This window comes from Aplidium turbinatum, chromosome 5, assembly GCF_918807975.1.
Source record: "Aplidium turbinatum chromosome 5, kaAplTurb1.1, whole genome shotgun sequence".
Lineage (NCBI taxonomy): Eukaryota > Metazoa > Chordata > Ascidiacea > Aplousobranchia > Polyclinidae > Aplidium > Aplidium turbinatum.
In genome coordinates, this window is record NC_137476.1 from 24,930,229 (window position 1) to 25,002,317 (window position 72,089).

Below are 72,089 nucleotides of genomic sequence, written 5' to 3' on the forward strand. Positions count from 1 at the left end.
TAGTGTGATCAACTGTGTCGAAGGCTTTAGCTAAATCAAGAAATACAGAGCAAGTTGTATCTTTATTATCTAGGTTAGTTAAGATGTTATCACAAACGTTTGACACAGCTAACGAAGTGGAATATTGTGGTCTAAATCCATACTGATGTGGTGTGATCAGGTCTTTTTTTGTTAGATAATTGTACATTTGTTCATACAGGCATTTTTCGAATATTTTGGTGAAGGGGGACAATAGTGATATGGGCCTATAGTTGGAACAATTTTTCCTGGAGCCACTTTTGAAGATTGGGGTAACTTGAGCGACCTTTAGTACATCAGGATATACACCTTTATCGATACACTCATTGAATAAGTTGGTGAGGAGTTGTCTTTCTAAAAGTCGTGGGACCTCATAGGGATCGAGGTTAAAACCCTATATGGACATTTGTGACAGATCTGTTACGTTTCAAATTATCGCAATTTATTTTACTGTAAAAGCATTCATAAGTTTTAATTTTGAAGAATTTGATTCTGTGGCATCTGACTATAGTGCTATTTCATTTTGGAAACACTGCGGTCTCGCTTCACTGATTTTTTTGAACACAAAGTTCTTTGAGTCAGGTTCTTAGCAGCAGCAGCTTAGCCTAGATGTTCTCTCGTAAAGTTTTGGATTTTCAGAACACCCAGGTGCGTTGAATTTTTTGTTTTATTTGAAAATAAGACTGTTGGAGTAGTTGATAACAAAATATTTCATAAATGATGTTTATATATGCTACAGTCATCCTAAGTTCAAACGTAGCAAATCTGTTGACTTCGTCCATCATGCAACTGTTTTTTTGACCTCAAAACTTTTGTTTTGTTAGATTTGTAATCAATAAAGTTTTATTTTCATAGGTGCAAAATGAATGCATGACCTTTTCATGGAAAAAATCGGTATACAAGACCAGTTGGTGGAAAAAAAAGAAGATGAATGTTTTGATATTTTGGAGTCTGACACTAAGAATGTTCCAGTAGTGGACCTTTCTACCTTTGTTGATGTGCCAGATGACAGCTTTAGTGATTCAGGTAAGTTTTATACAAATAAACACTATCAGTGAACACGTATAATGGCTGGCCTTCCATGTAACCAAGCATTAACTCAGCTTTAGTGGACTTTGTCACAAAAGAAACTTACATGTACTGCAAAAAAATCCATTCCATGTTATAATGATAACCAGAGGCCCACACGGCAACGACAACTAAAAATATAAATCATACCTCTCTACTATCAAACTGATGTGTTCGATATATACTCTGATGGTAAAAAGGACTCTCCACCATGCTCTCTTGAGCCACATTAAGTTTTGTATTTGTTTGAGAATGTCTCACTTATTTCTCAGTCCCACAATAGGTAATGTTTGTACAATGCATAATCGCATATGTATGTCAAATTCATAAATGGAAAATAATAGTGATTTTTGTCATTTACTTTTATACTTCAGCTTTGTAGTATTTTTCCTTACTCTTTTACAACGTGTTACTTTTAGATGAAGGCATAATGGAATCCATCAATCCACCAACAAGGACAACCAAACCACCCTGTTCAATTTGGAGCTGTGTAACAAAAATTCCTTCCATGAGAAACACCCTTCGATGACCACTGTGCGTGAACAAGCTGACCCACATTTCATCACCAGCCAATTACTTCAAACTGTTATATTCTTCTTCTTCTTCGTTTGAACCTTGTTCTTCGCCACTTCAAGGGTCGAGGGGCTCTGCCTTTTACCACCCTTGGGCAGTGGCGGCGACGCGGTTTAAATGTTTGGGCAGGTGTCGAGCAGCCATTGAATTGATTCGTCATCCAGTTCACGCAGTCCACGCACACCATTTGGCGCATGGTAGATGGCGCAGTTACAGATGGTGTGGTCTGCGGTTTGTTCCTCCATGCCACACTGTTATATGATGAAGCTATTGTGGAGCAGTCCTATTTGTATTTGGTCCAGTTAGACCCTTCCAAAAGTCTCGGAAAAACAGCTAAGAAGTTTGCATATATATTTACAAAGAAAGGGGATTATGCAAAATGTCTGGCTGGACAAGCTGCCTATACTTTTGTTAGAAGTGTGAAGAACACCTTTGCATAGACAAAACGAAACACTGTTTTGAAATTCCACAAAAAATGAACAATTTTGTGCTGTTTGAGTGAAAATAAACTAGTTGCTTGTTACTGTTTATTGTGTGCTTTTGTTGCTAGAGCGCCTGACGTTACAGATCTGCTACGTTTCAAAATTCTGTAAGTAGTACGAATGTGCCTGACGTAACAGATTTGCTACGTTTGAAAAAAAATTAAAGTACTCGAAAAAAAAAATTTAAAATACAACATGTTTTGACTGGACTAAAATGTTTTCAAAAAATAGAAAAAAAATTTTTTTTTCAACTAAACGATAAATTTGTCTATATAGGGTTCACGCTTTGTTTATAATAAATTTAATTTTATTTACATTTTCGTTGGTCTTCACTGATGTCAATAATTGAAATAATTTTTTTTGAAAAACTTAAAAAAAAATTAGTGTCCTGATTTGAAATCGCTTCTTTCCGATGCTCACAGTAATTTTACTTCGATGCTCACAACACAAGTTCGACCGCGAACTCGCACTGCAAATAAAAATTTACACCTTACCGCAACAACCATAACCATTTAGCGCTAAGCCATTTAGGGACTGCCGGTGTGTTAGTACGTGTTAGTGCCGGTGCATTAGTACTTTAAAGTGCCTCTGACAGGTAAATAAATTCGCTAAATTTACCTAAGATACCAAAGAGATGACACTAACAAACTTCCCTGACCAGCAAATAGTAAAAAATATCAACAGGCTAATAAGTTACACGCTTGCAAACTTTCGTTCACTTTCGGCGAATCTGGCACTCATTCAATTGCGAAAATAAAAACGGCAACCTCGCTGTGACGTCACCGTGGGTGGGAAGGATACATTGTTTCTCTGTGGTGAGTTGGTAAGGTATGGTACGACTGCTCCAAAACGTCAATGTGTGGGGCTCTATTGGTCTAAAGCATGTGCAAAATGAGAATTACCGAAAAGAAAAAGTCAACTTATTATTACTATCAGGTTTAGATCAAATAGATTGAGTTTATTTAATTATCAAACAGCATCTCAATTCAATTGAAATTGCAGTTTTTCTAAACTCTTGTAGGGCTACAATCTGGATAATTTTTTATTTGTCCTAATCTGGCTATAGCCATTTGCAGTGTAACAGCAGTATCTCACAGACAGTGCACTTAATTTATGGTTGAGGTAGGCCTAATGCCTGGAAATTGCTGTTTATGTGACAGAGTCAGTGACAAAGACGTGTGCTATATTTTATTGCTTTCAAACAAAACAAGGTGCTGAGAAGAAAATAGTCAAAGTTTTCTTCAAGTGTTCGAAAGTGGGATGGACCATACAAAACTAGTCGTATTATGTTCTCTTCACTTCACTGGAGATGATTTTGTTAACACCACTAACCCGATTTGGATCTTCTCAGCAATGAGTGGCGTGCTGGGAACTGTAGGTGGTGCGTTTGCTACAAGTGCGAGTCTATGTCCCAGCCCAATGAATGTGTATGTTGCCATGAAGTGCCATAGACGAAAGAACTTTTGAAGAAAGACGCATCTAGCTGTGTTACCAATTTGACCGATTTTGAGGCACACTTATATCCCGCAGTTCTGAGGACTTTTTATATGAGGAGCCGGAAGAACTCGAGAAAAAAACAATAAACCGAAAGGAGAAAACGGAGACCTATCAAAAGAGTAAGGATGCTACATTAGGCTAGAAATACCCTAAACGCTAAAGAATGCACACTAAACGAAGTGATTTTATTTCCTTGCAGGCAGTATCGGTAATTAGTCGCTTACAGGCATGTATTGGAGTGGATACTACAAGGTGGTGCTCTCGGAAGCAACAATCGGATTGTGATGCCGTCATGCATTGTTTGGCGAATCCGAAACAATTTTCAAGTCCAGATGGCCGTAACACCGGATTTCAATGGCCGACTGAAGGCACATTATGAGGGAGAGAGAGAACTTTTATTTATTTATGAACAGTGATGAATGATGATGAGTTAAATATGAATGATGATTCGTACGATTTCTTCATTTTTCACTTCAAATATATTTTAGGTTTTGTAGGAACGTATCCAGTAGCCTACAGTTTTATTAAACTGCAAAAAACAATAAATCTTTGAAAAAAGCAACCGCTTGTACCAACTCCGACCAAACTGTGATCCACCAATTACATCTAGAAAGCATTTGTTTTATCCGTCGCTAACAACGCCCACCCACGGTCACGTAATACCACTAAAGTCGTCCCAGAGCAGTGAGATATGGAGTTTCGCCTCTGGTGGCGCTGCGAAACTGTCGTTTTGTATAAATTTCGCCCTAACCAGTCGAGCTTCGATGTTAAGATTAAAAAGTTCGCTAAGCATAATTTTGCGCTAGAAAATGCTTAGAAAATTTACTATACTTGGGTTCAACCTGTCAGGGGCACTTTAAGGGACAATGATACATATGTGTACCATAAACATTTTGGACTTACGCAACTAAAATAAACATTTTTTTTTAATTTTGCGTTTTAATGGTATTCTGCTACATTGATTGTTCAATATAAAGTTAGAATTTAGAAACTTTGGATCATTTTTCACTCATTTCAAAGGTTGGTTTTTGAGCAGTTAGCGCAGTACCACGGTGACGTCTGTTCACGGTATGTTTGTGGAAACTACAAGCAGCAGTTTGCTCTATTTCATTCAGAAACATAAAGGATAGTTGTTGTATTGTAATATATAAAAGTTTTTACCATTGTTGAGAGTATTTTATTATTGAAAAAAATCATATAAATTTTATGGTACATATGTGTACCATTGTCTCTTAGGGGAAAAATCAGATAACTTTCCAGATCTTATGGAAGTGCCTGTAGGCAGTGTGTTTTCGTGTTGTTGCTGATTCGTAGCTCTAATATTACTAAATGTTAATAGCCTATGTACATCTATGCAAACATTGCACCAGAAAAAATCTCCAAAACAGAACAAACAATATATGTGTTGAGTGCAATGTCCACCTGTGCTATGTAAATGGTAGAAATTGCTTCCCATTTCACCATGAGTGTGACTAACTTTACTGAACTGTCACCATTAAACTTGGAAGTTGTTTCTGTTCGAATTTGGTAATTTCTGATTTCCTTTATCAAGTCATATTGCGTGGAAACAACATTTTATTTATAAAAGGGGTGAATATGGGGTTGGGTTGACCCCATACATACCTAACATTGAATAGTCGTTTGGGTAAAATCTTTAAAATCACAAGATTGTAAAGCGATAGTGCTTATGAACAACAACAGGGCTCCTAATATGGAACACCTACAATCAAACGAGTCATCAATAAAATTTCCCCTAAGGGACAATGGTACACATATGTACCATACCGTTTTATAATAAACAAAAAAAAAAATTTAAAAAAAAAATTTTAAATTCAATTTAAGTTGCCATTTTAAACTACAAAACATATTTATTTGGAAAAAAACTTTCTTAGAAATATTATGTCCCTTAAAGGGTTAACCAAATTGGATTATTTTCTGAATCCGACTATAAACAAACAAAGCTTGTAGTAGACATCGTGGTAGACAATGTATCATAATTTTAATTGAAACCTTTGCTTTCAAGAAACTTCCAGCTTCAATAAAACAACGACGTAATTTGTGACTTGTGCAAATTTAGATTGACTTACATGAATTAATGCGCTCTTTGTCTTGATCCCTTTATCCATCCTGATATGCCTGATTTCATAAACAAAAAACTTCATGATCAAGCGGTGCTGGTTCGACTCTCGCGTAGGGTGCATTATTTACTTTCATTTTGGAAATTCAACTTCACCATTGTGAAATTGGTGACCATTTTTGGTCAACCAAAATAATATGGAGGTCACCGGACTCCCTACTACCACCTCCTCACCCCCTTAAAATATGGTTTAGTAAAATCGCAATAACTTAGAAACTAAACAAGATAACTACGTAGAGTTTCATACTAAATTTATTGCAAGTTCTTGATATACTTCAAATATGTGAAGAAAATAACGTTTTAAAAAATTTCTACATACTTTATAGACAAAGGTTGTAAGGCTAAAATTTTTTAGCAAGTGTATTGTAATAGAATGCAAGGCTGGATTGAAAGATGGGAAAATCAAGGACAACCAAATGTCATCCAATAGTTCCAGTATCCCGTATCTACCAAAATATGGTCGACTTGATCACAGCGGCGGGTTGGGAGCTTGGCATTCAAACAATCCAGGTGAGTTTGTATGATGAAACAATCAATCAATCAATCATTATATTTTTCGTCATTAGCACGTCCGGGTCGAAAAAGATACTAACTACAAAAATCGGTATAGACCTACCAGCACGTTAATGAATGGGAAAAGGTGGCACAACCTTGAAAGGTTTAAAACGTGCCTGGATGGAAAATCATGTAGTAGGCCATATGTCAGTAGTTAGCACGGCCACAAAACCCAAGCATGTTGATCCGACACTACAGAGAAAATGTTTTCAAACTTTAAGGCGAAATGATTTTTAACCGTATACTAAACGACAGGATTTGTAGATTGAGCTAATGCTATGTGCACTGCAGTCAGGTCAGTTCAAACACACTCGGCTTAGACTTTTTTTATAATACGACTTCACAGGGGTGCACAGTGGTGTAACCTATAGCCAACACCGAAAACTCCAAATGTTTCTATAATATCTAAAAACATTTGCTATAAGATTTTTGCTGAAAAGTAATATCCCTACTCAAGGGGTGGGCGTAATAAGCATTTTTGTTTCATGTTAGTTTTCAAGTTTATAAATTGTCGCATGTCACATTTAAATAATTGTGCTTTATATTTTAATTGTATTACAACCTGATAGTCGAATTGCTTATTTCATATGCAAAATAGGTGATGCTTATCACAACGTATAAATAAAACAGTAAATATAGGACAAAAGTAAAAAAGTTAAAAGTTTTGGAAAACCAGGTATGCAAAGGAGCAACAAACTTGTTGTATAAAAGAAAACTTTAAACAAGGAGCTGAAATAGGTTAGTGATGTACGCAAAGATCGAACCATAAACGTATAGCCTATATTATCGTCAACAATCAATACACAAAAACATTTTAGGTGGAAATAAATCCACCTAGGTTAAAAGTAAAATCCTCCCATCGAAAAGTGACGCTCTAAGGTTAACTTGCCAGATCACAAGCCCACGTTTCAAACGATGAAAACAATATCGTTGTTTTTCAACTGACTTTCCATCAGTTGTGATACCGAAGAGATTTTTTAAACTCTGGGCTATCTTCTTCTTGAACAGATTGATCATGTTTGATCAGCTGTGATCTCCCCTGATGAAATGCCTCCATTTTGTTCTGTGTTTTGTTTTTATTGGTGCTTCCAGTATGCTTTTTATTCCTGTAATTTGCTCGATAATGTCAAAATATTTCATTTTTTGTCGTTCGTTTGTTCGTTTGTCTTGCACCATCCCAGTCAACATTGAATTTTCCACCGAGTTGCTTCTTGCTATGTATCCGAAATTCTCAATTTTCTGAGGTTAATGTTGTTAATCAGACTCCATTTATCGTTTATTTGTTGGGAAACAAATTCCTTTGTTTTTCTTTCCATCCAGCTGATGAGTAATAGTCTTCTGTGACATCACATTTCAAAACTTTTTAACTTTTTAATGTCACGTTTTTTGCATGTCCAAATTTCACATCCATATGTGGCAATTGGGAAAACGATTCGCAGCAATCTTAATTTTGTGTTTTTACCAATTGACCTCTGTTTCCACACCGTTGTAAGTGATGTCACGGATGTGTTTGCAATAGCACTTCGCATTCTAATTTCCGTGCTATCGTCATAAGTGTCAGTTGTGACACTGCCAAGATAGCAGAAATTACTTACACTTTCAACAACATTACCACCAATGTATAAGCTTGGACAAATTTCATCTCTTTCTTCATCTTCTTTCATCTTCTCGGCTATACCAGTTACATTTTTAAGACGTTACTAAATATCAAACCATGTAAAATATTGAGATTCAAAATCAAGCATCTAATCTACTGTAAATAAAAGTTTAAAAAGAAGTTAAGAAATTTGTCGTTTGCTGTAATAAGATTTTGTCTTCAATGGGTTATATTGGAAAACTGTGGCTTCCGTTATCAACGCATTGCACACAAGATTGAAATACCCGATAGCACTCACTATAGCCATCTATAAAGGTCACTAAGGTACTCACCTATTTGTTGAATGGCTGTTTTCGTTGGACTCGCAAACTGTTTGCTGATCAAATGCAGAGGTTGCAATTCATAAAATGATGAATGATTAAATGAGCGAATTGATTGGATTGAATTGACTGAAATATTAAATCGAATAAGATTGTGAATATGAAATGAATTCTATGAATATTGGAATGGAATTCAATGAAGTAAAAGATAAAAGTTTTGAGAAACCGGATATGCTGAGGAGAAACAAACTTGTTTGATGTATAGAAGAAAAATATCGAACCAAAAATATCGTTCGACCTTTGCGCAAAGATCGAGCCGTAGGCTACACGTTAGGGTGGGCCAAAATTGGGCGTTTTTCAAATTTATCTTTCAATCGCTTCAATAAATTGGTAAAAGTTGCCATTTTCTATATGGTTAACAATGGCAAAATTTTTTTTTTGAATAAAAAAGTTTTTAGGGTCCCACAAACGCCCCAAAGTGATCCAATTTTGTTAAATTTTGCAAAAAAACGAATTAAAACGCCAATTATACCATTTAAATTGTCGCCGATCATTCTTATACTTGACAAATATATGGAGCAACTTAATACACAACATGTAAAAAAAAATTGATTAACATGGCTCAGATACTTAGTAAGATATTCATGTTTAAAGTTTTGAAAATTTTAACCACATGGTGGCGCTATAATTTTATATTTCTCTTAATAACTGGTGACACACTGAAGCCACCGACATATACAAGGTATCAATGGAAAGGTAATTAGCACGGCTAAGCGATTGTGTATTAAACTTGGTCATGATAATGTTTTATGACGTCATTATGACGTAATATATTGGAAATTGAGTTCATATGAACGATTCATTTGCCTTTTACAGTATATCGAATTCTTAAAGTACAACTTTTAATTAGTGATATTTTCGTACCAGTTTAAAGTAACATTTTCTTTTGAATGCTGGTAATCGGAAGTACGTGGTGTGTAATTATACACTTATACAGACAGTAATTGATACTAATGCACAACACTATAAGTCAAGAAATCAGCCAAAGTTTTTTTGGTTACTCGTTCAGATGCAGTAGCTGCAGATCGTTGGAATTTTCTAACTGCATCAATCACTTAATATGTTGCTTGTAGCTGTTTTTCATTTTTTGGCTTTGTAGGACCATGAAGAAATGTTGCCATGCCAAGTGCTCTTTCGGCACAATCATTTACCACTGACAGATTCTTGACAACAGATACGGTATATTGATAGTCTGGTAATTCAGGCCATTTAAACGCTGACAGTTTTAGCAACTCTTCAAGGAAATGTAGAAGATCAAAAAGTCTATATGTGTCGGCCCCAACAAAATCTTTCAATTGCTTATTGGAGAATGAAGAGCATTGTGACATCTCCTGACTTTTTTGAAGAGGTTTGCCTTTATATTTCAAGAAAGCTGAGCGCATTGCTTCTTTGGTTGAATTATCCACTGATGCATCGAAAAGAGCAAGACCTACCAGCCGTTCACTCAAGTACCAAGTGTGATCTTGAATCTTATCTAGAGCAGGTTGGACAATCTTTAAAAACTCATAGGGAAATATTCCTTTAGCACTGCAGATTTCCTCTAGTGCTTTGATGAAAGCCAAGTCATTTGAGGGAGCTTTGGAAGCAAACATGCATGTTAGCCACGCTTTGGCATAGTAAACGCTGTAGAATGTTGTCAAACTCCGGAGTCTATGTCATGGCAAAATATGGCTTAAGCATTGTTAACTTCATAACGTAAAGAACTTTAGACATCCATCTTGCATGATGGTAGGCAGACGGTGCCCGCCGCTTAAATGGCATATATTTTCGTGGAAAAATACCACCAAGATAGGCTACACGTAGCAAAGTTGGGTTGTTTCTAAATAATCATGCCTTAACACTGTGTCATTTTCCAACCAACTTTTCAAAAATTGTTTAGCTTCTTCAATGTGGCGGAATAAAGTGCGTGAAAGTTTCTTCTTATCCAAGAGTTCGAGATTTTGTGTATCTGTATTAATATCATTCCAAGCAGAACACAGCTTCTTAAAAAGTGGTTCATAAGGTGCTGTGGTCTTCTTCTTATCTCCAGTTGTAGACAATTTTCCGAGGACGGATTCACTTGCTGCACCACAAAGCAATTCGTAAACATGATGCCGGCAGGCTAATTCCAACAGTGCATGGGATAAGGAAGTTTCCAAGCGTTTCACAATGCCAAATTTTACACCAGTATTAACTGCGGTAGTGTCAAATACGCATGCGATTATTTTGTTTAGTTCTATGCCCTTTTCTATTAGCAGATTAAGAATTTTGGAGTGCTCTTCAGCTGCAGATCCATTTTTCACAGGTATTATTCCGAGTAATATCTCGTCTCCCTCAGAAGTGGTTGGTAGCACGGCCACTCGCTCCTCCTTGTCAGCACAGTGAGTGAGAGCTTTGAATATTTTCCCGTCCCAGTGAAGTGTGAAAAAATCAGTAGCTGCAGCAAGTTCATTAGCTAAGAGATTTCTTTCTGCTTCAGTAAAAAATTTCATCCGCTTTCAGCGTACAGTATTTTCAGAGAGAATTTCGCTATTAAAACTATTTTCTGCCGTCGCGGCACCTACCATTTCAAACACTTGCCTGTTCGACAAAGAATATTTGGCTGCCAGGCTGCAAACTTGGGGTGTAAGAACTTGCTTTTTCTTGGTTTCCGTTGTCTTGCTTGTTTTTGCCGACAAATCCCCCAAATAGGTTTGATCCAGATTTTCTCCACTTTCTTCTGAAGAAGTACTGGATTGCAACAAATCTTGCGGAAGTGGTGTATCTAAAGCATCTTTAAGTTTACGTTTTATACCTTGATCTTGTCTCGTTTTCTTTCTTTTCATTTTTATTTGCTCTTGAATATCTAAAGAACCCAAAGTGGCTTTTCGATTTTTACCCCGGATTGCTTCAAAATAATTCCAGTCCTCCATTTTCTTAAGGTTAGTAGACGTTCTCAAATCGTCTTCTACGTTTTTCTTAACAACCCATAGCGTATCTTGCAGATCATCAAAAAAATTCTTTCTGTTTCTCTTTCTTCTCCTTCTCTGTGTTTGCATTTTTTCAAATTTTCATACCGGTCTGTCAACTTCTTGACCATGTAAGTTATAGCATCTGTGGTTTTAAGACCGATTCCTGTTTTCTTCCACCATTGTTTAATATCTTCGACAGCTAGAATTATTGCTTCTCGTTTCGGGGAAGTACCTTTAGATTTTTCTTGCTTAATTGTGTGATAACCATGGAACTGAAAAAAGACTTCTTTCCCACATGGAGGATACTTTCCAATAAATCCAAGTCTATGGACACCAGCGTTGAGATTTAGCAAAGGTGATTCGTCAATTAGCCATAGTTTTTTTTGAATACATTTTATTTGATTAATTGCAGAATGGCAATTTTAAATAGTATGGCGTCATAGTGACGTCATCAAATATTAGTTCGGCCAAGTTTAATACATGATCGCTTAGCCGTGCTAATTATCTTTCCATTGATACCTTGAATGTGTCGCTAGCTTCAGTGTGTCGCCAGTTACAAAAGTAAATATAAAACTACAGCGCCACCATGTGGTTGAAATTTTCAATATTCAAACATCTTCTCCACATGAATATCTCACAAGGTATTTGAGCCATGTTCATCAAATTTTTTTAATATGCTGCGCATCCAGTTGCTTCATACGCGTATCAAATATGAGGAAGATTGATGGTAATTTAGAAGGTCTTATTGGCGTTTTATGTCGTTTTTTTGCGAAATTTGACAAAACTGGCGCACTTTAGGGCGTTTGCGGGACCCTTAAAAGTTTTTTAATCAAAAAAATTTTTTTACCATCGCTAATCATATAGAAAATGGCAACTTTTTCCAATTTATTGGAACGAAATTCCAAAGTCGTTTTTTTTGGCCCACCCTACTACACGTATTTATTATCATCCTCAACAATGAATAATTATTGTAGTTGTTTGAAAACCAGCGGATAATGGAGAAGTTCAACCGACGTTTATTTTTTTTTGGTTAAATGATTTTATTTTTCCTTCAGTCAAAAGTAGCCTGGATTGTGCAATGTGTGCACCTCACATGTAGGTAGGATGTCGGCTGCGTACTGCGTAGTCGAGTGGAAAGAATCCCTGTACGACGGTCAGAAAAGGCATCGGCTGCACTTCTATAGGCTACTTAGTTTTTCACAGGACAATGAATAAGATGTTAGAAATCAGACACAAAGACTGGCTTCCTGCGCACAATCAAAATTTTCAACCACCTGGCAAAAACCTGAATATCCTACGACAAACCGTTTATGAACGAATATTTCCAATGTCCATGTTATGTTGTTATATTTAAATGTAGGTGCAAATGCAATTTAATATAATTTTGCCTACAGGACTAACATTAAATGCAATTTTGGTAAAGAGGCCACTTTCTTTAACCACAGACATATACAACCAAGAAACCACACGGCATTTAACATAATCCATTAAAATTGAACATAAACTATAAACTACAAACGTTTTCGGCCATACACACGTTAGCCTTTATCAAGTAACAAAAAGTAACTGCTTATCATATCTACAATGAAAATGAATAATTACTGATCTAAACAGTGAATTGAAAAACGAAATGCAAAATGAAACGGCAGCGCATAGGATAAAGGCACATCACATAGAGTTTAAATTACACTAGGCAAAGACGCATCATATGACGCATCAAGAAAAGACGTTGAGTAAATAAGAAGCCCATGAGGCAAACAACTGTGTTGTGAGGCGAGGATTGCATGATTTTATTAGCAAAGCCTCGTGGATTTTAGTGTCGATTTCGGCAGAACATTTACGTATAGTTTGGCAATCGAATATGTGATCTTTAATGGCACTTTGCTTGTTCAAATTAGTTCAATCTAAGTGCTCCCTAACTCTCGTGGCCAAATGCCGCGTAGACATACCGATGTATGTACAATTCGCGTCATGCGAACAAGTGAACTTGTACACGACATTTGAACACAAGTAGGAGGGAGTCCTAGATTTAAGCTGAAAATAATGGTGTACGGTCGATTGGTCGACAGACAATTGGTCGACAGGACAATTGGTCGACAAGACAATTAATTGGTCGACAGGACGTTAGATCGACAAAACGATTCATTTTAGGATTAAGGTTAGGGTTAGAATTAGGGTTAGGTTAGGGTTAAGGTTAGTTAACTAACCCTAACCCTAAAATGAATCTTTCTGTCGACCTAACGTCCTGTCGACCAATTGTCTTGTTGACCAATTGTCCTGTCGACCAATTGTCTGTCGACTAACTGACCGGGTACCAAAATAATAGCCAACTTTGAACGTTTTATACACAGGAACAATATCCACGTTGGACTTCATTTTGATAAAACTTGACATATTACTGACAAAGCGTCTCGATGCTTTGTCAGTAATATGTCAAGTTTTATCAAAATGAATGGCCTGTATGGCCGAAAACGTTTGTAGTTTATAGTTTATGTTCAATTTTAATGGATTATGTTAGCATTAAATGCTTTTACAAGAAGTATCATTAGCGTGTTTAATGCGTAGATTGGTGTTATTTGTATCAGTGTTATTGCTACACTGCTGTAATTGCATGTAGCCTACATGTCCCAAATAACCACTTTATATGGTCCACACTTGAACCAGATAAAGAGGTTGCCTTGGGTATGTCAAAAATCTTAAAGAACGATCAAACAGTCAATGGGTAACGTTCTACGATTTAACTGGACAGACACAATTATATCTGAATAAAAGCAATGGAAGCCAGTCATACTGCAACTAAACACTTGCTGTAAATTATTGATTTAACCACGACCTGTTGACAGGTTTTGTTTTGCAAACGATGGAGCTTGGTTGCAAGTGGACTTTTTGATCCCGACTGGAGTAGTTGGAGTAATAACTCAAGGATATGGTTCTTACTGGGTAATTGGATTCAAAATATCATACGGAAATTCGACAGATCAAATGCAAGTGATTCAATCTTGTACAGGAGGCGATAAAGTAAGTTAACCCTTTAACTACCACGGGCTCTTTAAAGAGCACAAGCCTCCTCCTAAAAAAATACACAATGTTTGCAACCACCATAACTCTGTTCTTCGTTTGCGAAACTGCCTGGTTTTGGGTCTTAGACCTACTTTATTAGAAAGAGGAACCCTTGCATTTTTTTAAATTTGAAAAAAATTACCAAGTTTGTATTTGAAATTTCCTGCAATTTTCAAATTTTATAGGGATTTTTTTTTGCAAAGTGAAATATTCGGTTCTTTTTCCCCATAACGCATTAGCATCACTGTGGCAACGTTTGTGTGGAAAGATTTTAGTCATTGTTAAGGCATTTTCAAGAAAAAATACACAAAATTTGTAAACATATTTCAAAAGGCTATTAAATATACAACAACTTTCGTGCATTTTTTTATCTGTCAGTTATGTCTGGGGTATGTCATAGCCTTCTCAAAATCAAAGAATTGCTCAATTAAAGAAATACATCGAAAACAGTGGCAGTTAAAGGGTTTAAACCCTTAATTTTGTATTTTCACTAAAGCATTATGTTTTGCATCATCAAGAAATACTTTTAACTAAAAACGAGAAGGATTGAAATTCCAGATAACAGCACATGTACCTCTACCAATATATCGTTGTTTATTAATTAAAATAGCCTCTCACGTTCTAGCGATAAAGTTTGAAATCTTATTGAAGTGTAGGCTACTGTTAGTTTGCGCATGCCCAGGGTTAGCACAATTAATACAGAAACATGACTGATATCCTTAAAAGATAAATGCCATTTTTAAAGTATCGTAGTAACTTCAACGAAAACAAAGTAAGGAAATACCAAACTAAAAGGTGACGCAATAATTTTGAAATTTGAAAAACTTACCTTGCAATGTCTTTTTAAAATGATAACTATTTTTATTGTATCATTTGTTGAAACTATTTGAAATATCTTTATTTTAATTCGCTCTGCTTTGCCTTTTTGCTTGGCATTGAGCACTTTTTGTAGTATTAATAGTTTTCATTGTTTTTACTTCTTATATATATGTGTGAAATTTCGTAACGGCTTTAAAATTCGTTAGTTATCATGTTTGACTGTTTTACACCACATCCTTTCATCTTCTGATTTTAAAACCCTCACAAAATAAATCTGTAGCGCGTGTTTACGTGGAGTTTGTGATGAATTTATTAACTGTGTTTTCACATTAAAACTTTCCATTTGCACTAAACGTTGTTTTTCAGGACTTTTGAAGCTGATCCTGCAGATAAAAGCGGAGATACTCACGTGACAAATCGGTTTCCTGCTCCGGTGACCGGAAGATACTTTTGCCTCACTGTTGGTTGTTACTTCGAAAGACCCTTCTTAAGGATGGAGTATCTGCTGTGCTAAAGCAATTCATGCGACTGAACATAACAGATGGCGGATGGTAAATCCGTTATCTGATTGTAAACTTGAGAAGAGAAATATCTGTATATAATTATTTTTCATGTCCATAAAGTTTAAGTACTGTATATTCATAAATATTAATTCTGAATAAACGATGCAAAAGATTTGTTTGTTGTGCAAAGTGGTGGCGTTTAAGATAAAACTGGTAATAGGCTATATAAATGAGCAGTAATTCTGTAAATGTTGTGAAAGCAACCTGACAGGACAAAAGAAGAAACAAAGCATCATCAAGATGACGCCCACGTGCAAAGTATTGTATGTCATATCCTGCAATGACCAGCTGCAATCAATAGTTACGCAATACGCAGTGTTTAAGTATTGTTTTTCGCATATCAGCTTTTTAGAGATCTCACAAAAAGCCGGGCTCTCAATCTTGAAGAATTAAACTATTTGCCAAATTAAAATAAGCTATCATAAATTTTCCAACAAAAATTAAACTAGCTATTAACGTAATGCATTGCGACTTAAATCAAACATAAAAATAAAAATCAACAGTTAATTCGAAATACAATAGCACTGTCGATGCTTTTAGTTCTATACAAACCGTTACTTAACAAAGGCAAATCTTTGTTTATCCTGATCGCTTCTTGGACTGTTCGAAACGAAAATGTTTTAAACGCCTTGCTTCGTTTCTTCGCAAAACGATTGAGCTTAGGAAATGAAATAATAACAATATTCTTGGGCTTGTTAAAGTGACAAAAATGTCAATGCATTTTGTTAGAATTAGAAGTTCACATCGAATGATTGTGTGAAATATAGCTCCGATAGCTCAGTTGGTTCGTGCGTGACTTTGAATCTCGCAATTTTCGGGGTGTGCGCTTGAGCAACGCGGAATGCTTTCCATTCAGCTGAAGGTAATGGATGGAATAATTCTCGGCAACAACACTTCAACAATCGGAAACTTCACTCTGTCAATCTCAGTGACCGGGCCTGCGTCAGTGATTCAAAGCCTCTACAAGTATGCAAAAGTGCCAGGATTTAGCTCTGCAAGAAGCTTTCTCAGTCCGAGGATGAAGATTCAGTCAATCAAATGTCACAATTTTTTCTTTATGTGTAGAGCAGTTGAAGGCATTTTTTTATTTGAAATTTTAAATCACTTTATTTTATTTCGACGCTGGAACTTCTTTCTTGGTTTTACTTCATCATCATCATTACGTTCCTTCCTCGTATTGAGGGTTGGATACAATGCACCATTGTTTTCGACCATGAGCTGTTCGTACCGAACTTTCATAAGTTAATTTTGTCCTTTTAGTGATGTTTGTTGTCCAAATCAGTCTTAGTCTGCCTTTGTGTCTTTTACCGTTTATCTTCCCTTCTATTAATGATCTTTGCAATGAGTTTTGCCTTATTGTGTGTCTGAAATACGTCAATTTTCTTCTTTTGACTAATTGTAAGCGAATTTTGCTTGAATTGAATTTGGATAATACTTCATCGTTAGCGATCTTTTGTTTCCATGAAATTTTTAAGATTTACCTATATGACCAGAGCTCAGACCAGTTTTAATTCATATCAAAGTATTTAGTGAAATATTTTGTTTTTTTCTAAGCATTTTCGTTTCATCGTCAGCTCGAAACGAAAACGGAACACATGAAAATCTTTGACATCAGAAAATACGCTATACAATCTGATTTTAAGCAATGCACTTCCGAGAATAGTTAACACATTAGGCTAAGGCTAACTGCAAGCATCCAAACAAACATATTTCGCACATATTGCGAAAAATTAACGCTAAAGCCTGTCGCCATATTTGGTCTCTATGTCATTTTTAATTATTGTTCTTGTACGAGTTTCGTTGCATTTAATTCAAACATCACAAATTCGAAGTTTCAGAACTATCCTAATATGTGGTGTTGCAGTTGTAGAACAACGCAATCGTCGTAAATGAAAGGTTATTACAGTCAGTCATTTATTTTTGTTTGAATACAAAAAACAAAGCATTGCCTACATAAAAAATTTAGCAGTCTAACAAGCGATGACCAAGCAATTTCCATACTAGACGAAAAATTTATTTGCTGACTTGGGCAATAGCTGAAATGTAGGCTACATGCTGAGTTGTCGCATGCCGAGTGGTCCGACTAGCGAAATGTTTTCGAGTAAGGAAGAAGAGTCATGAAACTATGCAACTGATGAAAGATTCGTTCATTTCACGGGGTTAGCTTTTGGCTCGTAATATTGCGTCATGATAATTAAGATGCAAAAGTTTCTTGGTGACGTAGGCCAATAAGCTTATTTGCCTTCTAAAAGTAACACCCTTCATGCAAGGTCGTGTGAGCACCAACTTGTCCCCTCCCCCCCCCCCCCCCTAAATCCACTAGTGGGTCCTTATATTTAGTGATGACTCTTAAAAATTGGAAAAATCGTTATATTCTGGCCGCAAACTCTTTCAATGTAGGTAAAGAATTTAAATTTATCATTCCAGCAAAGAGTAAAAAACTGTAAAATTTTTGTAAAAAGATAATAAATAAGTTGACTATGCAGTAGCAGATGTGGAAAAAAGCTAGGAAAGGACAGAAATTTTAACAAAGCAACATTGATAAGATATATGCAAATGCTAAACACGGACAATATGGATATGGATATGGATAGACAATATGGATATGGACAATACAAAACTTAATGTCCGAAAAATTAAAGTCGGATCGGAGTTTTGGTGGGCTTCCCTCAAGAAAATTTTGAAAAGTATTATCTTGTTTTGATCACTTTTTAAGTATTTTTGGCTCAGATAATGTTTTTTTTTTCTTGATCAAGATTCTCAATTTGTATGTAGGCTAACCATAACTGTAACCATAGGTCGCTTTAGTTAATTCATCAAATTAAAATTGGATTTGGGTAGAAGGATTGGTTTTAAATTTAAGTTGGCCTAACATTTCAAAAAAACTTAATTTACGACCATAGAAAGATTTCAATGAATAATTTCCTGAAAATTTGTATCGGCTAGTATGGTAGAGCCTTTCAACAAATTAGAACTTCGAAAATCTATCAGAAGTGTTTTCATTTTCGCTTTACCAATAATATTTTCACTGCGCTTGAATATTAATTAATTAGGCTGTTTGAGTGGGCAGTCTTTTCTTCAGAATATTACAATAGTGTACTCAGTTAGTTTTTGCGGAACATAAAAGACATTTTAATCCCTTAATCCACTTTTGAAACTCTGTATGCCCTAGGTCGCTGGTTAGGTAAATAAAATGTGGTTGAGCGAGCAAAGCAAGCGAATTTTTTTTGCAATATTGAAAAATAGCAATACCTGTAGCCTACATATTAAATATTGGCCAATATGTAAAATTACAACCCGAAAAACGCTACATGTGATAAATATGAGTAAACGGAGGTGGCCCCTCAGCCAGGGGTTTGAGAAGCATTAAACACGCCTTGCATAATTTAAGTCATTGATTACTGTTATATCATGCTTCTGTAGTAGCTTTACTTTTTTACAGTCAAAAACATTGAACAGATTGAAATAAAAGTGCCCCTGAACAACCGTGTCTCCCCGGTGGTTAACATGGCCCTGCTTTCATAGATGGAAGACTGAGAGAGAGAGAGATTGCTTAGTTGTCTTTCAATATTACAAACCAATCTGTCACTTGATGAAATGCAGAGATTGCAATTCATAAAAAGTTAAGGATTGAATGAGTGAATTGATTGCATTGAATTATAACATTGAATCAAATAAGATTGTGATTATGGAACGAATTCTGTCGGAAATGTGTTAAAAAAAGTTCCAATTGAGTGTAGTCAAACAGCCATGAAAAGTTCACAATCAGATATAGGCCACCTGGTAGATATACTCATAAGCAATTATTCTACTTGAAGCAAGAAAGACGTTTGCGGACAGGCCCCGGTTTAGATCATCTTAATTTAGTGTTAGCCGTTATATGTAGCTTAGAGTAGTGTTCATTTTGACATAACTAATTTACATCTTTACATGAGACGCGGATTAAATCTAAAGGTTTAGCCTTTGATTTCTTGTTCGACTTGTTATTTGCCTTTTTAACTACTTTTTTTTTGATTTATTACATTGAAAATAATTAATAGCAAACATTAGCCTATATAAGTCATTAATTTATATTGCTAGATTATTCGGCTATTTTACATGTATGTGTTCTGGCATGAATGGTCAGAAAATCAGACTGAACTGTTTCGTGATAGGTCAGCGGTGATCGTCTATTTGAACCCAATCTCTCTAGTTCAAACTACAGTATATTGCAGAATGCCTGAAATGATAGTTAAGGAAAAGCAACCAGCTATGTTGTGATGACTAAATGATATTTGATTTCTCAAAACAATAATTACTACTAATTTTACCAGTTGTTTTTATTGTTTTATGAGCTCAATTGTCATAAAAATTAAGCCTCTACCCAAACGTGGCACAAAAATAGGTCAAATTTGCATGTAATGCAGATCAGAGTTCCCCACCCACCGGGTCGCTACAGCACTCGATCATAATGGCCTTCAAGAGTGCGAGTTGGTTGTAGGTATGTAGTATGTACTCAGTCATGACATAAATTGATTACCGTGAAACCAACTGCAGTCATACACCTAATACGTATTAATCTTACTTATGACCTGCTGCATATCTATCAAAGTAGTGGCGGATCCAGGGAGTGGGCGCTTAGTCACGTGCTTCCCAAAACAGTTAAGAAACACATAAAGTCTCTACATTTCTGCAAAAATCTCCTGTCATTTACCTCACTACTTGTACAATTGGGAAAGCATGGTTTCAGCAATGGATTGAAGGAATAGTACAGCCAAGTCCGCCGCGTCAGCTCAGAGGTTACGCGCCAGGCTCAAAATCACAAGGAGCTGGTTCGTCTCGGAGTGTTCTAAGGACTGCTCTCCATTCAGCGGCACCTAGTGAATGGAATAATTCCCCGGCAACAACACTTCAACAATCAGAAAACTTCACTCCAATCTCGGTAACCGGCCCTGCGTCAAGAGCCTCTACAGGTATGCGTAACGAGGGGCTCCGAGTGGGGCAACTTTCCCCCCTAGCATAACATTGCAAAGGAAAAGCGAGTAGTTTTTTACTTTTGAAGGGGGCCTAGGTTTGCTACAAAAATAAAATGTACCAACTTAAAAATGAACAAATATTTGAGTGAAATGTATAGTTTCAAGTATTTTTCCATCATTGTAGCCTACTGTAGATGCTACTTCATTTGCTTCTCATGTGGAACAAATCGTTGTCGTAATAATGCAGGCTATATTCAATTGCTTCAATACGTAAAATCTGCTGCTATTGAGGCTACTAATTTCTGTATCACTGAACGATTTCTGTTGTTTTAATTCGAAAACTGGTGCTGCGTTGGCTAAGCGTGTAGCTTAGGCTACTATTCTTCCTTGACCAACTGAACCTTGACTTCAAACACCGCGTTGGCCATGCATATTAATCCAACATGTCTGGAAAGGTGAAAGATTTCCAAGCAAGATTAAAGGAAGTAAACCCTTTCTGCATATTTTCTATTCATACAGTGTAATGATTGTACAGTGTTGTCCATATGTCATATCAATTTTGGAGTAATTGATCGAATGTAAGCTTGTGTCATTTTCAATTGTAACTTGCCAGATAGGAAATTCTAAAGAAAGCTGTCCCGTTATTTATGCAGCCTACTTGCAGTCCACAGTTTAACCCTATCTTAGTACGAGCTGTTTTCGTACGCGGAAAATACGTCACTGGTTATCTTAGCCCTTTGCTAATTAATCGCTAATAACGGGAGCTATGAAAGTGGCAGAGTCAAAAAATTTTAAAAGATAATAGCCATGTGTATTGTGTACTGTACGTATAGCAATTAAATTTTTACCCAACAAATTTATTGAAATAAAGTGCTTGAGATTCGCAAAGAACAAAAACAAAAAGTCAAGAAATTTCACACTTCTAGCGTATTTCCTCCCGTGAAATATTTCACTACAAGCGTGGGGCGTCCTCATACAACCACGTGTCTCTACAGATAGGGTTAAAATGTATGCCATTATGTGGTTACATTCCTAAACGAGATTCGCTCCACTAACTTCTTCATACAGAGAAAGGACAGTTTAATGGACAATCAGCTGATGAATTTAATGAAATTACAGGAAGATGTTAACAAAATTAGAGAAAGCTGGAAAGAGTAGGCTGCTCGCAAGCTAAATTTGTTGCGAGAACTAAGAACTAAAAAGAAGAAGATTCTGGGAACGGTACTCTCCTACAAAACTACTTCACCGGCTCAATCGTACAAACTAAATTTATTCTATCGTAGGCTATGTTGGAAAAGATTCGCTAGCTGTTGATAGTCTAGTAACAGATGTATCAAGAAAATCAAACACATCATCGTTTAATTTAAACTTCTATGGAAACTTCATCGTATGTCTGATATGTAGTTGCAAGCATGTAGACCAAATTTAAACAATAATGACATTTTGGATGAGTTGGTACTTTTGAAAGAAAGCTACACAGCAAACTTGAGCTGCAAACCGGAACTCATCACCCATGATCTTTACTCGAGGAAAACTTTAATCACAACTTTTGAAACACTTTTCCAAATATTTTTGTTGCTTTGAGAATATTTTAAGTATACCAGTACCTCCAACGGTTGCGTGTTGAAAACGTGGTTTTAGCACACTAAAATTTGTTAAGAATTGCTTGTAAACCATGACTTCAAACCGATTGAACAGCCAGTACATGTTGTGCACCAAATCGTAGCCTACGTTGCATTTGATGCCGTGATTCACAACTTTGCATTGCTACAGGTCCGAGTGGAATAAACGCTTTGTTGAGCTATTTTCATTGCCTGCAGCCTATTGTATGCTCAAAATTTTTTCTCCATGTAAAAAGATAAAGGGGGGATCCCATACTTGGTTCAAGTGTCGGGTATGAGAAGATAAGGTTCTCATTGTACTAGGCCTTGTTTTCAACAACCAGCTGAAGCCGGGGGTCGTACCAGGTTTGCATAATTGGAAAGCCAACGCCTTATCCGTTGCGCCATCCAACCGCCATGTAGGCTATACTACAATTATCAGATACAACAATTTCGATTCGCATCATGATTGGAACCAATACTGGCCTGGCACGTCGACTTGTCATGGGGTGCAAACTTTATCACCGACCAAACAACGGCTCCTCCAGGATTTTACACAACAAACAGACAAGAATGGGTAACAGCTAACAGGATCATCAGCAGACACGCCCGCACTAGTCAAATACTACTTGGATGGAGTACTCTCAGCAGCCCTTAATGCTCACACTGGATATGGAGCAGTAGCCTACACGCATATGACGATATTTTTTAAACACTAGTTTAAGCGTCAAATGCACCGCATATATGTGATGTGTACACCATACGACTATAGGCTTACTATAATTTTTGTAGACAAAATAGTGAGAAACAATAGCAATTTTTCTGCAAGTGTAGTTGAGTGATTTTGGTTGATTTTCATATTGAAAGAACTTTTTTTTTTATAACGATAGGTTAAAAAACTTTAAACTTTAAAGAAATTCAAGTTCACACTGAGGAAAGTAATCCAAGTTCAGCATAAGGGATATGATACAACTCATGATACAAATTTGTTGCTTTTATTTTTGCTGGAAATTGTTTTTTGGGGGCACATTTTTCGTATTGTTTCCCGACTAGTTATGATTTCTCTCGGAGGCCCTGTGCGAAACCACCAGGACTAACCTATCAAGGCTTTGTCAGTTCAAGGATAAAGATTCAAAACCAACCAACCGGTAAATTATTCAGGGCCTCTCAAAAATCAAAATACTTGTAACTTGAAGTATGTTTGTAACTTGAAGTATATAAAATAGACTAAATATATAAGTAGATGTCAAGCTTAGTTTTTCCTAATGCCGCTCCTCAAGGCTATTTTCATTTTAAAACCGGTCCGTGATAGAAAAAAGGTTGAAGATTGCTGTCATCCGTGATTGCTGTAGAGTGTAGACAGAGAGTATAAATCATAATCTAATAACTTTAGATTAGTATATCTGATTTACACCAACTGTAATCAGTTTAGCTCCATTTAAATATTAATTTGTGCGCGTCGTCAACCTTTTTTCAATTTTAAAAAATTCGTCAGTTTTTTATTTAATCTGAAGCAATAATGCTTGTTGAAGACTACAGGAAATAGTCAACAAGGCTGTTTTCATGTTGCTGGGCATAAAATTACAACAACTTTCAAACAGACACAAATTGATTCCTTTTGTCGTTACAGTACAATTTGTAAGGTTGCAGTGTAACAATCTTTCATAATGCTGACTAAACTCATTGCAATGTTGATCTTCGTTCATCTTGTTTATGGAATAAACCCTTCAAACTTGTGTGTACCTCTTAGTCAAATAGTCGATCAACATCAGCAGGTACAATCGCCACCCGAAGTTATCCAGGAACATGCCTGTAAAACGGGGCATGCAGGCCAACTTGGGCCAAAAGGTGACAAGGGGGACATTGGACCACTCGGCCACTGCAATTGTGACGACAGCCCAAGAAATCAAGTTCTAGTAGAACAGTTAAAAATTCTCAATGGTAAGTTGCTAACGTCACATATAACAAATTTGTGGTAGATCATCTTCGGTCAACCTTCAAACATTTGTTTTGACAACACAAGCAAATAAAAATGTATGAAAAAAATTTAAATACAAAAACTTTCAGTATTGTATTGTTAAAAAAACTGTTTAACTTTGGTACTTCATTGTGATTCGTGATAAACAATTACATTACATATTTTTCAATAGATTTACAAAGATAAAATTCACTCTAAAATTGCTCAAAAAATCTGAAAATGCCCATTAAACTTCACACGACTTTTTAGCACTGCTGTCGCGCCATTTCATTGCGTGCGAGTATTGTTACATTACAATCACGCTGCCTATTCACTTATTCTGTCGTTATTGCAAGTCAGTTCTTCAAGGGATTTCAATAAAATTTACAATACTTATTGAGCACGATTTCGTGTTTGTAAAATTTATAAAACTTTACAATTTTATAAAATTTAGACTAAAAAGGTTAAAAGCTAATTTTCAGTTATCACTGTTTACTATTCATAATAAATAATTTAATGTGGTCATTATGAAACTTGTTTTTCAGACACTGTCCAACAGCTTGTTAACCTCACTCAGCGTTCGCCAAATGGTATGTCACCATGAATAATTGTGTTTGTTTTTATTAAAATCTCTTGTAGCTTTACATTACTTTGTCTGGGACAACATAGCCTACTGTGCATGTATATATTAAATTGGACTACTGTGCTATGTCCAATTTTCTTAAAAAATAAAACTTTCTTGAATGTAAGACGTTTGATCAACTAAAAAAGTAATTAACTTGTTTTCAAAAACGGATTTCGTTAATGATACAACTTCTTCTGAAACAAAAATGGGGAAAAAACTTTCCAAATGCTTAAAAAAGTAAAGAAAAGTTATTAAAAATCACAGTTAAAAACAGATAAAATGTACTTCAACGAATTGTTTGCATTTAAAGTTATTATTTTCATACTGCTGCTGAGCTGAAACACTTAACAGTCCACTGTGGATGCGACTACAAAACAATTTTGATAGATTTCATTACATCATGTGCAGATATACGATGCCGCGTACCTGACGCTCCTCAATTTGGTTCGGTGTTTCCAAATGTTGCTGAAGTATCAGTTGGAGCTACAATCACATACAAATGCGATGAAGGGTGGAATATGGGCAATGATCATATTGAGTTCCAACTGGTTGCTGCCTGCGAAGAATATCTACCAGTTGGAGCTACAAGTCCGGTAGGCCTATCAGTTGGAGCTACAATTACCTACTGGTGCAAAAACGGATCCTACGAATTTGTCGGTGTGGGTCAGCAGCTGGTCGCTGCATGCAAAGAAGATCTAACATGGACCCAGGAACGACCAACTTGTGTTTTAGGTTAGCTTTGTGGTTTTCATATTTTTTTCTGATGTTGTTTAACAAAACAATGCTGTTGTGAATTGGAGCTTTCTTGAGGTCGATGTAAAAACGGTTGATAAAGTTTGCTACTAGAAAATAGTGGTGGGATGGCGCAGTGGATAAAGATGGCTGCTTTCAAATAAGAAATGAAACCTTGCTTGACACCCTCTTCCAAGTTAGTTGTTGATAAACACCGCTAAAAAGGATAAAACAAACTAAAATGAGTGGGCTCCTAAACAATCGTGGAACCTCATGGGGCGGTTAACACTCTTTGTTTGTGATAATTTATTTTTATTTACATTTTCTTGGTTTTCATTGATGTCAATAATTGAAATAATTCAAAAACAAACTTCTCAATAAAAATTAGTGACCTTATTTGATATCGCGGACAAAAAATTGCTCTCAGGTACTCACAATAATTTTACTTCGATGCTCATAATACAAGTTCGACCGCGAACGCGCACCTCAAACAAAAATGTAGCCTACACCTTACTACAACAACCATAAGTTTATAACTACTTAGCGCCAAGCAATTTAGGGACTGCCAGAGTGTTAGTACGTATAATCTATGTTGACTACCGAGGCCAGACTCTTCAACCCAGCTCAAGACGAGAGCACATATTTATTCAAAATCGGACTAAAAACAAAACAAAGCTTGTAGTTGAATTAGTTGACATCGGTAGGTAAGTAATATAACGGTAGGTAATATAACCAAATTTCAATTGAAACCTTTGCTTTCAGGAAATTTCTAGCTTCAATAAAACAACGACGTAATCTGTGACTTGTACTAATTTTGATGGACTTACATGAATTAATGTCTTGATTCTGATATCCGTCCGATAACTCAGTTGATTAAATGCCTGATTTCATAAACAAAAAAAATACGATCAAGCGACGCTGGTTCGACTCTCGCGTAGGGTGCATCATTCCCATTCATTTCTAACACTCAACTTGTGCCATTAAGAAATGGTGACCATTTTGATCAATCAAAAGGAATATGGGGGTCACCGGACTCCCTACTACCACCTCCTCTTCCCCTTAAAAATTGGTTTAGTAAAATCACTATAACTTTAAAAAATAAACAAGATAACTAGGCCTACGTAGAGTTTCATATTAAATTTATTGCAACAACTTGATATACTTCAAATATGCAAAGAAAATAACGTTTTGAAAAATTTATACATACTTTATCGACAAAAGGTGTAAGACTAAACATTTTTAGCAAGCGTATTGTAACAGAATGCAAGGCTGGATTGAAAGATGGGAGAATCAAGGACAACCAAATGTCAGCCAGTAGTCAACTCAGCAACGCGTATCTACCACAATATGGTCGATTAGATCAAAGCCGCGGATATGGAACTTGGCGTCCAAGCCGTCCATGTGAGTTTGTATGATGAAACATGTTAACCGTTTCTTGATGTCGCGTTAGTTGTATATGACGTGAAATCGTTTACATCAAATTTCATCTTGATACGACATTACAGAGGAAATGTTTTCAAACTATATGGCGAAATGATTTTTAACCGTATACAAAACGACAGGATTTGTAGATTGAGCTAATGCTATGTGCAGTCAGGTCAGTTCAAACACACTCGGCTTAGACTTTTTCATAATACAATTTCGCAGCGCCGCACAGTGGTGTAACCTAGCCAACACCGAAAACTCCAAATGTTTCTATGACATCATTTCTGCAGAAAAGTAATATCTCTACTCAAGGGTTGGGCGTAAAAAGCATTTGTGTGTCATGTTAGTTTTCAAGTTTATAAATTGTCGCATGTCACATTTCAACAGTTGTGCTTTATATTTTAATTGCACTGCAGCCTGATAGTGGAATTGTTTATTTTATATGCAAAATATGTGATGCTTGTCACAACGCATAAAAAAACGGTATACTGCATAGTCTTAGTCAGGAGATCTTGAACACACTGTCTTGCAAGATCACAAGCCCACGTTTCAAACGATGAAAACAATATCGTTGTTTTTCAACTGCCTTTCCATCAGTAGCGATACCGAAGAGATTTTTTTAAACTCTGTGCTATACCAGTTACATTGTTATGACGTCACTGATATCAAACCATGCAAAATATTGAGATTCAAAGTCAAGCATCTAATCTATTGTAAATAAAAGTTTGAAAAGAAGTTAAGAAATTTGTCGTTTTTGTGGTAAGATTTTGTGTTCAATACGTTATTGATGGATAAGTCTGGCTCTTTCGTTATCAACGCATTGCACAAATGCACACGGGATTGAAATACCCGATAGCACTCACTAGTCACCATAACCATTTTGAAGGTCACTAAGTTGCTCACCTATTGTTGAATGGCTGTTTTCATTGGATTCGGAAGCTGTAACCTGATCAAATGCAGAGGTTGCAATTCATAAAATGGTGAATGATTGAATGTGTGAATTGATTGCATTGGCTTGATTGAAATATTGAATCGAATAAGATTGTGAATATGAAATGAATTCCATGAATAATAGAATGGCATTCTATGAAGTAAAAAGTAAAACGTTTTGAGAAACTGGATATGTTGAGGAGAAACAAGCTTATTTAATGAATAGAAGAAAAACTTTATACTAAGTGTGCCGAAATAGGCTAATGGTGTACGCAAAGATCGAAACGTACATGTATTTATCATCTCGTTAACAATGAATAATATGTAGTGGTTTAAAAACCAGCGGATAATGGAAGAGTTGAACCGACGCTTATTTTTTTTAGTTAAATGTTTTTAGTTTTACCTCAGTCAAAATTGGCCTGGAATATGCAATGTGTGCACTCCATATGTAAATAGGTCACAGGGGTTCCTCATCTTTTTACGATCTCGTACCACTTGGACACTTTGTAGCCTACTGCCGAACGCACCACTTTTTGCAGAACAACTAATTTGATCGAAACATAATTTATTCAGAAGAATAATATTGGCCTATTAAAATAACACTAAAGCACTACAACTAAATTTAATGAGATTTTTGTTCACTGTCCACCAATTGGTCGATGCGCGGTGTAAATTTGCCAACAGCGCATCGAAAGTTATTTCAAGGCGCATCTAGTCGATTTGGATTTTTTGACTTGATATTCATCATGACTGAAAATCCCTGCTCGCATTCCCACGAGGAAGGGAAAATCAGTAGCTGTGGAACAGCATGGGAAGCTAGCGTTGAATATGAAGAGGTCATGCTGAGCCAGAAGTTTATTGGAGAACATTCCTTGCAACTGTTTATTCCGATCTATTTTTAGCTTACAACTAGCATTATTCAACGCTATTTGTTGCTTAAGCTATAAAACAGTAGATGATATCTATCAAGAGCAATCATTTGACATAATTAACGCCCACTGTCCTGCAGCGTTGTACTGCTTTTCAAAGCAACTGTGCTCCTTGTTGACAATTAACATGACCTGTATTTTGAAGATCGTAATGATAGGAAACAACAGGAATAGTTACGTAGCCTAACAATAAGAATAGGCTTCGGATATTTTTTTATTGTGAACAAAACCAGATAAACAAAATATAAACTTGTGAAAAAAAAGGAAGCTACCCGAGTACCACCTGAAAGACCTTCGCGTACCACTAGTGGTACGCGTGCCACAGGCTGGGAACCCCTGAGATAGGATGTATTGCGGCTGCGTAGTCGAGCAGAAAGAGTCCTGCATGGCGGTCAGAAAAGCATCGGTTGCAATTGCATTAGGGTGGATCAAAATATCCAAAAGTTTTATTTTATTAAGCTAGTATGTCAAAAAGGTGCGACATACCCATGATAACATACATGCAAAATTTTTTTTAGTTTTGACAATTTTTGATCGCCCGCGCAAGGTTTTAATTTCACTATTATCGGGTTCGAGAAAGTCTCCCACAAAATTTAATGTTATAATAAGCGAATTGTGTTTAAACAGATGCAGTTGGCCGTTTTATCACCATAGCTAAAATACTTGGTTGTGTATCTCAGTAATTAGCTGATGCAGCATTTGATTCTTCAAAAGAATTCTAGATATAATTATAAAAAAAGCTTTACAGTACATTTATTGGAATTTGATTGCACTGCAGGTTTCACAAGATTTAATAAAAGTTATCTGCGCTTCTTACAGATTAAAAGACAGTTAACTTAGACTAGTACAGGTAACCCTACTGGGCGATGGCCTAGGTTTATATTACTTGGTGCTTCCCTTCATCTATCTTCACCATTCAGCATATCAGTTTGACAGCACTGGTGAATGCAGCATTGATCTGGTCATGCGAAACCCAGGATGCTTGAACCACTCAGACACCCACGATGGCTGACAACAGCTAATTATTAAAACCCTTAGATTATATGTAGCGATAACAATCCGTATGAGAAACCGCAAGCATTGGTTATGTTCATTATCCGTGTTTATGCTCCAATGTTGTTCGCAATAAAATCACACTCATCTTGCAAAGATGGAGCTATATAGACACATTCACCAAATGATAACCACATCACGGTATCTTAGTCAGAAGCACAGGAAAGTTATTGACCCAGTTTATACACCGCAACTCCTACTTTGCTCATCCGGAAAATATAATTTTGGCTATGATAACTTACCATCGACCACATATTCAAGAACTAGACCTGCGTAGAGTGATGAAAGCTAGAGCTGCAAAACCCAGTGAAAAAACACGAAAATTTAAAGTTCCCGCAAAGCTTAATTTTGATGCAGTGAAATACTTCGAATTGATTAACTGGACAAATCTTCCTATCACGGAACCTCCTGTAATTAAAACAATGACGGATGCTGAGCTCCGGCAATTCATCATGATAGATGTGACTCCCACTGTATTTTTTTTCTCCAAAATTCCATATCACACGCAGGCTGTTGAAAGGCTCGTGAAGCTAGTTACCGACTCATCTAAAGCAGTTTAAAATATGGACCGAGATATGAAAACGGCTTCATTCGTGCCCGAATTGCTTCTTGTCAGTTAATGCCGACATTTGAGTCTACGTGACTTTACTCACTTCAATTTATAACTGTTTATTATATTGCTTGCAGTCTTTGTATGCATAAACGCATAAATTAATTGGAAGTGACTTTGCGAGTTGGCCACCTGTCAAATAAAGTTTAAGCTTGTGAGTCCATTCTGGGCCATCTGATGGTGAGTGTTAATGGGCGTTTACCTGTTGGACCGCGGCTGGTCTATCCGCCAAACCAAGTCACTTTAAAATTAATATGCTGAAAGAGGGTGAAGTCAAAACTCTTTAGTACACACATTTTTATTGTATTTGTTGTTATGTTGAAACCTTTTGATATGCCTACATAGCGAGTTAAAATCGAAAAAAAATTGCCATGCAGTTCTTGTATGCATGAGTGCCTAAATTTGTATGTCGCGGGGGGAGATCAAAAACTTGTTCAAACCTCTTCAATTTTTTACATTGTGTTTTGGTGATATATTGGCAACTTTTGCCATATCTAGCTAATGTGCTATCAGGTCAGTTCAAACACATTCGGCTTAGACTTTTCCATCATACAACTTCACAGCGCCGCACAGTGGTGTAATCTAGTCAACACAGAAAACTCCAAATGTTTCTATGACATCATAAAAACATTTGTTATATATTCTGCTGAAAAGTAATATCCCTACTCAAGGGGTGGGCGTAATAAGCATTTCTGTGTCATGTTAGTTTTCAAGTTTACAAATTGTCGCATGTCACATTAGAATAATTGTGCTTTATATTTTAATTGTATTGCAGCCTGATAGTGGAATTGCTTATTTTATTAGCAAAATATGTGATAGGCCTATTTATCACAACGCATAAATAAAACAATAAATATAGGACAGAAGCAAAATGTTAAAAGTTTTTGGAAACCAGGTATCTTGAGGAACAACAAACTTGTTTTGTATAGAAGAAAAACTTTAAACTAGGTGGCTAAAATAGCTAGTGATGTACGCAAGGATCGAACTGTACCTGTATATAGTCTTAGTCAGGAGATCCCCTATCCTTAAAGGAACTCAATAAATGTACCTGTATATATTATCGTCAACAACGAATACACCAAAACATTTTCGATGGAAATAAATCCACCTAGGTTAAAAGTAAAATCCTCCCATTGGAAAGTGACGCTCTAAAGTTAACTTATCAGATCACAACCCCACGTTTCAAACGATGAAAACAATATCGTTGTTTTTCAACTGCCTTTCCACCAGTAGCGATACCGAAGAGATTTTTTAAACTCTGGGCTACCAGTTACATTATTATGATGTTACTGATATCAAACCATGTAAAATATTGAGATTCAAAGTTAAGCATCTAACCTACAGTAAATAAAAGTTTAAAACGAAGTTGAGAAATTTGTCGTTTTTTTGTGGTAAGATTTTGTGTTCAATACGTTATTAATGGATAAGTCTGGCTTTCGTTATCAACGCATTGCACACTGGATTGAAATACCTGATAGCACTCACCATAGCCATCAATGAAAGTCACTAAGGTACTCACCTATTTGTTGAATGGCTGTTTTCGTTGGACTCGGGAGCTGTTACCTGATCAAAATAATGCAGAGGTTACAATTCATAAAATGGTGAATGATTAAATGAATGAATTGATTGCATTGAATTGACTGAAATATTGAATCGAATAAGACTGTGAATATGGAATGAATTCTATGAATAATGGAATGGAATTCTATGAAATAAAAATGTTAAAAGTTTTGAGAAGTCGGATATGTTGAAGAGCAACAAACTTGTCTGATGTATAGAAGAAAAACTTTAAACTAAGTGGCTGAAATAGGCTAATGAACGCAAAGATCGAACTGTAGGCTACATGTACTTATCATCATCAAAAATGAATAATTATTATTGTAGTTGTTTGAAAACCAACAGATAATGAAAAAGTTGTACTGACGTTTCTTTTTTTTTGTAAATGTTTTTAGTTTTCCCTCAGTCAAAAGTAGCCTGGATTGTGCATTGTGTGCATCTCATTATTATGTAAACATGATTACGGTTGCGTAGTAGAGTAGAAAGAGTCCTGCAAGACGGTCAGAAAGACATCGTTTGCACTTGCATACTTAGTTTTTCACAGAACAATGAATAAGATGTCAGAAAGCAGGTACAAAGACTGGCTTCCTACGCACAGTCAAAATATTTCAACAACCTGGCAAAAACCTGAATAGCCTACGACAAAATGTATATGAAAGAATATGTCCAATGTTCATGTAATGTTGTTATATTTAAATGCAGGTGCAAATGCAGTTTAAAATAATTTTGCCTAACATTAAATGCCTTTACAAGAAGCATTATGGCATGTTTAAAATGCGTAGATTGTTACTGTTTGTATCAGTGTTATTGCTACACTGCTGTAATTGCATGTAGCCTATTGTCCCAGACAACTACTTTATCTGGTCCACATCGCTTGGGCGCTTGATTAAGCCACGACCTGTTGACAGGTTTTATTTTGCAGATGTTGGAGAATGGTTGCAAGTGGATTTTTTGATCCCGACTGGAGTAGTTGGAGTAATAACTCAAGGACACCCGAGTGGTGCTGGTCACTGTGTAACTGGATTCCAAATATCATATGGAAATTCGACAAATCAAATGCAAGTAATTCAAGCTTCCACAGGAGGCGATAAAGTAAGTTAACCCTTTAACTACCACTGGCTCCTTAAAGAGCTCAAGACTTCCCCTAAAAAATACACACTGTTTGCAATCACCAAAACTCTGTTCTTTGTTTGCCAAACTGCCTGGATTTTGGGTCTTAGACTTACTTTATTAGAAAGAAGAAGACTTGCATTTTTTTCAAGTTGAAAAAAGTACGAAGAACTGTTTACGAAGAGCAACTGTACGAAGAACTGTTTACGAATAATTCGCCTATAACCGTTTGTATTTGAACTTTTTCTCCAATTTTTCATCATTAATAGGAAATTTTGTATAATAGGAAATTATGTATTTGTATAAATTTTGTAGGAAATATATGAGTATTTTTTGCAAAGTGAAGCATATTCGGTTCTTTTCTCTCATAACGCATTAACATCACTGCCACAACGTTTGTGCAGAGAGCCTGACAATTGCCTGACATGTAGCGGTGAAATTTATCGCAATTTGAAGTTTTTGTTTCAGATGTCCAAACGAAAACGAAAAAAATATGAAAAACGCAAAATTTTGTAGTTTAATGTTAGTCATTTTTAAGGCAATATCAAGAAAAAATACACAAAATTTGTAAACATACTTCAAAAATCTGTTAAATATACCGTACAACAACTTTCATGTTTTTTTTGTTGTCAGTCATCCTTCCCAAAATACATCAAATACAAAAAATGCTCAGAACCAAAGAAATGCTCAATTAAAATTCAAAAATTGCATCAAAACACAGTGAAAGTTGAAGGATTTAAATCCTGAATTTTGAATTTCACTAAAACATTGCGTTTTGCATCATCAAGAAATACTTCGAATTATCAACGACAAGGATTGAACTTCCAGATAACTGTAGGCTACAACTTTGTTTATTAATTAAAATAGCCTCCCACGTTCTAACGATAAAGTTTGAAAACTCTTTGAAGTTTATTATACTGTTAGTTCGCGCATGCCCAGGGTTAGCACAAATACAGAAACCTGACTGCAATTTTTAAAAGGTAAATGCCACCTTAAAGTATCGTAGCAACTTTAACAAAAACAAAGTAAAAAAGTAGTAAACTTGAAGGTGACGCAATAATTTTGCGATTTCAACAACTTTCCTTGCAACGTCAAGGCAAAATGACAACTATTCTCAACATATCATTGGATGAACCTGTTTGAAATATCTTGACTTCTCATATAATATGCGTGAAATTTTGTAACGTCTTTGAAATTCGTTAATTATCCTGCTTGGATGTTTGCCACCACATCCTTTCATCTTCTGATTTTAACACCTGAATAAAAATCAATCTGTAGCGCGTGTTTACTTGGATTTTGTGATGAATTGATAAAATGTGTTTTTACATTAAAACTTTCCATTTGCACTAAACTTTGTTTTTCAAGACTTTTGAAGCGAATCCTGCAGATGGAAATACCCACGTGACAAATCGGTTTCCTGCTCCTGTGACCGGAAGATACTTTCGCCTCATTGTTGGTTCTTACCGCCGTGGCCCCCACTTAAGGATGGAGTATCTGCTGTGCTAAAGCAATTTATGCTGCTGAATGTAGCAGATGGTGGATGGTGCATCCGTTATCTGAACGTAAAATTGCAAAGAGAAAATTCTGTGTAGTTATTCGTCATGTCAATAAAATCTAAGTATAATCATAAAAATTAATTCTGAATAAACAATGCAAAATATTTGTTTGTTGTGCAAAGTGGTGGCGTTTGAAATAAAACTGATCAGTAGGCTATATAAATAAGCAGTAATTCACCAAACGTCGTGCAAGAAACCAGACAGGGACAAAAGAAGAAACAAAGAAAAGTCAAGATGGCGCCCACGTGCAAAGTATTGTATGTCATATGTTGCAATGACCAGATGCAATCAATAGTTACGCAGTGTTGAAGAATTGTTTTTCGGATATCAGCTTCTTATGAATCTCACAAAAAGTCGGGCTCTCAATCTTGGGGAATTAAACTACTTTGTCAAATTAAAATAAGCTGTCATAAATTTTCCAATAAAAATCAAACTAGCTATTAACATAATGCATTGCGACCTAAATCAAACATAAAAATAAAAATCAACCCGAAATACAGCAGCACTGTTGATGCTTTTAGTTCTATACAAATCAAAATTTTACCCAACAAATTTATTGAAATAAAGTGTTTGAGATGAATAAACGTCAAAAAGCCGGTTTTTATTCTAATTTCCCTAAAATAGCTTCAAAATTGACCAAACGCATATTTCGGAACATAGATTAATGTTAAACGAAACAAAAAAATTACTTTTGCTGATAAATATAAGGCGTTTTTGGGCGTTTTTAAATTTCAAAGTAATTGCACTAACATTTATGATATTTAATAGTTTTATGAAATTGTCTAGGCACCCGAGACGAAATGCTTATTGTGAAAGACACGAAGGTAGAAAAATGACCAGTGTAGGTTTAGAAAATTCGCAAAGAATAAAAACTAAAAGTGAAGAAATTTCACATTTCTAGCGTAATACCTTCTGTGAAATATTTCACTACAAGAGTGGGGCGTCCTCATAAAACCACGTGTCTCTACATATAGGGTTAAAATGTATGTCATTATGTGGATTAATACAGTCCTAAATGAGATTCACTCCACTAGCTTCTTCATACAGTGGAATGACTGTTAAATGGACAATCAGCTGATGAATTTAATGAAATTACAGGAAGATGCTAACAAAATTAGAGAAAGTCGCAAAGAGTAGGCTACTCGCAAGCTAAATTTGTTGTGAGAACTAAGAATTAAAAAGAAAAAGATTTTCTGGGAACGGTACTCTCCTACAAAACTACTTCGCAGGCTCAATCGTACAAACTAAAATTTATTCTATCGCAGGCTATGTTGGAAAAGATTCGCTAGCTGTTGATAGTCTAGTAACAGATGTATCAAGAAACTCAAACACATTATCGATTAGTTTAAACTTCTATGGAAAATTCATCGTATGTCTGATATGTACAGTAGTTGCAAGCATGTAGAACAAATTTAAACAATAATGACATTTTGGATGAGTTGGTACTTTTGAAAGAAAGCTACACAGCAAACTTGAGCTGCAAACCGGAACTCATCACCCATGATCTTTATTCAAGGAAAACATTAATCACAACTTTCGAAACACTTTTCCAAATATTTATGTTGCTGTGAGAGTATTTTAAGTATACCAGTACTTCCAACGGTTGCGTGTTGAAAACGTGGTTTTAGCACACTAAAATTTGTAAAGAATTGCTTGTAAACCATGACTCCAAACCGATTGAACAGCCAGTACATGTTGTGCACCAAATCGTAGCTTACGTTGCATTTGATGCTGTGATTCACAACTTTGCATTGCTACAGGTCCGAGTAGAATGAACGATTTTTTGAGCTATTTTCATTGCCTGCAGCCCATTTGTATGCTCACAATTTTTTCTCCATGTAAAAAGATAAAGGGGGATCCCATACTTGATTCAAGTGTCGGGTATAAGAAGATAAGGTTCTCATTGTACTAGGCCTTGTTTTCAACAACCAGCTGAAGCCGGGGGTCGTACCAGGTTTGCATAATTGGAAAGCCAACGCCTTATCCGTTGCGCCATCCAACCGCCATGTAGGCTACACTAAAATCATCAGATACAACAATTTCGATTCGCATCATTATTGGAACCAATACTGGCCTGGCACGTCGACTTGTCAAGGGGTGCAAACTTTATCACCGACCAAACAACGGCTCCTCCAAGATTTTACACAACAAACAGACAAGAATGGGTAACAGCTAACAGGATCATCAGCAGACACGCCCGCACTAGCCAAATACTATTTGGATGGAGTACTCTCAGCAGTCCTTAATGCTCACACTGGATATGGAGCAGTAGCCTACACGCATATGACGATATTTTTTCAACACTGGTTTAAGCGTCAAATGCACCGCATATATGTGATGTGTACACCATACGAATATAGGCTTACTATAATTTTTGCAGACAAAATAGTGAGAAACAATAGCAATTTTTCTGCAAGTGTAGTTGAGTGATTTTGGTTGATTTTCATATTGAAAGAAGTTTTTTTTTTATAACGATAGGTTGAAAAACTTTAAACTTTAAAGAAATTCAAGTTCACGCTGAGGAAAGCAGGTCAAGTTCAGCATAAAAGATATGATACAACTCATGATACAAATTTGTTGCTTTTATTTTTGCTGGAAATTTTTTTTTGGGGGCCCATTTTTCGTATTGTTTCTCGACCAGTTCTGTTTCTCTCGGAGGCCCTGTGCGAAACCACCAGGACTAACCTATCAAGGCTTTGTCAGTTCAAGGATAAAGATTCAAAACCAACCAACCGGTAAATTATTCAGGGCCTCTGAAAAATCAAAATACTTGTAACTTGAAGTACGTTTGTAACTCGAAGTATAAAAAATAGACTAACTATATAAGTAGATGTCAAGCTTAGTTTTTCCTAATGCCGGTCCTCAAGGCTATTTTCATTTTAAAACCGGTCCGTGATAGAAAAAAGGTTGAAGATTGCTGTGGTGTAGACAAAGAGAATAAATCATAATCAAATAACCCTAGATTAGTATATTATCTGATTTACACCAACTGTAATCAGTTGAGCTCCATTTAAATATTAATTTGTGCGCGTCGGCAACCTTTTTTCAATTTTAAAAAATTCTTCAGTTTTTTATTTAATCTGAAGCAAAAATGCTTGTTGAAGACTACAGGAAATAGTCAACAAGGCTGTTTTCATGTTGCTGGGCATAACATTACAACAACTTTCAAACAGACACCAATTGATTCCTTTTGTCGTTACAGTACAATCTGTAAGGTTGCAGTGTAACAATCTTTCATAATGCTGACTAAACTCATTGCAATGTTGATCTTCGTTCATCTTGTTTGTGGAATAAACCCTTCAAATTTGTGTGTACCTCTTAGTCAAATGGTCGATCAACATCAGCAGGTACAATCGCCACCCGACGTTATCCAGGAACATGCCTGTAAAATGGGGCCTGCAGGCCAACTTGGGCCAAAAGGTGACAAGGGGGACATTGGACCACCCGGCCAGTGCAATTGTGACGACAGCCCAAGAAATCAAGCTCTAGTAGAACAGTTAAAAATTCTCAATGGTAAGTTGCTGATGTCACATATAACAAAATTGTAGTAGATCATCTTCGGTCAACATTCAAACATTTGTTTTGACAACACAAGCAAATAAAAATGTATGAAAAAAATTTAAATACAAAAACTTTCGATATTGTATTGTTAAAAAAACTATTTAACTTCGGTATTTCATTGTGATTCGTGATAAACAATTACATTACATATTTTCTATAGATTTACAAAGATAAAATTCACTCTAAAATTGCTCAAAAAATCTGAAAATGCCCATTAAACTTCACACGACTTTTTAGCACTGCTGTCGCGCCATTTCATTGCGTGCGAGTATTGTTACATTACAATCACGCTGCCTATTCACTTATTCTGTCGTTATTGCAAGTCAGTTCTTCAAGGGATTTCAATAAAATTTACAATACATATTGAGCACGATTTCGTGTTATTAAAATTTATAAAACTTTAATATTTTATAAAATTTACACTGAAAAGATTAAAAGTTAATTTTCAGTTAACACTGTTTACTATTCATAATAATACACTGTGGTCATTATAAAACTTGTTTTTCAGACACTGTCCAACAGCTTGTTAACCTCACTCTGCGTTCGCCAAATGGTATGTCATCATGAATAATTGTGTTTGTTTTTATTAAAATCTCTTGTAGCTTTACATTACTTTGTCTGGGACAACATAGCCTACTGTTCATGTATGTATATTAAATGGAACTACAACTGTGCTATGTCCAATTTTCTAAAAAAATAAATCTTTCTTGAATGTAAGACGTTTGATCAACTAAAAAAGTAATTAACTTGTTTTCAAAAACGGAAAGGATTTCGTTAATGATACAACTTCTTCTGAAACAAAAAGGGAGAAAAAACTTTCCAAATGCTTAAAAAAGTAAAGAAAGTGATTAAAAATCACAGTTAAAAACAGCTAAAATGTTCTGCAGCGAAATGTTTGCATTTAAAGTTATTATTTTCATACTGCTGCTGAGCTGAATTACATAACAGTCCACTGGGGATGCAATTACAAAACAGTTTAGATAGATTTCATTACATTATGTGCAGATATACGATGCCGCGTACCTGGCCCTCCTCAATTTGGTTCCGTGTTTCCAAATGTTACTGAAGTACCAGTTGGAGCTACAATTAATTACAGGTGCAAAAATGGATACGGGTTTGTCGGTGTGGGTCAATCGGTGATCGCTGCATGCAAAGAAGATCTGGGATGGACCCGAGAACGACCAACTTGTCAGGGCAAGTTAGCTTTGTGGTTTTCATATTTTTTCTTATTTTGTTTAACAAAACAATGCTGTTGTGAATTGGAGCTTTCTTGAGGTGGATGTAAAAACGGTTGATAAAGCTTGCTATTAAAAAATAGTGGTGGGATGGCGCAGTGGATAAAGATGGCGGCTTTCAAATAAGAAATGAAACCTTGCTTGACACCCTCTTCCAAGTTAGTTGTTGATAAACACCGCTAAAAAGGATAAAACAAACTAAAATGAGTGGGCTCCTAAACAATCGTGGGACCTCATGGGGCGGTTAACACTCCATAAGTTTATAACCATAAGTTTATAACTACTCAGCGCCAAGCAATTTAGGGACTGCCAGAGTGTTAGTACGTATAATCATGGCCACCTGGAGATGCGGCCTGATTTGTCACATTTTGCAGATTTTGATTACAGCTACTGCCGATGCTTGACTGACATTTTTTGAGATGTTTTTACTTTTTGCGGTTTCCTAATGACATAAAACTTTTTTGTTGCCTTGGGGAAGCAGTAGCAAATGAGAAAAAGTAAGTTGAAAAACGCAAAATCAGACTGCTATTGAAAATTAACAGTCTGACTAAAATCTTCGAAATCAAATTTTCTTTGTTTTTCAACATGTGAGAATGTTAAAACCTATTGTGTCATCTGGGGAAAGGAATAAAGAAAGCTTAAAAATCTACTTTTTAGAAAAAATTATTTAAACGTTCGCCCAAAGTTAGAAAAACCTGGAAATTTCAGCAAAATGTGACAAATCAGGCCGTATCTTTAGGTGGCCATGGTATAATCTATGTTGACTACCGAGGCCAGACTCTTCAACCCAGCTCAAGACGAGAGCACATATTTATTCAAAATCGGACTAAAAACAAAACAAAGCTTGTAGTTGAATTAGTTGACATCGGTAGGTAAGTAATATAACGGTAGGTAATATAACCAAATTTCAATTGAAACCTTTGCTTTCAGGAAATTTCTAGCTTCAATAAAACAACGACGTAATCTGTGACTTGTTCTAATTTTGATGGACTTACATGAATTAATGTCTTGATTCTGATATCCATCCGATAACTCAGTTGATTAAATGCCTGATTTCATAAACAAAAAAAATACGATCAAGCGACGCTGGTTCGACTCTCGCGTAGGGTGCATCATTCCCATTCATTTCTAACACTCAACTTGTGCCATTAAGAAATGGTGACCATTTTGATCAATCAAAAGGAATATGGGGGTCATCGGACTCCCTACTACCACCTCCTCTCCCCCTTAAAAATTGGTTTAGTAAAATCACTATAACTTTAAAAACTAAACAAGATAACTAGGCCTACGTAGAGTTTCATATTAAATTTATTGCAACAACTTGATATACTTCAAACATGCAAAGAAAATAACGTTTTGAAAAATTTATACATACTTTATCGACAAAAGGTGTAAGACTAAACATTTTTAGCAAGCGTATTGTAACAGAATGCAAGGCTGGATTGAAAGATGGGAGAATCAAGGACAACCAAATGTCAGCCAGTAGTCATGTCAACAGTGGGCATCTACCACAATATGGTCGATTAGATCAATTACACGGATCGGGAACTTGGTATCCAAGAGGTCCATGTGAGTTTGTATGATGAAACATGTTAACCGTTTCTTGATGTCGCGTTAGTTGTATATAACGTGAAATCGTTCACATCAAATTCCATCTTGATACGACATCACAGAGGAAATGTTTTCAAACTATATGGCGAAATGATTTTTAACCGTATACAAAACGACAGGGTTTGTAGATTGAGCGAAGGCTGTGTGTGCAGTCAAGTCAGTTCAAACACACTCGGCTTAGACTTTTCCATAATACGACTTTACAGCGCTTCCCAGTGGTGAAACCAAGTCAACACCGAAAACTCCAAATGTTTCTATAATATCATTTCTGCTGAAAAGTAATATCCCTACCCAAAGGTTGGGCGTAAAAAGCATTTGTGTGTCATGTTAGTTTTCAAGTTTATAAATTGTCGCATGTCACATTTCAACAGTTGTGCTTTATATTTTAATTGCACTGCAGCCTGATAGTGGAATTGCTTATTTTATATGCAAAATATGTGATGCTTGTCACAACGCATAAAAAAACGGTATACTGCATAGTCTTAGTCAGGAGATCTTGAACACACTGTCTTGCCAGATCACAATGCCCACGTTTCCAACGATGAAAACAATATCGTTGTTTTTCAACTGCCTTTCCATCAGTAGCGATACTGAAGAGATTTTTTTAAACTCTGTGCTATACCAGTTACATTGTTATGGCGTTACTGATATCAAACCATGTAAAATTTTGAGATTCAAAGTCAAGCATCTAATCTACTGTAAATAAAAGTTTGAAAAGAAATTAAGAAATTTGTCGTTTTTGTGGTAAGATTTTGTGTTCAATACGTTATTGATGGATAAGTCTGGCTCTTTCGTTATCAACGCATTGCACAAATGCACACGGGATTGAAATACCCGATAGCACTCACTAGTCACCATAGCCATTTTGAAGGTCACTAAGTTGCTCACCTATTGTTGAATGGCTGTTTTCATTGGATTCGGAAGCTGTAACCTGATCAAATGCAGAGGTTGCAATTCATAAAATGGTGAATGATTAAATGAGTGAATTGATTGCATTGGCTTGATTGAAATATTGCATCGAATAAGATTGTGATTATGAAATGAAATCCATAAATAATAGAATGGCATTCTATGAAGTGAAAAAGTTAAAAGTTTTGAGAAACCAGGAGTGTTGAGGAGCAACAAACTTGTTTAATGTATAGAAGCTAAACATTATACTAAGTGTGCCGAAATAGGCTAATGGTGTACACAAAGATCGAAACGTACATGTATTTATCATCTCGCAATGAATAATATTTAGTTGTTTGAAAACCAGCGGATAATGGAAAAGTTGAACCTACATTTCTTTTTGAATCTACATTTTTTGAAAAAGTTGAACCTTCTACGTTTGTGTGGAAAGCCTGACATTTGCCCGAAAACTAGCGGTGAAATTTATCGCAGTTTGAAGTTTTCGTTTCAGATATCCAAACGGAATAATAATAATTATAATAATCGTGTTTTATTTGCGCCCATTGCGAATAATCATACAGTACACTGCGATCACAGATGCGATACAACAGACGACAGGAAGCAGCGAAGTGACATATAGTCTTCGAGTCAGCTACTCCCATTATTTTGGCTTTGCCATTAAGTGTCTTTGCCAAGACACAGTCGCGTGCTCTGGAGCAGTGTCGAACCTACGCCCTTTCGAACGTTGCGCAGACGTTCTCACCACTCGGCAACGCAGCCGACTGACGGAAACGAAAACAAACGAAAAACTGACGGAAACTCACGACTGACCGAAACGAAAAGAAATAGAAAAAACGCAAATTTTTGTAGTTTGTTAGAAGTTTTAAGTGTTTTTAAGGCATTTTCAAGAAAAAATAGACGAAATTTGTAAAAATATTTCAAAAGGCTGTTAAAAATGCAACAACTTTCATGTTTTTATTGTTTTTTCTTTGAGTTATCGTTCTCAAAATACAGCAGCGCAAAATCAAACAATTGCTCAATTAAAAGAAAACATCGAAAACAGTGGCAGTTAAAGGGTGGAAATCCTTAATTTAGAATTTTGACTAAAGCGTTGCGTTGTCTATCATAAAGAAATTCTTTAAACTATCAACGAGAAGGATTGAAATTCCAGACAACAGTACATGCACCTCTACCAATACAACTTTGATTATCAATTAAAATAGTCTCCCATGTTCTAACGGTAAATTTTCGAAACTGTTTGAAATGTAGGCTACTGTTAGGTCGCGCATGCTCAGGGTTAGCACAATTAATACAGAAACATGATTGCAATTTTTAAAAGATAAATGCCACTTTTAAAGTATCGTAGTAACTTTAACAAAAACAAAGTAAAAAAATACCAAACTAAACGGTGACGCAATAATTTTGCAATATCAAAAACTTACCTTGCAAGGTCAATGCAAAATGACTATTCTCAATATATCATTGGTTGAACCTATTTGAAATATCTTGACTTCTTACATAATATTATATGTGTAAAATTTCGTAACGGCTTTAAAATTCGTTAACTAACCTGCTTGGATGTTTGCCACCACATCCCTTCATCTTCTGATTTTAACACCCTCACAAAAATAAATCCGTAGCCGTGTTTACTTGGATTTTGTTAAGAATTTATTAATGTGTTTTTACATTGAAACTTTCCATTTGCACTAAACGTTATTTTTGAAGATTTTTGAAGCGAATCCTGCAGATGCCGATGGAAATAGTCACGTGACAAATCGGTTTCCTACTCCTGTGACTGGAAGATTCTTTCGCCTCATTGTTGGTTCTTACACTGGATCACCCACCTTAAGGATGGAGTACCTGCTGTGCTAAAGCAATGTATGCTGCAGGATGTAGAAGATGGTGTATATAAATCCGTTATCTGATTGTAAATTGAGAAGGGAAATATCTGTATATCGTTATTTGTCATGTCAATAAAGTCTAATTATAAAATTAATTCTGAATAAACGAGACAAATTGTTGTGCAAAGTGGTTGCGTTAAAAAAAAAAACTGATATATAGGCTATAAATGAGTAGTAATATTTTAAACGTGGTGCAACCTGACAGACACAAAAGAAGCAATAAAGAATAATCAGGATGACGCCAACGTGCAAACTATTGTATGTCATATCTTGCTGCAATTGTATGTCATATCTTGCTTACCTGCTGCAATCAATAGTTACGCATGGTTTATGAGTTGTTTTTCGGATATCAGCTTCCTAGAGATCTCATAAAAAGCCGGGTTCTCATTCTTGAGGAATTAAACTACTTTGCCAAATTAAAATAAGTTATCGTAAATTTTCCAACAAAAATTAAACTAGCCATTAACGTAATGCATTGCGACTTTGATCAAACATAAAAAAAAAAAAAAAATCAACAGTTAATCCGAAATACAGTAGCACTGTCGACGCTTTTAGTTCTATATGAAATTTTACCAAATGCAAACCTTTGTTTAATGCAGTGCTTCCCAAACCTTTTCAGTTTGCGACCCACTTTTAATGCAAGTTTTATTGTGCGGCCCACAATGAGATATGACATCTTTATTATGACATCTTTAGTACTGGCGTAGGCTACGTACTGAAACAGTTAATGCCACACAACACATCTATTTGTTTCATTGTTGTATAATTGTTACGTAATGTTAATGCAATAATTTCCCGATTTAATAGAATACAGGATGCTAATTTCATGAAAATGGAAAGTCAACAAATGAAGTGAAGATAAGAGTAGCGATGGCGAATGCGCAGTACTGTTTAAGACCAACCTGTGGCTTGTGAGATCCATAGTAGTGTCGGTATTTTTTAGAAAATTTTAACATTCAGCAACATTTAGAAATGCTTCCCGACCCACCTGAAATAGCTTCGCAACCCACCAATGGGTCGCGACCCACCGGTTGGGAAGCACTGGTTTAATGTTTATCCTCATCGCTACTTGGAATGTTCGACAAGAAAATTTTTCGAAACGCCTTGTTTCGTTTCTGCGCAAAACGATTGAGCTTAGGAAGTGGAATAATAACAATATTCTTGGGCTTGTGGAAGTAACAAAAATGTCAATGCATTTTCTTAGAATTAGAAGTTCACATCGAATTATTTTGTGAAATGTCACAATTTTTGCTTTATGTGCAGGGCATTTTTTGAAATTTTAAATCGCTTTATTTAGTTTCGACGCTGAAAGTTCTTTCTTGGTTTCACTTCATATCAAAGTATAGTGAAATATTTGTTTTTTTTTCTAAGCATTTTCGTTTCGTCGTCAGCTTGAAGCAATAACATGCGTTACAATCTGATTTTGAGCAATGCACTTCCAACAATAGTTAACACTAGGCTTACTGCAAGTATTAAAAACAAAGATATTTCGAACGTATTGCGAAACATTGACGCAAAAGCCGTGGCCATACTTTGCCTCTATGTTATTTTAATTATTGTTCTTGTACGAGTTTCGTTCCATTTAGTTCAAACAACACAAATTCGAAGTTTTAGAACTATCCTAATATGTAGTGTTGCAGTTGTAGAACAACGCAGTCGTCCTAATTTTGTAGTGACTTAAATTACATCACAAATGAATCATTTGCAATGAAAGGTTATTGCAGTCAGACGTTTACTTTTGTTTGAATGCAAAAACAAAACATACATAAAAAATAAAACGAATGCATCCAATGAGAGAATGCGAAAGACCATAGACCTGGGTAGGCGTGAGAGGTCGTCGAGTCTGCACTCTCATACAACTCATCTGTCAAATGTAATGAAAGCTTTAGCTTAGTTCCAAATCGTCTGTCAAATGCATTGCTGCAGTTTCCGGTAAACAATTCGAGTGGGCGCACGTTCAATGTTAGGCTATTACATGTTTTCTTCAAAATGCATTTATACGTTTTGTGGATCATTCGCCACAGCAGCCCATATCCTGGTGGTTTAAAAGCAGCCTTATCAATCATACATCAATGTGAACTATGAGCAGGTAAAAGTTGAGAGATGTTTAGATAAATATATTTCGAATATATCTTGACAGAATTATGTCATGATAGCCAACAAACGTATTTTTAGTTTCACGTGACAATAATCTTCGGAAAGTGTTAACGACATGCACGATATTTGAAGCAGTAGGGTGTGGTTTGGATATCTCTTTCAGATGGAAAATGCCATAAAACGACACTTTTGCAAGCGGGTTTCTTTCTGTCTGTAAGTACAACCGAATAAATAACACTGATGAGATCGTTGTTTATTGTATTAGTTTTAGAACTAGTTTTTCAAGATCAATAACAAACGTTCAACAGAAGATGAGATAGTCTGATATATGTTGTCTGAAACAATGATTCTAATAAGTGGTTTGGCACGTTGTTGGCACTGCCCGCGGTAACTTTCAAAAGATTAGTTGAGGCAGCATGCCTGCCTCCGGGAGTGTCCAGAAAGGTTATGGGGTAGGGAAATTAAGGATTATTCGTTTTAACAAGTTGCAGACATTTCGTAAAGTTTAATGTAATTTCTTGAGATCCTTAACGGTTTCCTGCAGTAACCTATTTATTTGAGATCCCGCCAAATTTTACGTGTAAAAACTTTCGAGATTATCAACAATCACCACAATTATCAAAAGTGTTTATTGACTATGTCAATCCCATCAGTTGAAGCAGAAGAAGCATCAGCAGTAGCCTACAGGATAGCTCGACTTGCCATGAGTGATCAAGTCATGTCAAAGCCTCTGTTGAATTTTTGTTGTTTTGTCCAGGAAAATGTCCAGTGGTTGCATATATAGATTAAGTAGCAGGAAGGCAAGGAGCAAGTTAATGTTTATGTCCATCACTTGCTATGATCACGATAAATCAGTGGTTTCCAACCCAGGGGTAAATTACCCTCTCGAGATAATGCGATTTTTCGGGGGTAACATGCTACCACAATCACGATGCTAAAAATAAATTTTGTTCTCCATTAGCCTACATGATAGCCTGTACATTGCTCTTCAGCTCACCGACGCAATCGAAACCGTCACACAAAGAACGATATTTTTTTCTAACATGGTTAATTTTAAAAACTTACTGAAAAGTAATCAATAAAACGATATAAATATGAGCGTAATGATTGAGTTCTTTTACGAAGTTAAGTATTGAGGGTAATTCGCCATAATCGCTAGGTTTATGTGAGTAACTGTTCAAAAAAGGTTGGGAAACACTGCGCTAAATGAATGAGCAATTGAACATAACAAGCTGTGCTTGACCAGGCTGTTTATAAGGTAGGACCTCTTTAAATTGTGGACTACAATGAATTCAACCTGAGAAAGATGTAAGATATTAACAATGGCATTGTTGTAAATAGCAAACTTATAAATAACATTCTCTGAGCAAACGACACAGTCTTGCTTGCAAAGCCAAAATGTAATTTTTAAACTTGAAGAAATGCAGTTTACAAAACTCGTGAAAAATATGGTCTAAAATTGAATACCAACAAAACTAAAACGCCTGTCAAAAAGTCTTTTAACTGAATCAAAACCTTAAATTTCTACGATATCAGCAAACTTGGGCAAGTTCAAAATAGAAGATGATTTAGTTCTATGTTAAATTTAAGCAGGGGCGATGTGAAGCAGCATTCAAACATCGAACTAGATTGACAAATCAAGTTTTAACACCATGGCTTAAAAGATTGAAAATTCTTTCTTAACCATGAAAATTGTTTGTTGAAATACTTTAGTCAGCTTGGATGTAGCCTACTGATGCAACACTCGATGAACACTCGATACTATCTGCATCAACCGAAAAAATCTTGAAGATGAAAAATTTAATTTTTACCATTGATTAATTATTATTATAAATTCTCAGACAGATTTCTGTACAACAAAGCAGTTCTCCAACAGATAGTGCAAGATCTATCCAGATGCGGAAAACGAAACTCTTGGCCCACATAGCGAGTTGATAGAACAGCGGTTCTTAAACTGGGGGGCGCGCCCCCCTTGGGGGGCGCGAAAGGTTCACAAGGGGGGCGCGAGCGATGTCAAACTATGTGACTAAACGTCGCGTAATGAAATTTTGGGGTCGTAATGAAATAGTTTAATTTAGTCTAGTGCCGGTAGGTTGTAGTCTTGCCATGATGTCAATTGACCGCAATGTATGAAATGTCGAAGGATAAAATATAACCAATGGTAACAATTAATGCATTGTTACGCTATCATTGCTGTAACGTGCTGACCAAAAGTAACCTTACCGCTCGCAGTATGATTTCAAAGTAGCCTAGCAACAATGGTCTGAAATGGGATAAACTTGTGGGTGTCTGCACTGACGGTGCTCCAGCAATGATTGGATCTAGAAGTGGATTTAATGCGAGGATAAAGCAAAAAAGTCCAAATGCCATTGGATCTCACTGCGTGATTCACCGTGAGGCTCTGGCCTCCAGGACTCTACCAGCTGCAATGAAAGATAAGCTTACAGTACAGTAGGCCTAATCATACGAGCCGTCAACTTCGTCAAAACCAGTGCCGTCAATACGAGACTGTTTACCAAGCTGTGCAAGGATATGGATTCGAACCATGAGACTCTCCTCTTCCATACATCTGTTCGTTGGTTATCGAAAGGTAATATGTTAGCCCGCGTGTATGAAATGAGAGATGAACTGATGCTATTTTTGGAAGCTCATGGGAAGCAACATCTCCTTCTGCCATTTTCATCAGAGAAGTTTCAGCTGGAGTTGGCATACCTCGTGGACATTTTCGAGGCCCTCAATCACTTAAATCTGCTCTTGCAGGGCAGAAATACTAACCGGATTAATAGCTATGATTCCATTCGAGCATTTGTGGCAAAGCTGGAGTTGTGGCACCGCCGAATACAAATAAGAAATGCAGCTTCATTTTCCAACCTAGATACTGCACTTGACAACAAGCAACTTGAACTGGAAGGTGAGCTTAAGGCTGAAGTGGAGGCTCACCTTCAGCTTTTGAAACAAGAATTCGAATGCTATTTCCCAGACTTGGGTGACACCGACCTTCCAGAATGGAAGATGACAAGAAATCTCTTTCGTGTTAACAAGGACATTCTTTCCGACGATTTGCAAGAAGAATTCTTGGAAATAAAGTGTAACTCCACTGCAAAAGACGATTATGAAGCAATGCCACTAGCTGATTTTTGGGTTAAATATTTGCACATATACAAGGGAGTGGGTAGCATGGCGATACGCACACTTCTTCCGTTTTCGTCCACTTATCTGTGCGAAAGTGGCTTTTCTACACTTTTGAACATAAAAACAAAACATCGAAACAAACTTATTGATTGTGAAGCCGATCTGAGGTGAGCATTATCAGCTACAAAGCCTCGAATTAAACTTTTGGTTTCCGAAAAACAATTACATCCCTCACATTGATGAAAGCTAAATATAAATTCTTGTAGTCATTACACTTTAATGTTTGCTAATTTTGTAGTTTGGTGGGGCGCAGGTTTGGATGGCACGTCAAAGGGGGGCGCGGCTCAAAACGTCGGTTCGACACTATCACTTTGAGCTCGTGCAACTCAAAAACTACGCAAGATAGATCAATCAAATTTTCACATGGTGTAGATAATTTATCTGACAACATAACATCAAAACTCTTTTGCAATTTGTTCAACAGCGCAACTTGAAAAATCAAATAATTTGATGGTTGGTCATATTTTTTTATTTGACTTGAGAAATTGCTTCTTAATTAACTTATAATTGAGTGTGACGGGTTAATTCCATTGTGTAGATTTTAATCTCTTACGCGGAGACGTCGTCCACGCTTCAATGAAATCGTAATTGGCGTCCGACTCGCGTTTGCTTGTTGTTTTGCTGGAGGCATTGTAAAAAAAATTTGCTCTGTTTCAACATTTGCAGAGAATGAGACAAAATCACCGCAAAAAAGCTATTTCAAGTTCTTTTTGAGCCACATGTTTATAGTCTACACTTTTTCAAACGTACTGTCATTAAAAACAGAGAGAGACTGTTCACCAGGCATTTGGTAATAAAATTAATTTGCGTTCTTCTGGTGACTATTTACTAGGTTACCTCGTGATGTTAAAGATGATAACTAGCTTTTTTTTCCGACGTTTCGTCAGTCAGCACGACTGACTTTATCAAGGTGGCTAAAACAGGTTAATACAACCTGTTCAGCAACGATGGCACAACACAAAAACATACTGATAAAATGAGTAAAGTAAAGCAGCAAGAATCAGAATTAAAACACGCAACAAGATACCTAGAGGTTAAACTAAATGCAGTGAATGCCTAAAACCAGTAGGCTACTTCCCGCAGCGTAAATTTATCTATCTATTGGGCCACTGTCAAGAAACGTTGAAAAGACATCAGACAAGACAGAAAGCAATGGGATTAGCAATAACAATGGTAGAGAAGACGCACTGAGAATGGAAAAGGTGAAGCTAAAGTTAAAGTAATTTGTTGTACACAGAGGGGAAATTCTGACCATCTTTTTGGTTAAGAGCATGTTGTGCCTTCTGGTTTATGTACCATCAAGGTTGCGATGAAACCCTATCTGACAATAGGTAAATACCTTCCCTCGGCTAAAGACCCCATGAAAGAAGGTGAAGTTTCTGGATTGATCTACCAAGTTCCGTGTCATGACTGTGATTTAATCTACATTGGACAGACAAAACGTGATCTTAAATCTAGAATCAACGAGCACCAAGGAGCTATTAAATTTCAACGTCCAGAGCATTCCGCTCTTTGCAAACACTCTATAAACTCAGACCATAAAATTACTTGGACCAACGCCACCATTCTTAAAACTGAAAAGGATTACACAAAAAGATTGTTCACAGAAAAATGGTACATAAACCAGAAGGCACAACATGCTCTTAACCAAAAAGATGGTCAGAATTTCCCCTCTGTGTACAACAAATTACTTTAACTTTAGCTTCACCTTTTCCATTCTCAGTGCGTCTTCTCTACCATTGTTATTGCTAATCCCATTGCTTTCTGTCTTGTCTGATGTCTTTTCAACGTTTCTTGACAGTGGCCCAATAGATAGATAAATTTACGCTGCGGGAAGTAGCCTACTGGTTTTAGGCATTCACTGCATTTAGTTTAACCTCTAGGTATCTTGTTGCGTGTTTTAATTCTGATTCTTGCTGCTTTACTTTACTCATTTTATCAGTATGTTTTTGTGTTGTGCCATCGTTGCTGAACAGGTTGTATTAACCTGTTTTAGCCACCTTGATAAAGTCAGTCGTGCTGACTGACGAAACGTCGGAAAAAAAAGCTAGTTATCATCTTTAACATCACGAGGTAACCTAGTAAATAGTCACCAGAAGAACGCAAATTAATTTTAGTACTGTCATTACTTGATATTGGAACTAAATCAAGCAATTTTTTTTCACATTCACACTGTCGAATTTGTTTATGCATGATCAAGAAACACTTTTGTATTTCACAGCACATCTCAGGAAGCTATTTATTCGTTTTTAACATTATTTCAACGTCTAAAGAGGTTGAATCGGTGTAAAAAGTGTCTGGTTTGCTGTCTGGGTAGCGGTTGAATACAGAAAAGTAAGGTAGCCTAATGGTGTCACGTGGTATTTGAACAACAACCTATCCAAAGGTAGTGACTTGCTTCGATAGGAGCTTGTTCCATTTTAGACCATCAAGCACTCCAAAAACAAAGAGCGTCTAAAACTCCTGACTGATAAACTATGTCACGATGCATTCCAAAGTGATATGTTTCAATACTTACCAACAATGATCACTTTGAATGAAACAATTTTGCAAACAGTTGTGACAAAATGTAGTGATAATAATCGTTTAGTCAAATCGTGTTGGTAGGCTATAGAAGAGGTCGTTTGCCAAATGGCACTCCCTTTCTGCGTGACAAACTCAAAGTCGTGGCATAACGATACAAAAAATAGAAAAAAAAATCTTTTTCAGGCCGAGTGCTATTGTCGTAAAAAAACAAAAAATCACTAAAGTGTTGACTTTTTCCTTGGGCAAAATTAAAGGTTATTGATATTTTAAAAATGCACGTTTGTGTCAAAATGATTGAAGTGTTTTTTTTCATGTTGTTAACTAGATTTGCAAAATAACGTTTTCTACATTTTTTTTCTAATTTGTTGGACATGCATTTTGTGTCAAGATATTTATTACGCATTAGAAGATTTCTTTCTGTTCAAATTTTGAAATAGCATTTTAGATGCAGTTTGCAGTTGATGGCGTTACTGCAAAAGCCATCTTTTGTAATTGACACACATCCAAAAACAAAAGACGCATAAACTACTGCTGGCTGATAGACCACGTCACAATACATCATAATGATGTTTTTCCGAACCGAAGATCCAGAAAACCAATTTTGTCGTATATTAGTTTAGACGTCTGCAGACGTTGAACCAATGACAAAAAGTGATTTGCTGATTTGAAACAAAGTGATTGCTGCTTCCAATGTGCAAACATTTTGATTAAAAGTAATCAAGTTTAGGCCACAGCTTTCTGGTCCATTTAGGCTACTGTGGTCAATCAACTCACGTTGCAAATAACTTGTTTTGTGTAAAGTTTTGCTTGTGAAAAAATCGAAGTAAAAACACAAAAATGAAGTAAGCTATATTTACAAAGTATTATATTCTTGAATGAACCATAGTTTTAAAAAAAATAGTTTGAACAGATTTCATCTGATAGAAACTATAATTGATATAATCTCGAAGGATCAAATAGCTGCGAAAATCACTTCAAGCAATTCTTTGGGGTGATTTTCATTAGGCCTATGCAAACCAAGGTGAACCTCAATATACATATTTTTATGCCAAACGATAAAATCGTTCTTTCTTTTTTTCAATGACAAGGAAAACGATCCGTATAAAATATAATTCAATTCAACATATTTTCCTTATTTGTCAGATATGCATTTTGTGTAACAATGCTTTAGAAAAATTGCTGAGTATGGTAGCTATAGAGTTTGAGATGCAGTCAGAGAATACAACTCTATGGTTGATGGCGTTATTACAAAAGCCAATCTTTTGTCACGGAAATGTATTCGAAAACAAAAAGGCACAAAAGCGCTGACTGATAGATTACGTTACGATACGTTACAAAAACGAGGCATTGATTTCAGATTCTTTCAACCCAACAAACAACTTTGCTCCAAATGACACAAACGTCCAAATTTATGGAGAAAAAGGTATAGGCCTACACCGTTTTGTGAAAATAAGCTTTTGAAGACCAACATTTGAATAAAAAGTTTGAAATTATTGAGTTGGTCCTAATAGTGTTTCTGCTGAGATATATCAAAACTTTTCAATCCTCGTATAAAAAAATAATTTTGTAATCTCTCAAGCAACTGCAAAATTACCATTTAGGTAAAGATTCAGTGATGATACAATATGCACAATGCTTGTCTAAGCACAGTAATTTAGCTGCGCGTGTTTTTCCACAAAAGCCAAGCAGTTTAGATAGTCTGTGTCAAGTTCTTTTCAGTATCCATCAACCTCACGTTTTCATAAAACATTTTCACAACATCCATAAATATTCATGTGAATATAAGTGTACAGGTACATGCAAAAGTTTATTGGCGGGTAAGAACGCACTCCTTGCTTTCCGACAAGAAATCAAGAAACTTACCACATCAGTCTGTTTGTTTTATGAGATAAACAGAGTTTTGTCAAGAATTTTCCTACTGCTTCTTGTTATAAGTTAGAAACAAAATGTATTCGCCATAGAAAACAACGTAAAATTACATTTTTTTGAGCATAGCTTATCGGATGCTCTCTGATAATTTCAAAGCAGCTCAGATGTAATTAAAAGATAAATCAAAGCAACTCAAAACTCTAGTTTGCGAACAAAAGGCGGAATCATTACGGTTGAAAGCTTTACAACAAAACCAACTCATGAGATATCTGCGTCGCAGTTCCACGCACGGCGGCGCTCAGTAATCCTATTAATCCGTATAATTTGAAAACAAAAGGGCTAGCTAGTAGCTAGCTAAAATATCAGAGTATGTTATGAAAATCATGCCATATCTCTAAAACTATAGACAATAGCAACGTCATTTAAAGCGGAATAATTACTTAAATAATTTTTAGAAAAAGTCAAGAAATTTCAAAGCTGTGGATCGCGTAGTTCTTTAATAATATTGCTTTGAAAAGTACCAAGTCCCCACCGACCCCCCCCCCACATGACATAGGGTTAAGAGATAACTGTAAGAGATTAACAGTAATCAATCGAATTGGCCTGAACATAAAAAACAAAATTGTGCTGAACAAGTTTCCGGGGTCTTTGTGTTCAAGCAATTTACAAATTTGTTTGCATGGCTCTGACGCACGAAATTTCAGCACCGTCTAAATTTAATTTTTGCAATACATTAACCTAATATGCATTTGTGTTAGCTTTCGACAGGTACATAGTAGCCTACTGGTTTGGCGAAGTAGAAACTGAGATATAAAATGTTGACTAAACTGATCGTAATGTTGATGTTCGTTCATCTTGTTGGTGGAATAAACCCTTCAAACTTGTGTCTACCTCTTAGTCAAATGGTCGATCAACATCAGCAGGTACAAACGCCACCCGAAGTTATCCAGGGACGTGCTGGTAAAATGGGGCCTGCAGGCCAACTTGGCCCAAAAGGTGACAAGGGAGACATTGGACCACCCGGCCAGTGCAATTGTGACGAAACCCCGAGAATTCAAGCTCTAGTAGAACAGTTAAAAATCCTCAATGGTAAGTTTCTGACGTCACATATAACAAAATTGTGGTAGATCATCTTCGGCCAACATTCGAATATTTGTTTTGACAACACAAGCAAATAAAATTATAAAAAAAATTAACAACAAAGACTTTTAGTACTGTATTGTTAATAAACTGTTTTAAAACTGTTTAACTTCGGTATTTCATTGTAATTCGTGATAAATATTAAAGATAAATATTGACCAAGATTTTCGTGTTTGTAAAATTTAAAAAACTTTAAAATTTTATAAAACTTAGACTGAAAATGTTAAAATTGAATTTTCAGTTATCACTGTTTACTATTCATATGCAATGTGGTCATTATGAAACTTGTTTTTCAGACACTGTCCAACAGCTTGCTAACGTCACCCAGCGTTCGGCAAATAGTATGTCACCATGAATAATTGTGTTTGTTTTTATTGAAAACTATTGTAGCTTTACATTACTTTGTCTGGGATAACATACTGTGCATGTACGTTTCTCGGCAGCCGATTTGTAGCAAGAATTGACAGCGATAGACACGTCGTGCTTCGCCATGAGGCTGGGCTCATCAGTATCGCACCGTATTCTAGCCAATAAGTAACTGCTCGCTGTACTAGTGAGTGCTCAGTCTTATGCTAATAGCCGGGAAGAACGCCCCTTTCTTCACAATACTGTGCATGTATTTATAAAATGGGACTACTGTGCTATGCCTAAATTTCTTAAAAAATAAAATTTTCTTGAATGTAAGACGTTTGATCAACTAAAAAGTGATTAACTTGTTTTCAAACATGGAAAGGATTTCATTAATGATGAAACATCTTCTAAAACAAAAATGGAGAAAAACTTTCCAAATGCTTAAAAAAGTAAAGAAAAGTCATTAAAAAGGTCAGTTAAACACAGATAAAGTATCCTGCAGCGAATTGTTTTTCACTTATATTATTTTCATACTGCTGCTGAGCTGAAACACGTGATAGAAGCCTAGGAAGATCTTATAACATAATGTGCAGATATACGATGCCGCGTACCTGACGCTCCTCAATTTGGTTCGGTGTTTCCAAATGTTTCTGTGGTATCAGTTGGATCTACAATCACATATAAATGCAATGAAGGGTTCAGTATGGGCAATGAGCATATGGACAACCAACTGATTGTTGCCTGCAAAGAAGATCTAACATGGACCCAGGAACGACCAACTTGTTAGCGTAAGTTAGCTTTGTGGTTTTCATTTTTTTCTTATATTGTAAGAAGACAATGCTGTTGCGAATTGGAGATTTCTTGAGGTCAAATTCCATTACTTCATGTGCAGATATACGATGCCGCGTACCTGACGCTCCTCAATTTGGTTCGGTGTTTCCAAATGTTACTGAAGTATCAGTTGGAGCTACAATTAACTAGAGGTGCAAAAAAGAATACGGGTTTGTCGGTGTGGGTCAATCGGTGATTGCTGCATGCAAAGAAGATCTAACATGGACCCGGGAACAACCAACTTGTCAGCGTAAGTTAGCTTTGGTGGATGTAAAAACGGTTGATAAAGTTTGCTATTGGAAAAAAGCGGTGAGATGGCGCAGTGAATAAAGATGGTGGCTTTCAAATAATGAAATTAAACCTTGCTAGACTCCCTCTTTCAAGTTATTTGTTGATAGAAACCGCTAGAAAGAATAAAACAAGCTGAAATGAGTTGGCTTTCTAAACAGTCGTGGAACCTCATATGGCGGTTAACACGCTTTGTTTATGATAAGTTTATTTTTATTTACATTTTCGTTGGTCTTCAGGGATGTAAATAATTGAATTAATTATTTTGAAAACACTTTAAAAAAAAAATACTTTCCCGATTTGATATCGCGAACAAAGATTGCTCTCCGATGCTCACAATGCGAGTCCGACCGCGAACGCGCACCGCAAATAAAAATGTATATCTTTCCGCAACAACCATAATCATTTATGGACTGCCAATGATTTAGTATGTATACTAGTCTATGTTGACTACCGAGGCCCGACTCTTCAACCCAACTCAAGATGCCAGCACATACTTATTCAGAATCCTACGATAAACATACAAAGTTTGTAGTTCATATCGTGGTATGTAATGTATCCTAACCTTTGCTTTCACGAAATTTCCAGCTTCAATAAAACAACGACGCAATCTGTGACTTGTGCAAATTTAGATTGACTTACATGAATAAATGCACTCTTTGCATCATTCACCTTCATTTTTAAAAATCAACTCGTGCCATTGAGAAATGGTGACCATACTTGGTCAACCAAAAAGACTATGGGGGTCACCGGACCCCCTACCACCACCTCCTCACCCCCTTAAAAATTGGTTTAGTAAAATCACTATAACTTAAAAACTAAACAAGATGACTAGGCCTACGTAGAGTTTCATACTAAATTTATTGCAACTACTTGATATACTTCAAATATGCAAAGAAAATAACGTTTCAAAAAATTCTACAAACTTTATAGACAAAGGGTGTAAGACTAAACCTTTTTAGCAAGTGTATTGTAACAGAATGTGAGGCTGGATTGAAAGATGGGAGAATTAAGGACAATCAAATGTCAGCCAGTAGTCATGCCAGCAACTCGCATCTACCACAATATGGTCGATTAGATCAAAGCCGCGGATCGGGAACTTGGCATCCAGACAGTCCACGTGAGTTTGTATGATGAAACATGTTAACCGTTTCTTGATGTCGCGTTAGTTGTACATGACGTGAAATTGTTTGCATCAAATTCCATCTTGATCCGATATTACAGAGGAAATGTTTTCAAAGTTTATTGCGGAATGGTTTTTATGATTAGGCTATGACACCCTTCCACCGTCTACAAAGCGACGACAGGGTTTGTAGATTGAGCGAAGGCTATGTGCAGTCAAGTCAGTTCAAACACACTCGGCTTAGACTTTTCCATAATACGACTTCACAACACTGCACAGTCGTGTAACCTAGCCAACACCGAAAACTCCAAATGTTTCTATGATATCATAAAAACATTAGCTATAAGATTTCTGCTGAAAAGTAATATCTCTACTCAAGGGGTGGGCGTAATAAACATTTTTGTGTCATGTTAGTTTTCAAGTTTATAAATTGTCGCATGTCACATTAGAATAATTGTGCTTTATATTTTAATTGCATTACAGCCTGATAGTGGATTACTTATCACACAATTATGCAAACTATGAGATACTTATCACAACGCATAAACAAAACAGTAAATATAGGACAGAAGCAAAATGTTAAAAGTTTTTGGAAACCAGGTATCTTGATGAACAACAAACTTGTTTTGTATAGAAGAAATGATCAAATGCAGAGGTTACAATTCATAAAATGGTGAATGATTAAATGAGTGAATTGATTGCATTGAATTGACTGAAATATTGAATCGAATAAGATTGTGAATATGGAATGAATTATATGAATAATGGAATGGAATTCTATGAAGTAAAAAAGTTAAAAGTTTTGAGAAGTCGGATATGTTGAAGAGCAACAAACTTGTCTGATGTATAGAAGAAAAACTTTAAACTAAGTGGCTGAAATAGGCTAATGAACGCAAATATCGAACTGTAGGCTACATGTATTTATCATCATCAAAAATGAATAATTATTTTTGTAGTTGTTTGAAAACAAACAGATAATGGAAAAGTTGTACCGATGTTTCTTTTTTTGGAAATGTTTTTAGTTTTACCTCAGTCAAAGGTAGCCTGGATTGTGCATTGTGTGCACCTCATTATTATGTAAACAGGATGACGGCTGCGTAGTAGAGTAGAAAGAGTCCTGCAAGACGGTCAGAAAGACATCGTTTGCACTTGCATACTTAGTTTTTCACAGAACAATGAATAAGATGTCAGAAAGCAGACACAAAGACTGGCTTCCTATGCACAGTCAAAATTTTTCAACAACCTGGCAAAAACCTGAATATATAGCCTACGACAAAATGTATATGAATGAATATGTCCAATATTCATGTTATGTTGTTATATTTAAATGTAGGTGCAAATGCAATTTAAAATAATTTTGCCTAACATCAAATGCCTTTACAAGAAGCATTATGGCATGTTTAAAATGCGTAGATTGTTGCTGTTTGTATCAGTGTTATTGCTACACTGCTGTAATTTAATGTAGCCTATTGTCCCAGACAACTACTTTATCTGGTCCACACCGCTTGGGCGCTTGATTAAGCCACGATTTGTTGACAGGTTTTGTTTTGCAGATGTTGGAGAATGGTTGCAAGTGGATTTTTTGATCCCAACTGGAGTAGTTGGAGTAATAACTCAAGGATACCCGGGTGGTACTTCCAGGACAACTGGGTTCAAAATATCGTACGGAAATTCTACAAATCAAATGCAAGTAATTCAAGCTTCCATAGGAGGCGATAAAGTAAGTTAACCCTTTAACTACCACTGGTTCTTTAAAGAGCTCAGGACTTCTCCAAAAAAATTCACACTAAACAATTCATTCATCACCATAACTCTGTTCTTTGTTTGCCAAACTGCCTGAGTTCTGGGTCTTAGACTTACTTTATTAGAAAGAAGAAGACTTGCATTTTTTTCAAGTTGAAAAAAATTACTAGGTTTGTATTGGTGTCCGACCTTTTCTTCGTAAAACAATTCTTCATAAGCAATTCTTCGAAAAACAATTCTTCGTAAAATTAATTATTTGTAAAACAATTCTTTACAAAGCATTTATTCGTGCATGCAATTGAGATTTGATGTATACGAAAATATGCTTTACGAAGAATTCTTTTACGTATTTCATTTCACCAACAACTGTTTACAAACAATTGTTTTACGAAGAATTTCTTACGAAGAACTGTTTTACGAAGAATTCGCCTATAACCGTTTGTATTTGAACTTTTTCTCCAATTTTTAATCATTAATAGGAAATTTTGTATTTTTTTTTGCCAAGTGAAGCATATTCGGTTCTTTTTTCTAACGCATTAACATCACTGCCACAACGTTTGTGCAGAGAGCCTGACACTTGCCTGACATGTAGCGGTGAAATTTATAGCAATTTGAAGTTTTTGTTTCAGATGTCCAAACGGAAACGAAAAAATTATGAAAAACTCAAAACTTTGTAGTTTAATGTTAGAAAGTTTAGTCATTTTTAAGGCATTATCAAGAAAAAATACACAAAATTTGTAAACATATTTCAAAAGTCTGTTAAATATACAACAACTTTCATGTTTTTTTTCTGTCAGCCATCCTTCCCAAAATACATCAAATACAAAAAATGCTCAGAACCAAAGAAATGCTCAATTAAAATTCAAAAATTGCATCAAAACACAGTGAAAGTTAAAGGATTTAAATCCTGAATTTTGAATTTCACTAAAGCATTGTGTTTTGCATCATCAAGAAATACTTCGAATTATCAACGACAAGGATTGAAATTCCAGATAACTGTAGGCTACAACTTTGTTTATTAATTAAAATAGCCTCCCACGTTCTAGCGATAACGTTTGAAAATTCTTTGAAGTTTAGGCTACTGTCAGTTCGCGCATGCCTAGGGATAGCACAAATACAGAAACATGACTGCAATTTTTAAAAGGTAAATGCCACATTAAAGTATCGTAGTAGCCTAACTTTACCAAAAACAAAGTAAAAAAGTAGTAAACTTAAAGGTGACGCAATAATTTTGCGATTTCAACAACTTTCCTTGCAACGACAATGCAAAATGATAACTATTCTCAACATACCATTGGTTGAACTTATTTGAAATATCTTTACTTCTTATGTGATATGTCTGAAATTTCGTAACGTCTTTGAAATTCGTTAATTATCCTGCTTGGATGTTTGCCACCACATCCTTTTATCTTCTGATTTTAACACTTGAATAAAAATTAATCTGTAGCGCGTGTTTACTTGGATTTTGTGATGAATTGATAAAATGTGTTTTTACAAACTTTCCATTTGCTCTAAACTTTGTTTTTCAAGACTTTTGAAGCGAATCCTGCAGATGGAAATACTCACGTGACAAATCGGTTTCCTGCTCCTGTGACCGGAAGATACTTTCGCCTCATTGTTGGTTCTCACCGCGATGGCCCCCACTTAAAGATGGAGTATCTGCTGTGCTAAAGCAATCTATGCTGCTGAATGTAGCAGATGGTGGATGGTGCATCCGTTATCTGATTGTAAAATTGCAAAGAGAAAATTCTGTGTAGTTATTCGTCATGTCAATAAAATCTAAGTATAATCATAAAAATTAATTCTGAATAAACAATGCAAAATATTTGTTTGTTGTGCAAAGTGGTGGCGTTTGAAATAAAACTGATCAGTGGGCTATTATAAATAAACAATAATTCACCAAACGTCGTGCAAGAAACCTGACAGGACAAAAGCAGAAACAAAGAAAAGTCAAGATGGCGCCCACGTGCAAAGTATTGTATGTCATATCTTGCAATGACCAGATGCAATCAATAGTTACGCAGTGTTGAAGAGTTGTTTTTCGGATATCAGCTTCTTATGAATCTCACAAAAAGGCGGGCTCTCAATCTTGGGGAATTAAACTACTTTGCTAAATTAAAATAAGCTATCATAAATTTTCCAATATAAATTGAACTAGCTATTAACGTAATGCATTGCGACCTAAATCAAACATAAGAATAAAAATCAACAGTTAATCCGAAATACAGCAGCACTGTCGATGCTTTTAGTTCTATACAAACTGTTACTTAACAAAGACAAACATTTGTTTATCCTCATCGCTACTTGGACCGTCCGAAACGAAAATGCTTTAAAACGCCTTGCTTCGTTTCTGCGCAAAACGATTGAGCTTGGGAAGTGGAATAATAACAATATTCTTGGGCTTGTGGAAATGACAAAAATGTCAATGCATTTTGTTAGAATTAGAAGTTCACATCGAATGATTGTACGAAATGTCACAATTTTTGCTTTATGTGTGGGGCAGTTTTATCTGTAGGGCTGTAACCATATGTCTATGTCCATAATGAACAAAATAAAACCATAGGTCGCTTTACTAAATTCATCAAATTAAAATTGGATTTGGGTAGAAGATTTGGTTTTTAATTTAAGTTGGACTACCATTTCAGAAAAACTTCATTCACGTTCATAGAAAGATTTCAATGAGTAATTTCCTGAAAAGTTGTATAGCCTAGTATGGTAGAGCCTTTCAACAAATGAGAACTTCGAAAATCTATCTGAAGTGTTCTCATTTTCGCTTCACTTATCCCTTTAAGGGACAATGGTACATATGTGTACCATACCGTTTTATAAAAAAAAAAAAAAAAAAAAAATTAATCAATTTAAGTCGCCATTTTAAACTACAAAACATGTTTATTTGGAAGAAAGCTTTCTTAGAAATATTATGTCCCTTAAAGGGTTATAGGCTAATATTTTCAGGTAAAATTTCACTTTATAGCAGTCTTCATTTTGCACCGAAATTTATCAATTTAATTATTAGGCTAATTAACTAGGCTGTTTGAATGGGCAGTGTTTACTTCAGAAAATTACAGTACTTCGTTAGTTTTTGCGGGACACAAAAAAACATTTTAATCCCTTAATCCACTTTTGAAACTCTGTATGCCATAGGTCGCTGGCTGGGTAAATAAAATCTGGTTGTGCGAGCAAAACAAGTGAGAAAATTCTGCAAAATTGGAAAAAAACAATACCGGTACATATTAAATCTTGGCCAACATATAAAATTACAACCCGAAAAACGCTACATGTGATAAATATGAGTGATCCCCTAAACGGAGGTGGGCCCCCAGCCAGGGATTTGAGAAGCAGTAAATACGCCTTGCATGATTTCAGTTATTGATTATTTTTATATCATACTTGTGTAGTAGCTTTTTTTTTTTTTTTTTAGAGTAAAAAAAACTTTGAACAGACTAAAATAAAAAGGGCCCCTAAACAGTGATGTCTCCTCGGCGGTTAAAACGGCCCTGCCTTTATAGATGGAAGACTGAGAGAGAGAGAGAGGGATTGCTTAGTTGCCTTGCAATATTACAAACCAAATACAAACATATAGACAAGAAGCACCAATGAACTTTGCGCTATTCCAATTAAAGTGCTTCTTGTATAAATGAACACAAAATTTGAAATGTTAAAAAAAAAACAGTTTAAAATAATGCACATGCAAACATTGAACCAACGTATGTGATAGAAACAGTGAAATATGACGTTCTTGTGAGCTGTCCATTAACGTGAAATGTGATTAAACGTTGCATTGTTTGACAAATCGGCTACGTATGGTTTTATATAAACTAAACAATAGAATGGGCTGCAATAAAATAATCTAAACAAACAAATTTGTTTTATCAGATCGTTTTTGTAACGCTTTTTAAATACAAGTGGCTTGCTTCTTTCTGATTGTTTTGTTTCACTTTATAATTAATTTCTTCTATGTGTAAAGTTCATAACTTTACATACTGTGTGCAACGGCACATTAGTGTCCCACAAGAGGGTTGCAACTCGCAAGTGCGCCGCGAATCTCCAGTGGTGTGGATGTTGCAGTCGTAGCGCAAAGCCGTAAAGTTTCAAATTTGTTTAGAAAAGAGCATTTGCTTTCATGTTACACGCTACTATAAATTGCCATTTTATCATTGAATTTTCTCTGTCTCGAGATGAAACTCTGGTGCCTTTAACAAGTTATTAGATTATAGATGCACCACCGATGCTTTGTTGTTAATTATTTCTAGTTTTGATAAACTGGAAGCAAAAAAACATTAATTTGCACCAATAAAACGCATCATGTTATTGAACTAAATGCCTTGTGAACAGTCTCATTCAATTTTCAGCATTATCAAAAAAGAATATGGCAAGAACGTGTTAAGGAAAGCAAATAAACTTGTGAATGATAATAATTTAAAGATCAGCAAATTGCATTGGCATCTCAATTTTAATCATTGCTGTTTGAGAGAAAGAATTTTTCCTGAAAGTCTACAGTTTTCTCACCTATCGCTATCAGCACATCTCGTGGTTTTCGATTAGCGTCTAAACACGGTTTTGAATTTTTTAAATTACGCATAACGGAATGTCACTTTCAAATTAATAAAGAATCAATTTATAATCAACTTTATGAGTTTTTGAAGAGCAAGCTAAAGTCAGGCCATGTTCAAGGTTTACTGCACTACTCCACTAAAACGCAACATTCTTCAAACAATAAAACAAAAGAAATTCATGAAAAAAAGTAGTTGCCTTGCCACAATCACAGCTCTCAGAAAGAAATGACACATCGTCTTTAACCAACTGATGAGTAAAAAATCTAAGCCAAAAAGAACTAACTGAATCTCAAACCAAAGTGTTGAAAAAAGGTCTCAAATTTGCCATTTCGCCCAAGCCAATCCCGAAATTGGACATCGTAGAGGCAACAGAAAAAGACTACAGAAGTTTGAATGACGCAGCTGGTGTTGCAATGGTCAGATTAAAAATTACTCAAATTCTGAATTTGGCAAGACCCCCTCTACCCAACCAGTGCCGGTCTTTGGGGTGTGCGAACCGTGCGATCGCACAGGGCCCGCAAATTAGGGGGCCCACAATTTACTCAGAAAATGCAGTAATTTTTGTCATGTCCAATGGAAAAAATTCAATTCGATTCCCAAGCAAGTACCGGTATCCTTGAAGTCAGTTGCGGCTTTAGGGAGAGGCAAGTGCTGAGATTGTCGCGTCGGGCCACCTTTACATGCTTTTAGGCCCACCCACGACATTTCACCATGTGCCAAATAGTTAACATTGCAGTGTGACAACAGAATTTCATTTTGTGGCAATTGCATTTAAATAGAATACATCCTTTGTTAGACCGATAAATAAATAAATTTAGATCGATAAATAGAATACATGTTACTTTCTATACAAAATCATTGTTATTATGCCATATATATGATATGTAGTTTTTAAACTAATCACTTAAAGGACCCGGATTTTTAAGACGCCATGTATCAAATCCCTCAGGAAACTTCACTCTTGTGAAAATTTAAATGCATGTTACTTCCAGTATTAAACTATCATTATTATGCCTATGAATCCCTGATTATGCCCTATGCCTGTAATTTTTAAAATCTAATATTGAGGGGCCCAGGTTTTTTGAAAACGCCATGTACCAAATGTTTAACATTGCTCAGTGACAACAGAAACCAAAATGTTCAATCTTGTGGCAACTGTGTTTAGATGCATGTTACTTCCACTCCAGTACAGTACTAAAATGTCATTGTTATTCCATGGGTTGAAAAATAACATTTTTAAGGGGCCCGGATCTTTTCAAATTGTTTCAAGTTGATTACTCTGTAGTACCCAATCTAAACAATTTTTAAATCTTAATATACTTGTTATTGTATTTAGATACAGTTTGTGCAGTAGGCTACATTGTACACTTATTCATTGTTTGGATTTTTTTCACTGAACAGTATTATAATCCTGTGATTGATTGATGATATATCAATGTATTTTTTTTACCAGCAAAGGTTGTTGAACTCAACAATAGAGTACCATTAGTGATTTATCCATTAGCTATACCTAATCATTGTAAAAGTGGAGCAAAGAAAAAAAGGATTTAAAAAAAGAGTTGTTGAGCAATTATAAAAAGCATTCTTTAATTTCTAAGTATTTAAAATATAGGCTACTAGTTGCAGTAAATGCAGTAATGACACCAGTGAATCTACTTCTTTGACTACATCTTAAATGATGTCACTACTGGTGGTAACAGATTAATTCCACTAAATTCTGAGGTCAGCTTTGCCTTATTCAAACTCCATCTGCTTGCAATGATGTTAGATCAATAGCAGAAATGCTCGATTTCCTCTAAATGTGATGTGCTGGCTAATTTTTACCTGGCTAGTACTATAATTGGTAAGTACTAATATATTTCCTGTTGCTGATTTTCCTGATATGATTTGTGCATTCATATACCTGCAGACAGGCTCCATTGTTTCAACTTCAAGGTCTGTTAATCAGTGCACTTAGTCTATATAGGTATAATTTTAACCAGTAGCTTGCCTTATACTTTTTATACAGAATATTTAAGTGGGGTTGTTTTTTATTTGCGGTGTGTAAAACAATATTTGTTACTCCTACCTACCATGCCAAAGTGCAGAAGCATCGAGCAATGCACAAGCAAGGTATCTTCCAAGATGAATTCAGTTGTTCTATCTTGATTACTTTGGTAAGAAATTCTAGCTAGCTGGTGATCTTTTTATGTTAGGTTATCATTGTTATCATGCACCGCATACCGTACATTATATTTGGAAAATTTCTATAAAAGCGTGCAGATTTGGGAAAATTTACGTTCTGCCTCCCCCCAAAATGGTTTGGTATGATACGGTTATGTGTGAGAGTCTATATATCTTCATGAAACAATGCTTTTTGATTGTGTTAGTCCTCGCTTAGTCCCCTAGTGGTCCTTACTGTTGATATATTCCGCAACTTAGTATTGTCAATTGTCACGAGGAGTTTGTAAATGTAACCTTACAGGTTGTTGTTACCCTGAGCTACTAGATGTGTCATGCAAATAGCAAGTGCAGAGGTTTTCACTTTTTTTATTATGTTATATACTTCATATTTAACTTATTGAGCAATGATGTACGCGCATACAAAAAATATTGACGCCGTCAGCGCAAAAGCAAACGTTCGAAAAACTATACGCCGCATGCGTCAACGCAACTTGTAAAAAAAGTTGGTGGCATCAGCGTTAGCGCATACACTAGCGCATACTCATTTTGTTTGCTAGGTGCCAAACATTCACACGGTATAATCCACTCGAAACAAATAAGTTTTATTTTGAATTTCCACAAAGAAGCACAAGCATCTGAAAGTGTTCATCTGACATTTTGCTGCGTTTTGGTTTCAATATGTCTTTGCCCATTGAAAACATTCTTTCCACCGCAGCACTGGAAGGTATTGGCGTGTTGTAGCGAAAAAAAGTATTTTGGAAATCTTTCGTTGGAAAATGGCCCACAGTTAATGGTCCTTTGTGTGGCCTCTCTTCCAAGTACGCTTTTACAACCTCGTCTATGCTGTCTTCGCCAGTGTCCTCATAAAGAGTATGGAGTAGCCCACGGGGTTCGTTAGGTACGGTTGTCGTGTGAAGCGTGACCAGCAGAAAGGAAAGATCTTGTCAGGACATAGATTTGAGACACCCACTGTATGGCCAAACTCCAGCACACAGGCGTCTGAAGTCAAGAAAAAGTTTCCTTGCTTCAGTTGTCCCATTAGGTCAAGACCATGTCGCCGCCAATGTGCGGGTTCAACTATGGCAGGAGGGACTGGCAGCCGGACCGACATTGGCCAATATGGAGCTCACACCCATGGAGAGCCTTCCTCCCGGAAAACGTGAACCGTGGAAGTATTGGCGATGCCTCAACCGCTTAAGAACTGGTATTGGCAGGTGTAAAACCTTGATGAGACACTGGGGGTATTCCATGGGGAGCACAAGTTGCGAATGCGGACAGGAGCAAACGATGCAACAGCTACTCGAATGCCCTGACCTAAAAGCAAGGTGCTCTGCACAGGATTTGGCCGAGTTCAACAATAGAGCAAGAGCCTGCGTGATGCTCTGGGCTACGGCCGTGTGACACACGATGAAGAAGACGGGGTTCGTTGTCGCTGGCTTCCTTCGTCTGGTTGCAGTGGCTCTCAGCCTCAGAGTTTTTTAAAAACTTTGATATGTGGCGAGTGGCCATTTTTCGACTTTCCACTGGATTGACATGAGGCAACCAATCGAGCCACCGCGAAAGCCTGTAATTCGGATGTGTGGCGCTGGCGAGTATGGAATCCGCATCAGTAAACAACCGTCCAAACCTGTAAAGTCAATGGTAACTTTTTCACAAACGAAACTTGCTTACATAATTTTACAGTACAGTGTAATTCTGTTTATGCAATTGAATTGTGGATTAAAACTATTGCTCAGTACTCACCTGTTTTTTATACCCTGCACAAGGCTTTTATGAAGCGGAGAACAGTGTTCGAGGCCACTTATTCCAGCAAACGCATTTAGCAGACTTGCTATTGTGGGCAGAAGAAGACCCATATATGCTCTTACTACGCTACATAGCCTACAACAAGAATAACCGGCAAAGGCAAAGTAATGTACCGTACTACATATAACATACAGAGTACAACATCATCAGGGGCGGCGCTAGCCAAAAATGAGTGGGGTGGACAAACATATTTCGAGGTAATATACTACCGTAAAGTATGGTCACTAAGATTACCGATTGCGATGTGACTCACTGCAGCTCGGTTGCGAAATTTATTGAAAAATAAGCAAAGGAAATTTAAAGGGGGCAAAACTGGTTTTCTATTGAGCGCACTCTAAATTATGAACAAAATAATAGAATGGAGCCAAACGCTCCCAAACATTTCTTCTGCGGTCCATCTAGGATTGCCGACTACGATCTTGATGTTAGCAAGCTTGTCGTTATTTTATGTCATGGAGCTGCTGCTGCAATGATAGGCGGCCTCATAAAAATTTATTGGGTGGCCCCTTAAACAGAATTTTTAAAAACCTGGCTGTTACCCAATATTACCCATAGCCACCCATAGGTTAAGAATCCCTGCACTAAAGTTTTATTTTGCGCTCGCAGGTCAGTTTAAAAGCTTTCACCAATTTTTGAGGACCAATGTTAACGGCAATGTCTCGTTCACTGCTGATCTGCAACAGATGCTCAAGTCTTTGTGATGACATGGCAGGTCGCAGATAATAGTTTATTGTCTTAACTTTGCTGTGGATACGTTCACAAGATGCCACAGTCATGGGCAAAGTAGCAACAGTAGCAATAATTTGAAACAAATCGCTGTAGCCTACAAATGATTTAAGATCGTTTTGTCCACACAAATTCAAAAGTGAAGGCGAACACAACCACGCGGTCTTGGTCAATCCACTTTGGTGCTTTTCAAATTCTAGTTTCCACTTGCGACAATTAGCTGACATCAAAAAAATAAGATATTGCTGCCCAACCTGATTTTCATCGAAATTATAGAATTTGACTAAATATTCAACTTTAGGCAAATTTGATGGAGACATGTGCATGAAATAAAATGTAGCGGCATTTGACATTAATTCACATGCTTGATCCGAGTAACGCTTTTTAAGTTCATTTAGCATTCTGTCAAAGGATGGAGAAAAATCTCTTCTTAACTTTTCTGTAATGGATTCAGATTCACTCCAAAAAAGACTGTTGCAACCTATCAATATAATATCTTACCATCTCGGAAATGGCTTAGTGGGTAGCGGCATCGCTTAGCCGGCGTGGTGGTTTCACTGGTAATTTGATTTCTATCCGCAAACAGCGATGAGTTGAAAACCAATTTGTTAATATCTTCCTCTGAACGCAGTGAGTCAAATGCTTTTGTCAAGTCGTTGATAGCAACAACCCCAGTGGTGAGATCCATTTCTTCACTGTTTAAATAATCTGAAGCCTGTTTACTTAACGAAAAGCATTTATGAGGAATAAGACTAGCAGTAACAAATTCAGTTTGCTTGATGCGGAACAACAAACAAGTAGCTACATCATTACCTTCGTTTGACATCTGTTGGAACATTGACAGCAGTGCTGGATAGAGGCTACATTAATAACCCCATCCAGATCATCTAAACGTGCAGACCATCTAGTAGCCTATCAGATAACGAGTGCAATGCAATTTTTCCAGACGTGATTCCCTCCTTTTTCAAATGGTCTTCATACAAAAAATGTCTCTTGGGAGAACAGTCCATAAAGTGGTAGATGTTACCAATTGTTTCAAAAATTGTTTTGACTGTCGCTACGTTTTCAACACTGCGCCCAAGCACAAGCTTTAATCGGTGTGCAAAACAATGAAAATATACCGACAGTTTTTGGCACTCGCTGCAACTAGGTGTTGCTGTACACCTTCATCCTTGCCTGACATGTTGGTGGCCCCATCAAAACCTTTGCCTATTAGGTCTTATAAAGCTTGTTTCTCAGCTGTGATAAAAGCCATCACCTCAAAATGGTAAAATTAGACTACAATCAATCAATACAACAGAGCGATAACAATTGAAGATTCTTCATTTCTTCGTATGTCAATGCTGCAAAAGTAATTCATACGTAAGTAGTTGAAATTAACTTATGACGCAGTTACTAGGCCCCCCTAACCCCCTGCATACACCCCCCAAGTTTTCTCATCGGATCTCGACGAATTACAAAATTGACCCTAAATAGGAGTGGGGTGGACATGTCCACCCCAGTCCACCCCGTGGCGCCGCTACTGAACATCATGCAAGCAATCACGGTCGGAGACCAAATATTTGAGTTTGTTTAGATACATAGGCTGCACTGCTCATTGCCTGAGAAGTTTCTGATTTGCCCCAAAATACAAGACTTAACTAATATAAATTAAAGTGCTCACAATTGCTTACAAACGCCTTCAACACTGCTTGACTAAAAATACTTCACACTACGAAGCCAAGACATTGTTTACATTTTACATGGAGCGACATTACCAACCTACCTACTTGCTTGCTTACATTACATTCCTGTTCTGACCCGTAATTTACTAATTTCTCAGTAGGCCTAAGTTGTTTTAACTAATTCTTTCTTTTTTTCTGCAAGACTTCAGTCTCCACGTGGGACTCTAGCGTCAAAGGCAGTAGTGCGATAAACAAACAAACTCCAGCTGACTGAACAATAGATGACACTGTGACACAACACTAGAACAATGGGCAATTGCAAGACGTCAACAATTCGCAGTTTGACAAAAAAATTGCAAACAACAACTAAGACATTAAAAAGTATGTGTTAACGCTATGCGCTAAAAAACCGCGAAAACTATACGGCGCAGCCTCAAGCCCAAACTATTCAAAAAAATGTGGCCGCAAGCGTTAGCGCAAACAAAAAGTCTACGCCGCAAATGTGCGGCGTAGAATTTGCGGCGCATACGTACATCTCTGTTATTGAGATATACGTCTCAATGTGCTTTTTTCCTTGGATTGAGTAGCTGTATTTATTTTTCAATATGTTTGTAAGTACTGTATAACATGAGGTATTTCACCGCAAAGTATTAAGATGCATGATTGCATGGTTTACGTACTTGATGCATGATGTCTTCAATAATAACACCTTCACTCGTCTTCAAAATTTCCCTTTGTTGCTTTGCCTGTTGTGGCTTAGTTTCATGTACGAATCCATTTCTAGCCTGCTTAATTATGTTTTACCTTGCATTTGCAGGAATGAGGCAAACAATTTAATTAAATGCTGCTCTGCCACTGTATAGAAACTGACTCTGACAGAGAATATTGCCCATCTTCAGTTGCAGGGTTACTTTGACTTTGGCAGCCAGCAGTTTTAGTAAAAACTTTTTCTAATGTGAACCTGCTAGACATTTTGCAAGCATTTCAAACAACTTCAATCTAGGTAGGCTACCTACTTCTGAGTTCAGATTGTTCCAACCAATTTAAGCATAATAATTAAGGAGTCCATGCTGGTTGCTGTACAGGTAGCCTACATTTGGTTGGGTTTGTTTCTTTTGCATTGTTATATTTCATGCTTAAATATTCCCATAAAACAATATGCACACATTTCTTGAAAGTTGGGCATTGTGTTTTTGATGTATTTTCATTCATGCTTAGTATACATATTTATGCAATCAAGTAAAAGTAAACCGATTTTCTTGATGTCACGATATTAAAATTTATGCTTTCAGTGTTTTGTGCTTTCTAATCAACACTAAATTAGTATGGTATAGGATCTATAATGCTCTACAATTGTTTAGTATCCATAGTAGTCTGCAGCTAACTCGTACAGTCCATGGAAACACTGCAATATCCACAGCTGTGAAAAATTGCACTGACCTTTTATATATAGCTGATTACAGTGGTTCGTTATACAAAACTTGAATATATCAGAAATGAAGTAAGTTCACTGACTTAACCCTTTGCTTTTCAACGTTTTTTTGGAAGTTAACTGCTCAAGGGGGGGCCATTTTTGGATCAAATTCAATCAGCTGTTACGTGTTATTCGCTGGTGCTATTTCAACAGAAGTTGCACTGGTGTGAAAGCAAATCATTTGTCTATAAGTTTGAAAAGTCATTATTTTAAAATTTTATATGTTAAACTTGATATTTCAATTTTTGCAAAGGTACCCAAAAACGACAATTTTGATTTAACTTGCCGCTATTTAATTACCATGCTAATCCGATTTCATGCAAACTTCTGAATAACAAAGAGCTCGATCGAACGCACGAAGTGTGTGTGCGGTGTGCCGAATCATTGCATTGATTAGAATTTACGACTTGCGAGCAAATCTTATTGTAAGCTACTCACTGATTCTAAAATAGTTACCAATCAGAGTAACATTGTTACACGAATTTGAAAAAAATCAAAACTGCGTTTGTTGTCTTACATTTTTATCCTAAACTAATGCATTCCGAAACTCATGGCTAGCTTCTAGTTTTATGGAACCAAATTTCTCATAAGTAACACCTTAGCCTGCTTGAATAGCTGTTTACAT